This window comes from Mugil cephalus, chromosome 10 (genome assembly GCF_022458985.1).
Source record: "Mugil cephalus isolate CIBA_MC_2020 chromosome 10, CIBA_Mcephalus_1.1, whole genome shotgun sequence".
In the NCBI taxonomy this organism is placed as follows: Eukaryota; Metazoa; Chordata; class Actinopteri; order Mugiliformes; family Mugilidae; genus Mugil; species Mugil cephalus.
The window spans coordinates 23,925,333-23,997,421 of NC_061779.1; the positions used below are offsets into that span (position 1 = coordinate 23,925,333).

General features: G+C 39.9%; 1 protein-coding gene across 1 annotated transcript; it reads right to left on the bottom strand.

The window, feature by feature from the left end:
• Positions 1–16,317: 16,317 nt before the first annotated feature.
• Positions 16,318–56,591, bottom strand: si:dkey-106n21.1 (solute carrier family 23 member 2). The gene is given in 13 exon segments (XM_047596599.1): positions 16,318–18,139; positions 18,226–18,321; positions 22,578–22,686; positions 27,449–27,613; positions 30,008–30,148; positions 30,150–30,262; positions 33,598–33,754; positions 35,737–35,854; positions 38,324–38,505; positions 39,694–39,877; positions 41,701–41,858; positions 50,783–50,935; positions 56,352–56,591. Coding segments are annotated over 13 exon segments (1,833 nt in total). The 5' UTR covers positions 56,424–56,591; the 3' UTR covers positions 16,318–17,954.
• Positions 56,592–72,089: the final 15,498 nt, after the last annotated feature.

The window sequence follows — 72,089 nt, forward strand, 5'->3', positions numbered from 1 at the left end:
ATATGTATGCATGAGTTTACGTGACTTGGCAACAAATTAGATTCATATGTAGTGATTCATTCCACACATGTTCTGGTACTGGGCGAACTTGCAGTTGTACGAAGACCATTGTAAACTGTCCCTGCAGTCAAGCCCACAGTTCGGTTTTTACTTTTCTCCAATACACTCCTGTTGTGTACAACAAAAGATTGAATTTCACTGCAAAAGCACATAAATCTATGCGCTATGCACTGTATATACTATACATACTATACAATGATGATGTCCAATAATTCACTTTGAAACTGGCAACACATGAGCTGCACAAGACGGAAGTTGCAATTCACATTTCTTTGAACATATAGTGACACACTGGAGACCTGTCCAAAGTGTATCCTGCCTCTGGCTCCAGCTGTCATCAAGATGAGATGAGATGAGATAAAAAGTTCTTGGCCGTTCTGGGGGATTAGCTTTTAGTTTAACCCAGTACCTAAACAGTAATCTACCAAACTGCTTTTATTTTATTACTACAGTGAATAACTGTAGTAATAAAATAATAAAGCAGCTACAGTATCTCATTTCATGAACTGTGTTGCTGGTTATTATCTGGTTATTACATCTACTAATTCAAAGATGTGCCTACTACACGCTCAGTTTCATTTTATTGGTGCATACTTGTTATCTAACAGACACTTTCGCACGACACAATGGTTTGATGGTGACGATACTATGTTGGCCTCCTCAATAATTAAAGAAGAGAAATTAGGAAAGTCAGGCACAGTGATAAAAAAGAGAAGCATAGCTTCCCTTGGCCTCCAGGAGAAAACACCACTGAGTTCTAGAGAAGAAGTAGAAACAGTTTCAAAGGTCACATGGTAATGCTTTTTTTTACCTCTCTATAAGAATCAAACAAGCTGCTAAACATCAAAATCACATTTTAAAATGAAACTAAGAACAGTCGCTTTGACGCTTTGACTTCGATATAATTCTTTTTGGACCAGGCGGAGTGGTCTTCAGGGTGGAGCTTGACAGAACTTGAATTCGACAGCGAAGGTCTCATTCTATGTACTCTAACATTTATATGTCCTATCTGAATTTAAGGGCTTCCACCATCAGTGCTGCCACAGTTACTTTGAAAAGGTAATCTGATCACTGATTACTCCTTTAAAAAGTAATTTAGTTACTTTACTGATGACTTGATTTTAAAAGTAACCAAGTTGGACTGCAAGTTACTTTATTAGTTACATTCAGCAGCTGTATTACACAAGAGTTGTCTTCGTGCTGAAAATGTGACTTGTCACTGGTTTGGAAATGGTAATGTGTTGGATTGCATGGGATTAAAAGATAGATTGGAGGGAGGCAATCATTGCTTGCAGCGCACAGTTGATGTCAGGTAAGATTAATATGTAATCTATCATCACTTTCAGCCTGGATAACATGATGGGTTAGACCAGGAGTCCTCAGACTACGGCCTGCGGGCCAGACCCGACCCACCAAACCAATTGGAATGGCACTTAACGATCCCAGACAATCCCTCTAACAATGTTTTTGAAATGTAATTTTGCTATTATTGGGCGTTTCTTCAAATAGGTGCACTTTTATTCTTGTGAAATGAATTTTAAAAAAAAAGTTATTAAAAACTCACCTAACACAGTCTAATATTTTTAAATAGTTTGTCTAGTTTTAAGATATGTAAGAGGACAAACTTAGATTACACAAATTGTTAATTTTGTACATTTTTCTGACCTGCGTTGATCAAATGTCATTTACACCACATCTCAATATACATCATTTAATTATAAATAACTTATACGTCTCTAGAATTGTCTGAGACCCCTTTTTGTACAATTTTGTTTCACCATAATGTACAATACTCATATATTTATAAATTAAATAAATTAAATCTCTTAAGACCAACTGCTTAACTGTCCACCTGCTACCATCTGAAATTTAATATTGCTTAGGTAGGTGCTTTTTAGAAAATAAATGACTTGAATTATTATGTAAAGTGGATCATGACCTTATAAATTGTGGAGATTTTGTTATGTGTGGTGGGAACTTTTACAATACTTTTTAAAAATATCTGTGGTGGAAATGGCAGGGTGTTGTGGAAATGACAAGGAACTCGTCAATGTGTAATTAATGTTAATTTAAAGTGTAATATTAAGAAGTCTAAAACATGATCTACTCTCACAATCCATATCACTTGAACCTTCAAGCATAAATGTCATTTCCACCACACTACTGTCTTTTCCACCACAGACATTTCTGACATTTATACAATATTTTGTAAAAAAAAATGCAGACTAGCTTAACTGATTAGTTAGATTTGAATCTTAGCACTTAATGTATGCAAAATACAGTTATTCAACTAAAAAAAAAAAAAAAAAAAACTTTTTTAAAAACACATATGAAGGTACAACATGTTTGGAAATGACATGCAATAAATATATATACTGATCAAGCAATATTTACCTTTATTTGTCTTCAAAAGTGGCTGATGAAATTGAAATTCCCTCCATGTCCAAAATGTGCTGTGATGCCACTGTACATTGCCATAGGAACCAGACAACCAATGTGTCGGATTTTTTTTATTTATTTATTTTTTTTTAAAGGCACAGTACAATGCTGTGGTGAAAATTACTGTAATACTGTGCGACACTTTATTTTGGATAAGCTAGTTTGACAAAGAAAGTGGAATTTGTACAAAATGATGTGTATTTTTTTGTGGGGACCCCTGGGTAGACTAAATTGTGACTGAAATTACGTTAAATTAATCATTATTTGGGGGATTCCTGTTATATGTTAATGCTAGTGCCAAACACTAGCTAACTCAATGTTCAGGGGTGTGTTGAGGCTACAGTCCTCGTCGCAGTTGCCAAAACAGTCCATTAAAGCATGCTAACTGGCGTTTACAGGCAAGAGTGTTTGAGATGTTTTGCCTTTAGCTAAGCCCCACCCCTCAAAATATGTCATGCTGTTTACGAGCTGTGAAGGGGTCTATAGAGGTTAAACCAGTTCTCAGAGTAAAAAAGTGGCTATGAAGTATAGAAATACAGAAGCTAGGATCACCACTAGAAAGAGGAGATACAGAAGATGTTTCAGAATACAAGAATAATGTGGTGGCCCATGCTGTATATGAAAGATGAAGATGAAAGTTTACTCGGTGACAAATTCTAGTATATTGTGTCTTTTAAGGCACCCACAGCACAAAGGTCCACACAGATACAACACATGTTGTAAATGAATATCAGCCATTATTTATGTTATGAGTTACACATAACCATGATATGGCAACGCGCCTACTGTGAAAAAGGTGGACCTCCTTGTCCACAGAATATTTCCGATTACACTTGACAAAACATGACTGCCAAAACATGGCTATGTCCTAATCTGGAATTCACTTGACAGCTTCAGCTTTAGTGCAGTCCCACTCCAAGATTGACAGTTGTATTGAATATATGGACATTTATCCTAGCTCCAGTTACTGTCATACTTGTCGCAGGATAAACCATTACTGGCAGTGTGGCCTTTTCTTTAACATTACAGCTTTTGCTTCATTGAATCTGGCATTTAATTATCTGCCTCAAACATCCAGTCTGGGATAGCAAACATTTTACAACAGCATATGACTTGTAAAAACTAAGAGTTGGAGAATTAAATTCCAGACTTAATTGCCTTTTTTTTAAAAAAAAAAAAGCTCCTAAGTGTGCCTCAGATTTGCAGATTTGCGAAATCTGTGAAATGGAGATAGAAAAAAACAGTGGAGGCATGAAGACAAGCAAGCGAGGAGATCAATCTCCTCACATCTGAGAGCAATCAGCTTTAGGTACACCGTGGGATACATCCAAAGATTATGTATCTGGACTGCTTTATGGTTTAGCAGAATAATAAATTCACTCTTTCTGTTTCCAGGCACTTAACACAAATAAGTAGGAGCAGCTGGAGAATAAAGAATGAAATAAAAGGATGGAGATGAAAGACACTAAAATGTGGAGAAGGGAAGGAAAAAACAGAGAGAAATACACAACAGGAGTCCTTCCCGACACCCATACTGCTTCCTCGTTTCCTCTTTCTGCCAAACCCACACCCTCTTCCATCTACCCCATCACTTACTCAAACCTCTTTATCTCCCTTACCCATCACTTTACTCCACCTTCCTCCGTCAACATACTGTAAATGCGTTTTTGTTTTCTTGAAGTGAATAGAAAGTATGTGCTTTTTTAACTGAAGATATGACTCTTTATCAGGTACTGCTTTACAGTTTAATTAGAGTATTTCACAGTACAAGATTCACTTTCCATCTTGAAATGTCTTCAATTCAAGGTAGGTTACATGTGTGTAGTATAGTGATATTACATTTGACAGCATATTGTCATTTATATCATTTGTCATTTGTATATTCATTTATTTGAGCTAACCTGTGCATCCACTGAAACTTTCTCATCAGAAAACTTTGTATCTTCAGTCTTCTGCCTTTTGCCACAGACAATGCAAAAGCGCCCATAGAGTCCAAACTCAGTAAATGAAATTAATGAAAGCTGCAGTGTCCTCAGGCTGCACCCGCCTGGGAGTACCACCTGGCACCATTTGGACAAAAATATGGCCCTATAAATCTCCAAAATCTTCGATCTCTCAACACATCAAAATATAGCAAAAAGGTGCCAAAATACCAAAGGCTTACTACACGCCCAGATGTGTAGTTTTCTTTTTTTCCCCCTGTCTTCAACATTCAAGTAGTAAAAGATAAAAGCCTCTGAATGTGTTCAAACCTCAGAGTGGTACTGTGGCTGCTGCCCTATGTGTGCTGTACTTACCTAAAATGCTGTGATTTAGGGTGGAATGATTGTGAAATAAGTATATGGAAGCCATACAGCTGATTTATGGATGTGTTGCAAGAGGGCTGTTGTTTTACTAGTCGATGCTGGATTATTTGTTAACCTGGGATCGGATGTACAGTATGTACTTAATTTATTACAGTTCATACTGTATGTGTAGCCGGATGTTACCAAATTATAAAGAATTTCACTTTCAAGTGGTTTAAAAGGGAAATGATGACTATCAAAGAGTGGAAGAGAGAAACAACAGACAGCTTTAATATCTGCAGTTGATTGTTAACACTTGTAAGCTTCTGCATTTTGTCTTGCTTCTGGAGGGGAGGCTGTTTCTTTTCATGCACTTGTTGTTACACTACTTTTGGCACAGTTCAGGGTCCGTCAGAGATAATTCCAGCACTGAATGTTAACTGCAACTGGGGCCACTCTGCACATCCACTAGGGCCCTTAATATGCACATACTATACCTTTTGAAATCGTATTCCTGATTTGATGCCGACCAAATGTATAATAGTCCGCAGATGTTTTCTTAACTTGCCACATATTTTTCTAGATTTTCTCTCCGATCTTCTCCCTTGTGGACATTACTTCACCTGCACCGCCGACACACTGCCCCCCACCACACTCCTTTTCTCTTTTCCTCAACTGCACACTGATGACTAGCTGACTAGCTAACTGAATGTGTTGTTGTTTACTACTGTGTACGTGCGTGAGAAAAAGAGCATTTTTTGGCATTTCCCTCTTAACAATGGCTGTTGGAACAAGTAGAGATTGCAACATTAGGCGTGACCACATATAAGCAAACATCTGTTTTGGCAATACTCCTGCACAAATCAGAATGCTGAAGTCACATGGTTCATAAATGGCTACCATGCTTCTGGCCAGGTGATAACTGAAGACTAACATAACACACATGCAGAGCAATAGTTTCTCCTCTCCACAGGCTGCACCAGATGTTGGGTTTTTAACAGAACAGTGTATTTTATAAAGATATGATAGCCAGTACTCTGTACTTAAGGAAGCACAGACAAAGCTTTCAGTTGTGCAGTAAAGCTCCGCCACTGTTGGACGATGGCCAAAGGTTCAAGCCGTTGAGCATTACAGCTCTGTTGAAATAGTAAATACGGTTTCCAGTTTCTCGCAGGCATCAACGTGGCCAAATTGGGTGTCAGTGTTGTGTTTTAGGGTGTGTGCTATTGACACACAAGGGTTGACGTCTTTATTTGCCACGTTTAACCAACCTGGGAGTTACAACTTGCACTTAAATGTAACTGTGCCTTGAGAGATTTGTCTTCAGACAACTCAGAACGCTGGAGACATTAGTAAAAGATGCAGCTTCTAGCCCTGCGATAGGTTGGCGACCTGTCCAGGGTGTACCCCGCCCTGCCCAATGCCAGCTGGGATAGGCTCCAGCAACCCCCGCGACCCTAGTGAAGGAATAAGCAGTGTGGAAGATGAGATGAGATGAGATTTAGAGCATTAGAACAGAAGTGCTGATTCAGCCACTTGTCAACATGCACATTATCACATTAGACAACATTAGACCACTTCTTCACGGTACCTAATAAGCCAGTTACGCTCAGCGAGCAGTGCTTTGACCTGGCTTTTTTCCTGACCTAGAAATTTCCTTTGCCCTGCTGGGTTCTGATGTCAAAAGCACAGTATCCAGGTGGTAGGTTCATTCAACAAAAACGAGCTCTAAATAACAACAAAACAAAATACTTGGAGCAAATGGACAACGTCAACAGAATAATTCTTAACATGAAAATATATAAACCTTTTACCCATTTGACCAATTACTCTCGAGCAGGAACATCCGTGCACAAATGAATATGTGTGATACCTGCCTCCTGTGCTATGTACACTTGCTTTACACTGTGGAAGCCTTCTCCTTCAATTCATTAAATCCTTATAGCCATCCGAGGTCAACAGGGCAGGTATTAGATCACTTTCTATTTTCTACGAATAGTGAACTCATTGGCCCAGAGCTGGACAGTTCCCAACAAGGGATCATCCTTCCTAGCCGCCTGTCCCAGTGCTTGATCCCTGACCAGGTGCTGATCAAACAGTTGGAGAGATACTTCCGTGGGCAATTCTTCTTCTGAGGACTTGTTAACGTCTATCAAATTTCAGCAGTTATTTTGGTTGTCTCTTATGACGCACGCTGTTTTGTAATTTTATCTGGAAACAATAATATGAGCAGCTGAAATTGTCACAAGGTTGGAGTGAAAATGTCATCACTGCAAAGGTATGAGTCAAATGAAATAAAAAAGCCTGTTCTCCTTGGTGCAGGTAATGACTGGCTTCTGAGCAAAACTGTTGTCTTCCTGCTCAACCTCTAATCTGGGTTCTGAGTAAAATTGGATTTAACGAATCTTAACAAAGTTATTTAACCTTCCGTAGCCATCTGTAGCAACTCTGATGTGGCTCGGGGCTGACTTTTCTTTTTCCACAGATTATGTCTGATGACTTTATTTGAAGAATAAGTAACACTGTGCAGGCCAAACCACAAGAACTTCTCATTTTCTCAACCACTGCCTTTTTAACTTTGCTATTTTTATCGTGTTTGGTTTTTGTCAACAAGCTCCACAATAAGATTAACCCACACACCTTGGGCTTAAAAAGGTCCTTCTCTTCCTGCTGTGGAGGTTTTGCCTGTCGAGATGCAATTTTCAGGTTGTTTAGCCATTAGGGCGTGTTCAGAACAGGATTTAAAATGGCCCAGTTTGGCAGCTGATTGACTTCATTCCAGTGGAGCACACAATCAGCAAAGTGAGTTTAAGTAAAGCTGCATGACTTTTTGTGTCATGCTTAACTTTCCCCATCCTTCACTTTCCAAATTTGAGCCACTGCTCAATATCAAGCTGGGTTGACCTTTGAGGAGATAGCCGATTAGCCACAGTATGTGGCACTATTTATCTCTTTGGAGCAAACACGTGTCCATGAAAGAGCAAGCGTTTGGATACAGAGGCAGTCATTCATGGTGCAAACATGTTTTCTTGTTAATGGCAGAGCTAAACACACAAATTCCAGATATGCTTGTTTATGTTGTAAACAGAACAGTGGAGAAAGAGAAAACAGAAAGAAGCCCTCGCATACTGTGAGTGGGAAGCACTGGCCCGGCTCAAGTCATCTGAGTGAAACTGACTTTTCATAATAGTAAAGTAATAGTTATATATCACAGCTCCCAAATTTGCTCGAGGGGACCTTTCAGTCTGTACAGTTTACACACCCTCCGTCTTTAGATCCTCAAACAGTGAAGTAAACCCACCCTGTAGACAATGAAGAAATCTCAGGATTAAAAGATTATTTCTCGATGGACCTCCGCTGCACCTGGCAACGAGATAGACATTGTTGCTACTGACAACCAACAAAACCCAACTTTAACTTACTTAATAACTAGGAAAATGGAGTATTTTCTGAATATAACATTTAATTTATTTGGAGAGGACAAAACACTGGCACACACATGGCTGAAGAATAACATGAAGAAGAAAAGAAAAGAAAAGAAAAGAAAAGAAAAGAAAAGAAAAGAAAAGAAAAGAAAAGAAAAGAAAAGAAAAGAGCACAGAACGAGAGGCGAAAATAACTAGGAAGCTAAGTTTACATGAATAAAATCCTTGAGTCATTATTTTGAGTCACATTATTGAATAATTTAGTTGTAAGCCATGATGTGACATGTGATAACAAACCATACATTTTAATGTTAGACTGCATATTTTCATATAAAAGGAGCTTTAGGGCTACGCAGAACCTTGTTGGAGCTTAGTACTTAACAATGACATGTACATGTCATGACAATACATGTCTTGATATGAGTATTCAAGGGTCATTTACTTTTACCTTTAGATATTAGATAGGGACAACTGAAGAAAAACAGGAATCAAATCCACGCTGCAGTGAGGACCATAGTTTCCCAACAACGAAATTGTGGCTAGTTAAAATGCAGAGTGGCTAGTAACTTTGGAAAACAACTAGCCACAGTGGCTGGTGAACAAAAAAGTTAATGTTGAGCCCTGGTTATAAACCATCAGGAGAATACACTTGATGCTTCACAAGTGAAAGCCATCTTGGACAATGAGTCGAACCCACTCCATGACGTGCTGGTCAGACACAGGAGTTCTTTCAGCACCAGACTGATCACACCACTATGCACCACAGAGCGTCACAGGAAATCATTCCTGCCTGTACCCATCAACCTGTACAACTCCTCGCTCTGAGTGTCAGACACTCTGAGTCAGTTGGTTACATAAATTCCTTCTGGGCAATAACCTATATTTATGCTGATCTTGTTAATCAAACAAATACATTCTCACCACAAAGATAAATAAAAGTGGACCAAACACACAAGGAGCACCTTATGTAACTGAGAAACTACACTATTTTATTAAGAGGTTGTTATAACCTTGGAATCAGTGTAATACTCTTAAAGACTATGAGACAAGATGTCTGAGAAGCACTTTCTGTAATATATCATTAAACAATAACAGGGACCATTTTCATCAGAAGCTTTACTCAAGATGAAAATGCTATGTGTTTGTCCACAGTATCTTTAAATGGCCCAGAGTTCATGTCTAGTTCAAGTAAGTGAGTGAGTGATCATAAGTCATGTAATCAAACTAAATATATTACTCTGTTAATTCAAGACTAGTAACACCATGTTGGTGGCACCAAAAGCACATAAATCTTTATTATCCAGTACTTCGACTGAAGCGATAGCAAAGCACGTTATCTTATCATTCCTGGCATACAGGAAACTGGAATGGCTTTAAGACTATAAATCATTCCATTTACATGACGGTTTCTTTTGGATCACTTTTTTATTTTTTTTGTTATATATAAGAGGTTGATTGCATGGATCAGTTAACATCCAGTTATTACCTAATGAAAGTCAAATAAACAGATCTGGTTTTTCTGCTTGGCTCTAACTAGATGCCTCAGTTAGTGTACAGTGTACTGGACCCAGGACCCAAACACAGACAGAGAGGAGCCATGAAAAAAAAAAAAAGAAAGAAAAAAGATAATGACACCAGTTTACAGAGGGAAATGCAGGCTGGCAAGTACCTGCTCCGGTACTAAGTGAGTACATGCAGCAGGAAGGATGGTAAGCATTTAAGTCCATAGTATAGAGAACGTAGCAAATGTTATGACAGTGTGGCTGATAGGTTGGTGAACTGCTTAAGTACAGATGGGCTGCCTGGACCATGAACAACAGGTGAGCAGGTGTGTGAGGAAGTCAGGTCACTGGGATTTGAGGGTAAGTACGAGGGCATCTGGTGGATGGATGGAGAATGGCAGAAAAATGCGTCAGCTGGAGGAAAGTCATGGGACAGCTTCACAGTGACCTAAAAAAGCTCTGAAAGAAGTGTACAATAGTTTACAAATATCTGCAGGTAAATCTGAATGTCTACATTGTATCATAGCAAAGCTCTTTTGTTAAATTAATTTGTTTGTGATCAACTAACCAAATGTGTGCCAGTGTTTTTCCGGTCATGAGTTCTTCCTGTCGCAGTTCTTCCTTTTATGAGCACTCACCGAACTCCTCTTCTTAATATTGTGTAATGGAATTATAATTTCCTGGTTCTTAGAAATTCGAGTAGTTGGGGATTATTTATTAACGCTGTTCAGCTTTCAGAGCTGACACGCATTTTCCATGTCATGTAGAGACCTAACAGGCAAGGATGGTGTTTTTCATCATTAATTCTGCAATAACTGATTTTCTGGCCGGTTGAGATATTGCTTTGTAAGCTGATTGGGCAAACGTCAGTGTCAGCTACTGGTGAAGGAAACATCATGCCTTCTAAATGTTCTACAGTGTTCACCTGCTAGTTTTTAACTGACGACAAACCTCCATTGTGTAAACAGAAAACATTTCCATAACTTGCGCAACTACTGCAGCTATACCATCTTTGGGCACTTGGTAAGGGTAATTTTTGTATTGCAGTTTAAGTTTTATCTCATCTTTTTTTTTTTTTTTGTACCCCAAGAATCAATTAAATGCAGCTCGAGCGACCATCATATGCTTTGTCTGTGTTATGTCACCTCTCAAGCCACTTTAGGAGAGCTCTTCAACACGAAGAGCTCAAACTGAGGCAATCAGACGCTTTTCATGAATTTTCAACAGTTCAGCGTGGACATGATCTGGCGCTCGCAGAATCTTCACATTTCCATCTATGAAGCTCTGACTGAGGGAAACAGCCATCACCAAACCCCTCAATTCATAAGGGACACTGACAATGTTTCACAGGTCTGGAGGCGAGCTCGCTTCATGTCTTGTTGCAGCAGATGGACGTCTTTAGTATGGCTTTAATAAATCCTTTAATGCATACTGAAATCCTTCCTGTCAGCCACTGGAATATATGTTTAATAAGACATCAGCATGAACTCTTCAGCTCTCTTTGCCGAACTGTTTGAATTCTATCCATAAAAATCTCATTCTTAATTGGACGGGACACCCAGAATATATTTACAAGCTATAATGGTAGCCCTTAAGGCAGTTGTAGTCAATGTTTTAGAATAATGATATATCGAAGACACACATGCCAAGGTTTCTGGTCTGCATATGCACTGTTTTGACTGGTGTTTCATGTGTTACAACATGTTGCCTATGAATGTAATTCAAGCTACAATGCACGTCCTCCCTAAACGTTTTAACCAATGCATGCGCTGTATACAAATATAATTTGTCTCAGGTGTGACTATCCAGTTCTGTAAAACAATAAATAAAGGAGTGACTTGATACCTGGGTGGTTTGTGGCCATACAGTGCCACATGGGTGCAAGTCTGTGAGCAGTGTGACCGTGGGTTGATTCATCGCTGACTGGAACTTTACTGCCTCACACATCCACTCTGTCTCAAGTATTTTGGTGAATTAGTGAGGTGAGGAGAAGTGCACGGGAGATGAAGGGAAGTGGGTGCAGTGTAATCCTGACCAACAAGGAGAATCATTGTGACCCAATTAAAACAAATAAATAACAGCTTCCAGCCCTGCGAGCTCCATGGATTAGTTTGGTGTGGTGTACCTCAGAGTAAAGCTGCATAAAGTAGCTTAACTGAGAAGAAACTAACCGGCACCATCTTTTGCTTTGATCCCTGATTTGCACTCATGGTTGGATTTGAAGATGAATTTCCTTTGCTTTCCCAGATTTCCTTGCAACACCATATGGTACAACACTCTCTGCAGTGAGAGTCAGACTTCAGTCCGAGTTCTGAATTGTGCGTGCCTTGGAGTGCCTTGGAGCCTTGGAGTCTGGTGGCATTTGGGTTGTGTGAATTATCCTTTTTTTTTTTTTTTTTTTTTTTTTTTTTTTGCATTGATTCATTTGTATGCATAAAAGGCTATATCCTAATATCCTAATTGCCTAAGTTATCTTTGAACATTTTCAGAAAACAGGAAAAAACACAATTTTCAAAAAGCATATTGGTATGTTTTACTGATAATGTAACAGTAATTGAAAAAAATGACTTAGGCAATTATGCTGTTAGGCTAACGTTATTTTACTTCTTCATCCAGGCATCACAAACTTTCAGCTCGGAGGTGACACGCACGTTAGGTCACGTTCCTAACAGATGATAAACCCTAGGGCTGGTAAGACCTCAACAGACTTTCTCTAATACCTTCAGAACATTGTGGCCGAAGTGCCTCTTCAGTTAATGGATGCTCACATCTGTCGATACAACTCAATCCTGTTAAGCATTTGGTAATCTTGTTAGTTGTGCCAATGAAGTTGCGAGGCCAGACAACCATCTTTAATTTTTATCTGTGCAACTGTCCCCCTCATGACCTGGTGACAGTGTTGGTGTCAAACTTGGCACTTGTCCCAGGGACATGGGTGGGACATATAGAGCTTACTGCGCGTGGCTCCATTATTAAATGCTATGTCACAGAATGGTTGGAAACATATGTCTCACTAAATGTAACAGATGTTACATGGCACACAACCTGACCTGACATGAACTCTGGAAAAAACATAGAACTACAGCGGTTAAAATGAAAACGTCGCAATTTTTCATACTAAACATATTTCTAAAGGTGCTATTGACAAGAAATTTTCACCAGGTGTTGATAACAACCCAAGTTATCCATACATAGAAAGAAACCAAAACAAATAAATTCAGAAATTACGTTATGTGTAACAATGTGAAATAACAGAGGGAAAAAGTGGTGAACACACACAGAAAGGGAGGTGGAAAAAGGCATGGAAAGCCAAGACACCAGCTGAAATCTATCAGTGATCAGAAAGCCATCCTGCCCCTGTCAGTGCAAATGAAAATCAGCTGGTTCAGTCCAAACTGATGGCCTATAAAAAGGTGTCATTTCCAAGGTGTCACACAAGGAACATCCCATGATGGATAAAAGCAAAGAACTCTCTCAAGACCTTCACAGCCTTATTGTTGCAAAACATTCTGATGACATTGGTTACAGAAGGATTTCTAAACTTCTGAACTTTCCACTGAGCACTGCTGGGCCCACAATCCGGAAGTGGAAAGAACATCATTCGACCAAAAACCAGCCATGACCAGGTGCTCCTCGCAAGATTTCTGACAGAGGAGTGAAAAGAATTATCAGAAGAGTTGTCCAAGAGCCGATGACCACTAGTGGAGAGCTTCAGAAAGACCTGGAATTAGCAGGAAAAATGGTTACAAAGAAAACAATAGGCAATGCACTCAACGGCTATGACCTGTATGCATGCTTACTGGGAGAACATAGTCTGGTCAGATGAGAGCAAAATTTAACTCTTTGGATGCCGTAACACACACCATGTTTGGAGGACAAAATGCCCTGCAAAAACATCATACTGACAGTGAAGCTTGGAGGTGGAAAAAACATCATGGTGTGGAGCTGTTTTTCTGAATATGGTACTGGCAAACTTCATATAATTGAACGGAGGATGAATGGAAAAATTAACCGAGACATTCTTGAGAAAAACATCTCCTGGCATCTACCAGAATGATGAAGATGGAACGAGAGTGAACATTAAAGTAAGACAATGATCCCAAACACAGAGCAAAGGAAACTCTCAACTGGCTGCAGGGAAAGAAAGTAAAGCTGCTAGAATGGCCCAGCCAATCACCTGAGTTGAATCCAATTGAAAATCTATGCAAAGAACTAAAAAATCAGAGCTCATAGAAGAGGCCCACAGAACCTTCAAGATTTACAGTACTTTTTTTGTGTCATTTCACATTATTATACATAACCTATGTATGGATTACTTGGGTTGTTAACAACAGCTGGTGAAACTTTCATGTCAACAGCACCTTTAGAAATATGAAAAATTGTGATGTGTTCAATACTTATTTTACCCGCTGCAGTGTATGTGACACTGCCTGATTTGTATGGGACTAGTATGGGAGTATGGGAGCTGTGGAAGCTGTGGTTAGAGGTGCAGCTTGGGGCTGAAGGGTCCCAGGTTCACGTCCCCACATGTCCACAGCTGCAATGCCTTGAGCAAGCACCTAATGCCCAATTTGCTCCCCAGGTGTGGTCTGCCCAAGGCTGCAGCCCACTGTGGCAACTGTACATACTACTGTGTGAATGAAAGGATGGGTCAAAAAGCAGGAACATAATTTCCCATTGGGGATCAATATGCTCCTTTAAAGTGGAAAACAATTGATACGATATATTGATTGATATATTGATACTTTTCTATGGAAACAGCTGCAACTGGGAGAAGTATTATACCAGCACCTTGAAAAAAAACAAAAAAACGAAAAACAAATAAATCAGTCACACTATCAGTGAATTGGCTGATTCTGGAAGGCTCCCTTTAGGAGATAGAAAGTAATCTTTGGGTGGAGTACGTCACAAAGCTCATTTATTTCATTTTCTGTTGAATCACCTTGGCTTAACCTCAATGGGTGCTGTGCATTTTTTCCATTGCCTCAGTCTAGTCCTACGCATTAAAAGTCTGGAAATATGAAGAAGTTTGTCTCCTCACAATAAAAATGCAGGGCATTTACAGATAAACAGTAAATGCCACGAGGGATTAAACTTTTGACCTTATGTACCTGATCAGGGGGGTGAACCCTTTGATCACCCAAAATCTTTCAAACTACTTTGAGGAAAAGCCTGGAGGTTAGTCTTTGTTATGATGTGTGCTCTAGATCCTAATCCTGTGAAAGGAAGAGATTTCAAAGATTTTCAATATCAGTCTGAGGTGAAGACAAAACACCAGCGAAATCCTAAAAGTTGACATTTTCTGCAAAGAAAAGAATTTGGAAATTCCAAAACACACCTACACTGCCATGTGTAATGTACCAACTGACATAAATAAAGACATCTTCTCCTGTTTCTTGCCGTACTTAAGAGGGTCTCTTAGCTTTGCTGCCTAAACCTCGCCTTAACCCCAACTACTGGAAGCCTAATCGTAGCATTTACGTTAACCCAATCAACCTCCTCCTCAGCTATTATCCTGACAGGACTGCATGCTGTGAAGCAGAGAGAGGCCACTTAAAAGCACTTAACTTGCTTAATGCGTAACACATTTTCTTGACCAGAAGATGTACAAAATGTACAAAATATTCATCCACAAAATAATCCCCCAGTGTAGGTTTGCAAACGACCTACAACCTAGAAACAACAATCCACCATTAATGTAGCTAGTACTTAAGATCATTAGGATCACCCATAGTAGCAAAGCCACAATTACCCTTCAATGACCCTTCAGTGACCCAGCAGTGACTGTGGAGGCATCTAGGTGACAGGATGCTAACATCTGAGAAATCAATCTGCTTAGATGATTAAAAAGCATGAAACAATGCTGACATGTACATGCATCCATCATGGATACATTCTTTCTCTGCGTTTACACAGCAGTGTGTGGACTCCGAGCAGTGGACTGTCTGTGGTGCCAAGGTATGCTAACTGATAAAAGATGTCAGATGAAATGTACAGTTGCTAAGAGACACCATGGGTGCACAGTCACATCATTCATCTGTAAAGGACTATAACCTTTGTGGACTCCGGTCTCATCCCAGCAAGCTTTTTTTCTGAGTTTGTCGGTTGACCCCCTACTCGCCTGGGGTCATGAGCAGTTGCCAGACTTGCTTGTTAAGCAGCCTGCTTCCCTGATGATCCCAACTGTTTCCAACAACCCACAAAAATATGCAATTTATTGCATGCTGTGTCTTTACTAAGTAAACCAAAGTAGACTATGTAACACAAAAGTCATAAATTGTGTTTACAACTTACTGTTGGCTGTATATCAGTAGGCCAAATAAATCCAGGGAGAAAACTGTATTGTATATTTCTTGTAATAATAAATAATTGTGCTATAGTGGACATATTACAGCAACTATTAAAAGAACTGAAGTGAAGCTTCCACTTGTGATAAACAGTGATTACGGCTGTGATTAGTGAAAGTAATTTAAATGTTATCTTCTGGTTTGTGTATGATACTTTCCCATCAGTCTCAGGTTTGTGTTTAGTGTTGTTTGCACAGTCACACTCAAATGTAGCAGTAAATGAATGCAGAATAATGGGAATGAAGCTCACAAATAAATGCTTAATTTTAATATCTCAAGTTCATATAAACATAAGAAATAGGAAGATAGTGTTTTGCAAGTTCAGAATCTAATTAAGAGCAACCATTAAATGTTACAGGTGACAACTGTGTCATAATACAAAATGAATAAAATGTATTCCTGAATGTAATAGTATATTTAAAATAAAAAAGTACTTTTATTCAGTGACAGAAGAAAGAATTAAATACATGTATAAAGCTGTAACCTTGATAAGGCATATATGCGTTATCAAGGTTACAGCTTTATGATGAGGTAGCAATGATCCTACTGAAACAGTATTGGTTAGAACACATTCAAAACATCTGAACTCTGCGATCACAGCATGTTCATGAATACTGATTAAGGCATTTCCATTTTACTGCAGCTTTTTAGTCACTGCTGACTTTCAGATTGAAAAAGTGCAACAGATCATTGAAGATGTATTGGTGTATTACTATGCTGCAGCTGAAATAAAAAAGTGGGTCAAAAAAGTTTTGAGGGATGTGTAATACAAATATATTAAAAAATACATGTCACCTTAGAATGTCAAAAAAAAAAAGCTCTTCAGAAATCAACAACTTTGCTCTGGAGCTCTTAAATATGACTGATGACTCTGCATAAAGCTGCCCTTTGTTCCACCACTGCAAATATTTTAGTAAAGCAAAGTAAGGAAGTGAAGTAGAGTCAGTTTATTGTTATAAGGACTCTAAAGAATTTGTAGCTTTTATACTATAATATTGTATTGTAATAATATTGTATTTATACTAGAATCTCATTCAATGTTAATGGTTATTCCCTCAAATTTTCATGTTAGTAAAAGTAAAGAGAGCCTTATGTTTGCAGTGGCTATTCAGTCTTCAGACACATACTGGAAGTTGAAAGCAATTCTTACCATTCAGACATTTTTAGACTTTTCTTTTGTAATTTTAAAATGCTCACAATATATATAACCAGTACAGCACACTAAAATGTAAAAGAAATCCACCACGTCTTGAAACTCATTGATATTCAATTCTCATATTTCTGATGAAAATCTGAACAATTATTTTTTTTATTCAGTCTGAATAAAATAATTTGCAGAGCTTCCTGGCTGTCACCAGCTGTCATCAGCATATTACTTTGTGACAATTTAAAAGAAAGATAGACGTCTGGAAGGGGGCTATAGTTAGCTACCGTTAGCTGTCAAAACAGGTACTGAACAAACAAAAGAGCTGCAATTGCTCCTAATTGACTTAAAATGTTACGGGGATAACTTTGGTGAGTTAAGACATTACATTGCAGCAGTTTTGCACAAAATCCTTCACTTTCCCATGGCGAGCGTCAAAGTTCAGGCAGGGGGAAGCAGGTGGGACTTTGGAGGGAGTTGTTCATGTTAAAAAGAACTGTGCTACATGCTGAAGAGGTGAGAATTGCTTTAAGGACACACTTAGTCGCCCATTGGCTGCACAAAGACGCCATGTCAACAACAACCAAATAATCTGAAACAATATCCACTCATGTTTTTGTAACATTATACCATGTCCAATATTGTTACAAGAGGGATTTCCTCGTTCGACTTTTTTTTTTTTTTTGGCAACAATTGTGGCTTTATGGGACTAACAGACCAGTGCCAATGTTGCACAGTATTTCACCACTTCATTATTTGGCGGTCCGCTCCTGGAAGGTCTTGTAAGAAGGGAGGAAGGGCATGTACTGGAAACATCTAAACCGATTCAGAACACTGCTGCAGAAGGGGATGTCGTAGCACGACTGGTCACACACGCTTTTGCTTTTGTTTTGCTCCATGCTCTGCCAGTTCTTGAGGCCCCTCTCTTTGTCAGTACCTTCAAAAGAAAAGACAAGTTCATCTGATAGCGACATTTGGGCTTGTTTTAAAAAGTATTGCTTAAATATGAATACGTTGCCATACCTGGAATGGTGTTATCCAGAATGAATCCAAAAAATCCGCCAATGAACATATGCGTGGTGAAGAGCACTATGATCACTTGGTCCAGCTCTTTTATTCCTTCAAGCAGAGGAGAGAATAAATAAAGTCACGTGTTACCCCTCAGGAACTACTGTGGCACCTATAAATATCCAGATGAAGATCACAGGTCAGATTAAACTTCAGCCTACTGAAACTGCTCACTCAAAACCAAGACCAACAGCAACTGGTGCCTGACAGTAAATCTTGTAGGACAGAACAACAGCTAATTTACACAAGGTCTTTATCCAATCCGTCTGTTGGATGGATCTCACACCTGCTTTATCTCATCTAATTGACCCATACATCTGTATGCTGAACCCTCTGAGCTGTAACTCTATAACTCCCTTCATATGTCCAAAAACAACATAGCAATACAGACACAAATTGAATCTAGAAAAGACAGTTCTGTTTCAAACACAAAGATGTTAATGCACAAATATGTAGCGTGACAAATATGTAGCGTGACAAATATTCGGGTCCACATACAGGTATTGCTTAGGTAATGCATATTTACCTAAATATGCAACACACAAACACCTTATCTAAACACACAATTTAATTTACGCATGAAACTCATGTAGATCATACAAATGTAATTAGTATTACCACAAAATACAATGTACTCTGAACCTGAAATCTGTACTAAAGATAATACATTAGAGTATGTATGTGTTATACATATATTTGTTAGTTTGTTTCTGTAATTTATTCTCATCTCATCTTCTACAACCACTGATCTTCACCTGGGTCGTGGAGCCTGCCCCAGCTGTCTCTGTATTGTTAATTATTATTGCTGGTGAAATCAGAAACACATTTTGAAGTTTAAATCCTATAACCTCATTCTTGGGGTTCCAGAATTCTCTTTCTATCTGCCAGCAATACAATGCATGGAATGGAGGATCTTGATCTTCTCTTCTTTCTCACTGCCAATGTCCCATTCACTCTCGGTGCAGAGAAGTGAACAGGATTGATATCATCCATGCACAGGAGGGGGCTGATTGTCACTCCATATCCGAGTAGGTTTCCAAACATCAGTGCACTGTGCAGTGCCACACACACCAGTATCCACTGTGGGGCATTGGCTCATGGCTTTCTTGTAGTCAGTCCAGTCAGTGATCAGGCAGATTAGTGTATATATGTTTATTGCGGTCTTAAAAGAGACACCCACTCTAACAACTCTAATCACCTGTATGGCATTCAAAGTCTCTACATGCCCACCTGTGCTACTGCTTTCTCTCAGAACACTGCATCTTTCCTGACACTCAGGACAATCAGGAGACCTCACTGTTAACAGTCTTTAGTGGAACGAGAATTTTTGAATGTAATTTTTCAATTCTGTAGGCGGCACAAACCTAATTCAGTTAACCTCAACTGAATTGGTAGTCAGAAGTCTCAGATACAGATATCTCAAGCCTTGCCAAGTGAGGCTAGAACCGTCTCCCTGAATAAATACCACCAGCAAAAGGTGAGATAGAAATGATTTGTGGTGCGTGGACAAGCTCAACATTTAACCTGAAAGCCTTATACCATAAATTTTAGCAGTAGTTCTTGTTTTGCTCCCTTGGAGGCCTCACAGCAACCTGGCAGAGTTAATAAATTGAGATAACAGAAAGTAATATGCCAGCCAGAAAACATGGGTGTGTCCTTGCAGGTCCACAAATGTCCAGATCTACAGTATGTACTTACTGAGCTTACTCAGGGGCAAAGGGGCCTCCCTTTGTAATCACTTCCCCAGTGAGACATTCTAATTCCCTGAGTTATAGTTGGCCTTTCATGTGGCATGTGTTACCACCGGCACATGGGTGAAAATACAGAAGGCCATTGAATATGTGAATGCCTGCATGTCCGATGCCCTGCTTTCTTAATGTCCCTCAGGCAATAAACTGCTTAATGAAGTTGTATCGAATTGAATCAAGAACTGCAAACAGCGCTGACGTAGTTTGACTCTGAAAACACGCTTGTTCAAATAACCCATTCTAACAAATGACCACTCTCATGCGCGAGTGCGCACCACCACATACACGCGCACACACGCTCATTTCCTGTCCAAAGCTGCAGCAGTCAAAAGTTCAAGGCACCCACTGAGTTCATTTTAAGTCCCACAGCCTGTACGTCTAAGGACGTCTGGATGAGCGACAATTTGTTTACAAAGAGCACTGACAGACTCCAGCTCTGGTGCTATCACCTGAGTGTTGAGGCTGGGGAAGGACTTGGGGGGCAGAGTGCTTTATCTGAGCTGGGCAGATTACAGCCAGTGACATGGGGGCTAGCCAAGAGGATTGGAAGGTAAGCAGCCTAGACCTGAGAAAACCAGACAAGCCCTCATGCCCAATGTTGAACTCTGGATTAGCAATTTCCTAGGAGACACTAGCATCACATGACTCATGGGATCAAGGTCTTATGTCTGCAGAGAGGAGCTGTTTAATCTTGAGGATTGCTCTTTTGATGGTGCTTCATAGGTGGCTACAAAGACTCCCCACAGCCGAACAATGTGTCATCCAAAGTGTGAAATCACTGGCTTGATAACCTGTGATTGATCAGATTGATTATACGTACTCCTCATTCATTAGTTTGATGAATTAATTAATTAGGGTGCCTGTTGTGCACAAATGCATGTGTGTTTTAAATTCTTTTTTTCTCCAGAATTGATTATTGCACTTTCGCAGTGCACTGACCCATAACCACCATCAGCTGTTCCCAGTGGTACGCACAGACACAGACAGGGTTGCCAGTTGAACTCGCCACCAGTGTATTAACATCATATTCATCCGTGTACTCCGTGCTTACTGTGGTCAAACAGTCCTCTGAGGAAAACCAGGAGCTAAATACAATCACAGATTACCCTATGCACGCAGAAGAGGAGCTACATCAAATGGAAGATGAGACACGGAGGACAGAGACAGAGGCTGATGGACTACAAGACGTCCTCAAAGGCAAAGCACCTTGAGCTCTGCTGGCTATTCTGCACCATCAGGAGGGAAACATTTGCTGCTCTTGATGCTAGAATTAGAAAAGATAGTGGCTAATCCCACGAAAATAGCAAGTGAATCTGTTGTACTGTCTACTTAGTGATAAATATCCTTGAATAGAGACAGTTGGCAAAATTGGTATTCTAGTAACTAGTGACTACTTTGTATGTTTTAGGATAAACTTGAAAACAAATATTTAAAATAATTAATCTAAAAATCAAGCTATTTTCCACAAACGATAACCAGATTTACAATAGAATCATTAACAGAAAATAATTTAGGCTGAAACAACCAGTTTTATTCAATCCTGTGATGAGAAGCCAAGTAGCCAGATGAAGCGTGTTACAGGCCCACCAGTGCCCCAACAGGCTGAACTGCTCCTTACACCCAACTGAACACCCGTTAAGGCCAGACCAACCAACAACACTGGTATTTACAACAGAATTGCAATAACATATTCAGAGTTCAGTATCAGGTAAAACTCTTCTAAACCTGGTCTAAAGACTGAAGGTTAAGTGTTTGCCATCTGGGCTTGCAGGATTTGGGAACACCTTGTCCTTAGGAGCTTAGGCTGGCAAAACCACTGCCATCTTTTCAAGGGCAACCTGTAATTGGTGAAGTGGGTGTACGGGGCCTCGCACTCATTGTCGGAAGACCATGTACACACATGTACACATCCTCCTTTGAAAGATGTGTGCTTATTGTGGATCAGTTTACTGATCCTCCCTAATGTCAAACCCAAGACGAGTGTAGTGAACACACACTACAGTCTCTTGGTTTTGACTACTGCAGCTAGATAAAATACCTCATACCTCGACACCTCATGTGGGTACTGACAAAGAAGCAGTCAAGATACAATAGCTGCTCTGCACTGACCTGTGACAGATATGTGATAAAATTGCTGCTTCTATAGCAATGGTCCCTCTTGATTCCTGGTAACAAACCCGCACTACGGCCTGGTTAATGTAGTGTGTGGGCTTATCTACAAAATAGCCTGTGAGGGTGCTTTGTATGGTGTCGGTTGCTATGAGTGGGTGTTGTCATCCGAACTGGTCAGTTTATGCAATGTGGTGATAAAGAAGCATGCCACGTAAGATGCTTTCAGTTTTCAACCAAATATCCCACTTGCCATCTGATTAAAGCAACTTTATCGTGCATATCATGAGTTCCTCCTTCTATTATGTATTGTATTCACTCATGTAGTGCTCCATTCTGAGTGTTAAGACTAAATTAATATAAATATGTGTGTTTAAGCTGAAGCAGTTACGTTTGTGTAGGTTGCTTCCAACATCAGTGGGCACATGAGAGAGTCTGTGTTAAAATCACCTGTGTCAACGATGCCAGGATTGGAGTGAAACCAGGTAGGTAAGACAAGGCCGCTGAAGGTAGAGAAGCCGAGGATCAGGAGGTTACGGGAAGAGTTAAGATCAACATACTGGAGAGAGAAGGGAGAGAAAGAGAGAAAGAGAGAGAGAGAGAGAGAGAGAGATTATGTGATACAAATTTGATTCAATTGGTTTATTGACTCTCAGATGCAAGCCATTATTTTGTTGTTTTGCCTCAGTTGGCTGCCATCTCTGTTTTGGAACTTAGCCTAAATGTGATTAGAAATAATCTGAAATAATCTAAAAATGACCTGACTTCTTTTTTTGGTGAGGAATTCACATGTATTTGGTCGTGACAGTTTAACACGGGCCACCCCTGTGTCAACACAGACTATAAATCTGCTCTGAGACGCTAATAACTTAGATTAGTATTGCACTCCTACACAAAATGACCAAGGTGACATATGTCACATGGGGGGAGTGACACACACACACACACACACAAAGACATGCCCCACTTCTGACTTCAAGCTCTCATGCATTTTCCCATTAGTTGTTCAGAAACACTGCAACATAACACCAGGGGGTTTCTGTCGATATTCTAAGCAAAATCTGAACACTTTGTCATTGCCACCAATTATTTTGTATATACTGTACACTACACTGTAGCTCCAACAAGGCTTTGACACCTATGACTCAGACTCAAGGGAGCAGTGGTTGTTAAAGGCAAACAAAGCAGTCATTAGATTATGGGGGAGAAATAGTATAGTGTTTCTTCTATTTTTACAAAGACTGAGAAAAGAAAACCTTTAGAAGAAAGTACCTTGAAAGGGTGTCACTTTCAGTGATTCAGTGATTTCAGTGTTGTGAAAGAGCCCAGGACACATTTCTACACTTTCAATGACAATACTAGGCAGTAAAATACAAACTCTGCAGAATCATGCATTCAAGGATTGCTTTTCACGTGTGAAAATGTATTTAGATTTTATTTGTATTGAGTGACTGAGCAGCAACGTCCATCTCCCAACCCTAGCCCTAATACTTAGCAAAATGTTACAGTCAATCGTAAATTAGATCTGTGTGGGTGGGTTTAATGATCAACAGTGCTACAGACATTCCCTGGTGACCTTGCTTAAAACCCAGTGAAATATCTTTTGCCAGGAAAAAGGATAAGAGCTGACCTCTGCTCCCTTGTTAGTCTGTGTCTTGGGCTGTTTCTCAGCTGCTCACTGAATGCAAGAATTCACCTATTGCCTGGGTGAATATTCCAAATGCAGTCTCCATTTAGGAATCATTAGGGGGGTTTCCGTAGTGAACCCCCTTCTGTCCGGATGGAGCCCCAGGCAGCACTCCTCCCTCTGATTTTAAGCCTGAGCTGCTCTTGTTATGGAGTATTTTCAAATCCGAGCCTCAACCAGCCTTGACTGTGAACTTGTCAGACTGAGCTACAGGCATTGTCAACAGACTGATTTGGAGGTGAGATCTCAGCACAATAACATATGGTTAGTGGGGATTCCCAAGGATTTTCCCACCTTTTCTACTTCTACAGCAGTTTCCTGTCTGCTCAATGAGGCTTTTAAACTTGAATAGAAGCCTCTCGTGGGCTGCGTACATCATACTCTCCAGCCAAGAGTTGACTCGCCCCATGATTGCTTGTCTGCATTATCAGACAGACTGTGGACCGATTGCGCTGAGCCAGGGCCCAGCAATGGATCAAGATTGGAGACGAGCCTACAAGTGTTTTTGTTTCTTCTTTTTTCCTCATTCAGTCCACTGCTACGTCTAAGACCTTAACATATAGCCACTAATGCCAGTACTTCTGATATACTGGGTCTCCTGTGAGATTTGTGAGCTGGAATATTAAAGGCATGGGGAGTCCCATTAAAAGAAATGTTTTAAAGCTGACCTAGTGTTTCTGCAGGAAACCCACAAGACTTAAATGTCCCTGGGTTTAATTGGTAAGTTGATTCAGTTTTCAGCTTATGTGGTTATATCAGACAAAAATGGCAATTACTTCATTGTTACAGGTACACTATTTCATGTTCCCATTTTATTAATTAACATGAATGCCCCTAATTTCAGTGATCCACACTTTATGAATAAGCTCTTTGAATGTCTTCCCTCATTGAATAACAACCTCCTTGTAATTGGAGGGGACATGAATTGTGTAATTGATCCCAATCTAGACCGCTCTAACCCACAAACTCTGTCCCTATCATTAATGTCGAGGCCACTTTCAGATTTCATGGCCAAGATTGTATGGAGATAAAATCTGGATGGAGACTTTACAACCCTCTCACAGATGCATCAGCAGTATTCACAATCTTGAAGTTTCAATACTTCACTTCTTTCAGATGATACATTCAATAAATTTATTGCAGGTAAAATTGATGATTTTGTCATTAAAAGCATACCTACGCAGGATAAATAATCTCCTACCCATAATCTCCTCTGCCCATTTGATCAAGTCGCGTAAATCACTAAAATGAACCAACAACTTGCTGTCTGCCCCAGTCCCAGTTTACTTAAATGTGTTGAATTACACACTGAATTTGATCTCATCACCACTAATGATGCAGAGTGACTTCTCCTATGATCACGCTCCACATATTCTGAACATCAACTATGTCACCAGGCAGCTTCACGTATGATCCCACAGATTAAAAGATTCATCAGCAAGCCTACATTAATCTCCTCTTAAAAAGGACAAGGATCCAAATCTCTGCAGCTCTTAGAGACCTTTTACCTTAATAAATGTGGGTGCTAAGATCCTTGCTCCGGCCTATCGCCTGGAAAATATTGTACCAACTATTGTTTCACTTGAGCAGACTGAGTTTGTTAAGGGGTGGCAGCTATTCCTTAACATGCGTACGCTCCTAAATGTTATCTACTTTAAAACTACCAAAACAACACCTGAAGTAGTGATTTCGATTGCATTTGACAGTATTGAATGGGACTAAATCTTTACAAAATAATTACATCTTTTTCACTCTAACATGGGACTTTTCACTCTAACTCCCCTATTTCCCCTATTGTTCACAGATCCCTTGTCAGTCTTTCTGAGGTCCTCCTCCATTTTTGCTGAGATCTCAGATCCTACCTTTGCCATTCCAACAATTGTATCCACTTGTCAGAGATTTGGATCATTCTCAGGCTTTAGAGCAAATTTCTCTACAAGTGAAAGCTACCCTATCAGTGCTTTGGCATCACAGCTCATAGTCTGATATCCCTTTTAAATTGAGCCTGTCTGGCTTTAGGTATCTAGGGATCAATGTAATCAGAATATCTCTCTTTTTTTCTGCAAAGTTCTCATCCTTAATGTCTAAAATTGAGTCTGACCTCAAAAGATGGGGAAGTTTACCTCTCTCGTTGGAAGAATTAATGTAATTACAATTAATGTTGCCCAAATTCCTATTTTTGTGATCAAACCATTTCCTATGGTGTGGAAAAGCACCCAGGACTTTGTAAATCCACACTTCAGAGATGTAAATTTAACAGTGGATTGTCACTTCATAGTTTCCAGCTGTATTATTGGGCTGCACATATCCACAAAATTTAATTTTGGTTCAAATCAATAGATCTGCCATAGTGTAACTCAGAGGCACAATCCCACATTTCATCCTCCCTAACTCCCGGTTCCTCTTTTATTCCATCCAACCTCTCTGGCTGTATAAGGAGCCACGTGTTTCCACACTTAAAATGTGGTATCAATTTAGGAGACACCTCAAATTTAAGTCAGCATCTATTTTTGCTCTTTACTGAGGGATCATTTATTTCAACTTGCATTTACAGAAAGGCAAGACCAAGTTTTATAGACATTTACATGGGTGGTATTTTTCGCAGCTTTACGGATCTCTCGGGAGAATTTTATGTCATACGCTCTCATCTTTTTCAATACTAAAGTCAAGCTGCTTGGGGACAAGAACTGGGTCTGAACTTAGAGGATGATTGGTGGAACACTGCTCTTAAGAAAATTTATACAACCTCATCCTGCTCTCGTCTCACACTTACACAGTTTAGAGTACTGTTTAGAGTCCATATTTCTAAAACCCCACTGCCACAAATCTACCCCAGTATCACTGACAATTACAACATTGCTCAATCCTTCAATTTAACCCATATGTTCTATTCTTGGTCGCTACTTTCTCGCTTCTGGCAGAATTGTTTTGATACCATGTCAAAGATACTTCCAGTGACCATAAAAGTCCCGCCTCATGTTGCCATTTTTGGACTTCCAGAAAACCATAATCGGTTTACTTCTAAGCAGTTACATATTTTAGCTTTTACTTCCTTACTGGCCAGATGCCATCTCCTTCTTCACTGGAAGTCAACTAAAGCTCCACTAGGACTCAGTGGCTCAACGACACCTTGTATTTTCTGATGCTGGAGAAGGACAGATATTCAGTAAAAGGTAAGTGACAAATTTTATAAGTAGCTTCCCTTTTTAACATCTCTTCAATCTCTGTCCCCTGACTTTGGTAATGCTTTTAAATAATTTGTATCTTCCCTTTCCTTTGGCTAAATTTTATTTCATCTCTGCCTTTTCTTTTTCTTTTTTTCAGCACAGGGCCCTGCATGTTTATATGAAAGACACTACCCTAGTATGGCTCCTATTAATTGATCCTCATAAACTCCCCATCTTCTTTCTTTTGGCTTGAATTTTAGTGTGCAAGGTCAGCACCAGAGCAGCACCCCTGGAGCCAGCTAGACACTGTGTCTAGTTCAAAGACCCCTTAGCAGAGAGGATGTTTTGTTTCCCAGTGTCTTGATTTCTCAAGAAGGGTGGAGGGCTCATGATACTCTGTGCAGCAGGTGCTCTGAATAAAGGTCCATCAAATAAAATGATATGTTGCAATTTTGAAATGTGTTTACCTGGAGGTTGGATATCCCCACTGCTGCAATCATTCCAAACATAACAAGGAACATGCCTCCAATGACCGGGTCTGGTATGGTGATAAAAACAGCTCCAAACTTCCCAAAGATCCCCAGGACAATCATCAGAATTCCGGTTGTCTGGAGGACCACTCTGCTGCCAACCTGTCATAAAATCAGTACAGGAATTTGTTCATACAAAATGCTTTAATCCACCATTCTCTTGTTCCAGGATTAGTTTCCTAAAGATGGTATGAGCTAAAAAAAAATGTCATGTTCAATGAACTGTGATGTAATTGGGTGTAATTTTTGACTTGGGTGTACACATGTGACAACACAATGCAGCCTGACAAGAAGAATGCTCAAGCTCACAGAGGTCATACAAGATTCAGCAGTAGCATGGGCAGATTTGGGATGGGAGCTGGAATGTTGAAAGACAAGTTGTTATTTTAGACATGCTTGAGGAAATCAATCTGACGCACCTTGGCTCGGTATGTATGTACGTTTTTTTTTTTTTTTTCACTATAGTGAAAGAGTCATGAAAAAAGGCATATATATTTTCTGGCTCTATCTTCTGCTAGTGTTTGCCAAGATGATACACATGGCCACATTTATAGACATATTATGGAGATAGTATAGATATAGGTATTTGCTGTTAAAATTATGATTGTAGGTTTTTTTCAAGATCACCTGGAATGTGAAGAGAACATTTCTGAAATAAAATCTCAAAAAGACTAAGCATAAATACTCTAAACTGTCGCCTTGACTGACCAAGCCTTTCGCTTTCCCAAAATGGTCAAACTGTCCTCACACACTCAGCCGGACAAGTGCAGGGACATCTGCAAGGTCAGTACAACACAATACCAGCCAAACAATTACAGCAGGTAACATGATATAGAAGAGGTTTGACCTGGGAAGCACTGTTGTTTCTCACTTTTCTAGGAATTTTGTCGTAAAACCAACGTGTGGAAATTGCAGGCTAATGCAAGGTGTTCTTCAGTTTGGATAATAGCTGCCCACAACCAGGTGGTTTAAATTCCATCAGTAAATAACTGTAGTGTACAGTGTAATCTATTTGTACATGTACTAAATATGTACCAAAACAATGTGTTTTTATTCTCTATTCCAGGAAGTAATAAAAAAAAAAATATGCGAATGGAGTATCAGTTTCCACAAGCAGAGGTCTCCTAAAACAAGGCTCTGTGTTTTCCGAAATGATGAAACAGATATGAGGATATACGGATCATATATCATCAATCGTATGTCAAGGTACCACGCATCATATGTAATGGTGTCCACATTGGCAGTTCAAACTAACTTTACTCTGACAGATTCAGCATCATACTATATTGTCCCCAGGTGGAAATTTGCTTTACAGTTCGCACACATGGCACATATGCAAACATATCTAGGCACAAGCACAAGTATGACAAACATCACAAAGAGTTGCACAAGAGACATGATGGTGAAAACCCCTCTACCTCCTGCTGAGGTTGTTCAGGGCAGATATGGCTATGGGCATGAAGCTCTTGGCAAACCGTGTCCTTTGCAAGTTATTTGTCTGTATCAGATACCAGAGGGGAGCAGTGTGAAAGATGGATTGAGGGGGTGGCAGGAGTCATGTGCTATCATCAGTGCTTTATGGGTTATGGCGGTGTTAACCAAAGCTGGTAGGTTGGGAGTGGGGAGGAGAATTATTTTGAAGCACATGTGGGTGATTTTAAGTAGTCTGTTTCTATTGGTGATAGGGAGCATGGTGCAGTAACAGGTAGCACAGTACATGCCCAGTGAACTGTGAGTCCTCCCTTATCATCATTTAAAAGGCCAGTCTGGTCAGCCAAAAGGGCCTACAGGGCACAGTCAATAAATCATACTAAACTGTAGGCTTCCTATCCTATTAATTTGATCAAAAGACCATAGTCAAAGTAAAATCATGCCCCTCACCTTGAAAGGTGCTACACAGTTCAAGGCCGTGATGTAGTCACTGTTGTGATGCAAACTTGTACATGTGGAAACTTGGAAAGAAATTTGACCTTGTGCAATCAAGGTGAAGAGTAAATAAAGGACAAGATCACAGCCATGAAGCTGACAAATAAATCATTTTAACTGTGCATAATGTCATTGATAATGTGAAAATTGATTCAGTTCAATCTTACTTACATAGTGTCACTAACGATACAAATTGTCTCGAGACGCTTTTCAAAATCCGGCCTAAAACTCCCAGAGCACTGCATGGAAAATAAACCTTGAGAAGAATCCAGCTCATATGGAGGGAACCATCTGTGTAAGGTTGGCCCATTAGAGACAGAAAAAGAGAGCTGATACGCATACATCTGTCATAGATACATATATCTAACTAAAGTGTACATGTAGGATCTGACCGTTTCGTGATAAATGAAACAAACCCGAACATTCACCAAAAACGCAGAAATTACTTTCTAAATCAGTGCTGCTCTTGCATAATGGGACAATTGTTTGCTTGGCCTCTAGTGGCCAAGAAATGTTGAATACATCTGTAAAGAGTCGTACAGCCCAATCTGGGATTACTATGGCTTGTACCTTGGTAATGCCAAGTGCGGCAATGTTTTGGCTGTAGGAGGTGGTGCCGTTTCCAGTTCCCCACAGGGCAGCCAGGATGCAGCCAATGCCCTCGACGGCGATACCTCGGTTGATGGCGTGAGTGGGTGGTGGAGGGGCGCCCCGACAAACGAGCACAAGCATAGTAGTCACCGATGGACTCCATGGTGGATGCCAAAACACCTGCAATCATCCCCAACACTGAAGACAAACTCACTGTGGGCATACCCCATTGACCTGTTGATGCAGAGTAAGAAAATATTTGAGTTTCTCAGAGACTGTCAGATACTTTTAAAATTCTTCAAGCTCTGGGTAGTATAATAACCTCCATATTTTGTCTTTTCACTGAGACGTTAGCACACTGTTACCAGGTGACCTGAGAGGCCATGGTCTTTATTACATATCATAGATATGTTTCCTGAAACGACTGAGAGATTTAAAGTCAATGCAGTAGTACCCAACATCTGCCAGATCAAAGCTTTACATGAGGCATGCAGACTGCTCCATGTGTTATTTAAAGATCTGAAGAGATCCACGAATCATACTAACATTTTGTAACATTGTGATTTAGTGAGCTTATCACGGTTTGTACAACACTATCTCATTTTAGAAAGGATCTGATTTCATGTTATTAAAGTAAATTAATACCCTTTCACTTTCATTTACAGTGCAGTTATACATCGCGGTGTGACTAGCAGAGGACGTCAAACATCTTTGGGGTTTCTCTGAAAATGAAATAAAATGGAATCAACATTAAGACATATTTAATGTGGCATATGGGTCTCACAAACCCAGGTTTAAACCACAATACTTCTGTCTTACGTATACAAATGGGCAGCAAGCCGATGAGAGATCTTGTTGCCTGTCATTGTTCTTTGTCTTGGATATGTGTTTGACATTTGGATCAAGGGCCTGCCATTTTAGTCAATGTTTAGACAACAAAACACTGCTTTAGCTGGATTGCATTTAATACTTAAACACTGCATGACCATTTATTCAAGATACATTACACAAAATAAGTTGCCCGATTACAAAATTTTGCATTGTGGCATTCCACTGTTGTGGTAAGAGTAATTTGCTTTCAGACTGGGCTTGATCCAAGAATTCTGTGGTAATATCTAAAATCAGCTTTCTTTCTTTAGCTTAGTTATGGGACTGTGTAGTGGACTGGCAGTGCCACATGAATGACTCTCACATGAAAAAGCAGTCACATTCAAGTACTACAGAGTCAGTGTTGTATTAAATAATGACCAATGACTTCCCTCTGGCACCAGGCATGCTTCTGTCCAGTTCCTTGTCCATGACAGTACATTCAGACATTCCTGACCAGCAGGGGAGTCATGATCATTAGCTAAATAAAGCTAAATACGGCATGTCAGTGCATATACTAGACAAAACCCTTCAGGTTGTATTGCAGTGTCTGTAGTTTAGAAAAGTTTGTCTATGAGAACAAGCTGAAAGATTTGCAGGCATGTTGAAAAGCAGTACTCCATGGAGTGCAGCTTTATGTTTATTGGACAATTGGACTACAACAAGAGCCAGATGGATTGTCTACAACAATGACAGTCACAGACATCTAGCAAAACACTGCTGTTAAATGCAACTGCAATTACAGTCTTAAAATGGCAAATGTAAAGCTTTATACTGTAGATTTGTACTTAAAATGATATAATAACTTATATAAGTTACATTGGAAAGTTCTAAAGAGACCCAGCTGGCATTTATTCCTATATAACCTAATGTTATTATACTATACTGTATATAGTTTCCAGTCATCTCAGGGTCATGTAGTCATGTAGAAACAGACGTTCACAGAAAAATGCACCCAGAAGCCAGAATAAAAACGCATAAGTCCATATTGATTTAACCCTTTCTTTAAAAAAAAAAACAAATAAGGCAGCGGCCAAACCTGAAGATTTCCAATTTCATTGGTTGGTAAGTTTGCAACCGCAGCGGAGACACATCGACTTTGCTCATCAGCCCAAAATAGCCTGAATCAGCCCATTTAACATAATTGCTGTCAAATCAGCTCAAGGTTTCAGAGTCACTTTCAGAGATTTTCCATGCATATGTTCATCCCATTCTCATGAACACACTGAGGGACCCAGGGAAGGTCAGCATCTTAATATTTTACAAGCACAATTTGAATTAACACACACTCTATAATAAGTGAGTCCGGACAGTCAAGGATGTAAACTGCGTTTCAGTTAGTTCTCCTTTTGTGGTGAAAATGCCTAATTTATGACCATGTCTGTATATTTTTTTACTAAATGCTGCCAGAAATGTTAGGTACAGATATTTTTTCACATCACATAATAACACATTTTCACTGACACAGTTGTCACTGTTATAATTGTTAACAGCTCTCTGGTCCAGATGTGGAAGACAGACTGAAGTGCAGATGATGTGTGCAAGTAATCAAACAGCCATAAAACTGGCTGCAGCTCATTTTTATGAATGAGAAAACTGACCCTGCAGGTGAGTTTTAAGACTCCATGAATCCATAGACCCAACAATAGTTTTTGACAGACATGTGTATTCAATATTTGGAAACATGTAGATACAGGATACATGTATAATAAGATACAGTGATGTGAAAAAGTGCCCCCCTCCTGATTTCTCTCTTTCTTTTTTTTTTTTTTTTGCATGTTTGTGAAACCTGAATGTTTCAAATCATCATTGAGAACAGGTGTGGCAGTAATGAGGCCTGGGTGTGGCTACACAAACTGAACTCAAGTGTGATAAACCACAGTTATCTTTTAATGGGGGGAGGGCAAACACCTTCATCTAAAAAACTCCATTTCGTGTTTAGTCGTTTAAATTTGCTTGACGATCTGAAACATTTAGTTGTGACAAACGTGCAAAAACGAAGGGGGGAAACCCTTTTCACTCCACTGTATATCCAGATCACTGGTACAAGACACAAACCACAAACTTCTAAAATTACTGTGTTCAACTGGTTTGGATTGAAAGGGACAGCTCCCAAGTTTATTGAGTTTTCTTTGAGCAGCATGTGGTCTGAAGATAAAGAAACATATGTTCCATGTTCAAGTCTGTGTAACGTGCTGCCAGCCATAGCCAGCTGATTGTTTTCAAGAGGTTGTCATCCAATATAGATCCATTATCACGTAAGACAGTACCAAATCAGCAGATCTATTTCAAGCAATTACACCCATGGCTAGTAATTTTTCATAGAGCAACCTTTTGGAGAATCACTAAAAATCTGTTGCGTAAGTCTCAGCAGAGCTTCAGAGTGTTTGACAAAGACTAAATTAAGGACAAGCTGCTGACAAGTTGAATAAATTGTAGGAGGCATGGTACCCAGCAGTTTCCATTACATTGGTAATACGGTAATTGAGAGAATTTCTTTAATAGAAGAACTAATGCAAGGCACTGGCCTGCACTATGGTACCTATATAGGTATTGTAATATGCACTCTAAATACTCACAAATATATAGAAAAAAATACACTGTGTTGTCAAAAGGGAACTTTGCTGATGTGTGTGGCGGCTACTAAAATCACAAACACATTCACATATAGGTTTAAATGCGTCTGGTATAAGCGCACTTACCTGGGTAAGGCACATGGAACCACGGCGAATTTGTCACAGCGTCCAGGCTGATGTCAGTCCTGGCTGAGAAGCCATACTCATCAGACTTTGAAGGTAGGACATCGAAGAAGGTCAGCAAGAAGCAGGCCAGCCAGCCACCACACATCCCAAACAGGGCCTATTAGTTACCACACAGAGAAAGTGTCTTGGTACATTGTAAACCAGGTTCAAGATACATAAAACATAAGCTTCAGAAATACTTTTAGGTAACTCCTTTGGGTCAACCTTTGAAAAAATTGCATTCTCTGCATATTCTGGAGTGCAGAAACACTGACAACACTAAATAACATATTTCACTCGCTCACATGCTTCAGCTCAAACAGATAATATTACCTACCTACCACTTATCAAATTTTTATCGAATACAGGTGATATCCGAGTTATCTTAAAGCTACTAAATCAGTCCGCCCCCTACCAGCAACCACAGCTGCCGGGTACGAATATGTGCTACTCCTTCATTCCGCATTATTATTAAACATTTGAGTATGATGATGACAGTGTGTAATTTGGATTGTATTTGTGCGGAGATTATATAGGAGCAGAGAACTGTGCACTGCACAAGAATGCTTTTATCATTATCAGGTCACTACCAGGAACAGTTAAAAAGTAGCTCAGAGGAAAACATGTCAGCACAATGTTTATTATATTTTCTCAGCTTCAGCTTAGAGGCAATCTCCTGGTCTTTACTCAGAGATGCATTGTGTGAGATTTGTACAGAGCTTGTATTAAACTAAAGCAGTGGGATTAAGTTCAAAATTATGTAATTCTTCATTTTAGTGCTTAACGATGAATTATAATTAACAAGTTATCAAGAGACTGGCTGTTGACTTACCTCACACAGTATGTGGGCTCATTTCTTTCTCCTACATAGTCGGCAGCTTTATTACTTCACACTAAAAAACAGCATTTTACACTTTACAATGTCTAAACTACTTTTCAGATGGGCTTTTAGGTTTAAATAATAAATCATTCCAATCCTCAAGAGCAGCCAACCAGTTATTCATTTGATTTATTTTTGACTAAAATGTTTTGATTGTAATTTGCTAATTAAAATCTGAACAGCATAATGTACAGCCGTCCATACAAGTCATTGATTATCATTGATTTCCTCTGAAGTGACCCGTGTTTCAAAGCCTGACTGTCTGATTGATGGCTACCAGCAGATGACTGTGGTTCTGGGTGTCAGCTCTCACACTGACAAGGTACAGTATGTAACTGCAGGAATGTAAAGCAGTGCATGCGTTGAAAAGGTTAAAAAAACACATTATCTGTGCTTTTCCATCATCAGCAGTAATCTAGACGTGACAGGAGGCAGTACTAAAGTATCCATGTCAAGTAAGGTTTTTTTTTTCCATCTATGAAGGCAAGTATTTGTAGCAGATTTGTCCTTGGGGTGCACATGTGAATGTGTGTCTGCAGGGAGTATGTGTAGTGGCAGTTACTTTTATTATTTTTCATATAAACATTCTGTACATGCTGATTATCTTACTCAAAAATCTATAATATGCACTTCCAGTAAGTATTATTTTACTGGTATATAAGATGAAAGTGATGATAACTCCTCACAGGCGTGAATGAGAACAACTGCAAAGATAAGAAAAGATGAACAAATGTGGTTACGCTGCAGATATTATCTTACACATGTGTCACTCACCTTGCCACATTCAGATATTTTCGTGATGGTTGTGTTAATCTGTATGTAAACATAACATGTGACAAAACTACATTTAGGGGCCAGTCCAGTCAAACTGGCTGGGTACCAGATAGAAAACAGGCAGAAAACAAACTGATCCGAAAGGCTGGACATGTGATTGGTAGAGAGTTTAAGTTGTTTGTCTCAGTGAGGGACAGGAGGACACTGGAAAAACTGCTCTCTGTTATGGACAATCCATCCCATCCACTACACCAAACATTAGAGGGTCAGAGGAGCTCATTCTCCAGCAGAATGATTCAGCTCCACTCCTATAGTGAACGCTATAGAACTTCTTTTATTCCCTACTCTATCCAGCTGTATAACAGCTCATCTATCTGTGACAATTTAGCTACTTTGTTCCTTGTGGACCATTAAAGTCTGTCTAAGACAAACTTTTGGCAACTCACAGAGAAGAGCTTGAAGAGCGGATACTGGAAAACCTTCCACTTCTTGTCCTTGTAGGCAATCATTGGAACATCAACTTTGCTGAGATATTGGGAGAACAGGAGGATCAGACACACTGTGCTGTGGAAAAACAAAAGACAGGAAAAGGACAGTGTCAGTTACAGGTTACATGCATGTGAAAAAAAAAAAAAAAAAGAATTATTGCTTTCATATATCAAAATTAGGGGGAGGTCAGACCAAAAGACAACATGTAATTTTCGGCACTCATACAGAACCTTGAGGAGGTAAGGTGAGGTACTCAACCATACAATTTCAAGGTTCATGGAGTATATGAACCTTGAAAAAGTATGGTTGAATATATAAGTGTGTCACAAGTGTCCACTTGAGCATAAAATACTCTGGGTGTTTGTATGGTATTTCTCACTGCTCATGAAAGGCTTCATGAAACACACACACACATATATATATATATTGATTTTGGCCAAAATTATAATTCATTTTTCTTCTCAGTTTTGCTGTCTAAATATCTATCTAGAACTATCTGGAATCAGAGATGTTGTGTTTTCATGTTGTATGACACAACACATGGCCAGGATTTTGGTTAGGGTTTTGTTGTTGTTGTGTCAAGGGAGAAAGAAAAAAAATATTTTTTCTAATTTGAGAACCAGTCTTCTGATCTTCCATAGTGACCTCTCTGTATACTATGATGACCAGTGATGTTGGTTAATGTGCTATTCTTTTTCCAGTAACGAGTAATCTAAAGCATTACTATTTCTAAACCAGTAATCAGGTTAAAGTTACTTATCCAAGTTGTTGCACGTTACTGTTTTTCACATGTTATATTTGCTTTCTTCTTGCATCACGGGGAGTGACGTCACGTATGCGATAAATCTCGTTTTCTGCATGATGACAACTCGCGTGTAATACCACACAGTGTCACAAGCATAAACAACAATGGAGGGAGGAGAGAGATGAGTGTTTTCGAGCTGGAAACACTGCCACTGCAGCAGTGGTAAGAGGCACAGCTTCGAAACCGAAGGGTCAGAGTTTTGCCTTCCAGAAAAAAAAATGTCTCAAAAGTCTCTAAGTGAAGACTTTGGAACAAAACCAGTAAGTTGGGGAGAGTTGAAGACGTTAGGTGGGCAGTATGTTGTAGAGGAAATTGATAAAACCTAGGGATGAGCGAGTACAGCATTATCTGTATCTGTATCTCTTAACCATACGAATTATCTGTATCTGTACTCGGAGTGGGCGGGGCCTAATCCAGAAGTAGACGGGATTTAACCAGAAAGTGGATCGGGTTTTGTTGAAATGGACGGGGCTTTAACCGGTATGTTATTTTAAGCATACAATTTATATGGGTTGATCAGAAATCAGAAACAAACTATTTACAGAACAAGTTTTGCAACAATGAATACAACACATGCTGCTGCATTCATCAAGTAAAATGTAATTTACACGAGTTTCATACTCAACATAACTTTTTTTTATCAGTGTGATTTTTTTTCAATTTTTTTGTTTCTTTTTTTATTTTATTTTTATCCACACCAGGTATGTGTGTGTGTGTGTGTGTGTGTGTGTGTGAGAGAGAGGGGTAACTGGGGGTAACTGAGGCAACACTGATAATGAGCCAGTAGAAGTGGTCTCCTCATAAACCCTGCTCTCTGGATTTAAATCAAAATCAAACATAAGATGCCACCAAATAATTTCAGCTGCCACTAATACTTAAGAAACATACATTGTCTAAAATCTACAATGTTTCCTTCTATTTTTTGTGTGCTTGGACAGTGATACTGCACCAATAAGACGTTTGTGCCCCTGCTCTTGTAAGCAGCAGGATATCTTGTACTGAGACTCATGAAGGTGGAGGGAAGGGCACGGGGCACTGAGGCTAAGAAGGATATGGCTGATTATCCTCCATACATGGCACCAGGAGGTGAATGTGCTGGACCTTTTAAAACCCACAAGGATCGCTCTATATAAAGACATTAGTCTGCATTAACTGGAGATGGCAGCGGTAAATGAAGACAGATTTCATTTCAGACAGAGCAGGGGCAAAGGTAAATGAAAGAAGAGATTTCTGTAGAACATTGAGTTACAGGCAGATTAGCTGCCCAGATTACATAGATTTAGATAGAGTGCTCAAATGAAGGGGGAGGAAAGTGGTCAAAATAATACTGACCGGTTCATCTGCACAGAGACATAGATAAAATTAATTAGTTAACGTAATAAATGAGTCTTTAGGATGTATTTTTCTAGGGATGTGGTGTTGCTATATTGTGTATTGTACTGTTGGGTATTTTTGGACATGGCATTCATGTGGATGTTACTTAGATATGTACCACCCACACAGACAGGACCCTTCCCTATATCCCAAACTGATCAACAAGCCTGATCCAAAGAGGTCCCTCTCCTCAATCCATAGGACCCAAAGCAGCACCAAAGACCACAGGAACTACAATCTTGAAGCTGTGGTCATCCCAGTCTCCAGATGTTAATCCAGCTAGAACTTTGTGAGGACTGGCATTTGACAATTTATTAGAGCATCTGTTCCAGGAAGAAGTTTTTTATAAAAACACATTCACTCACAGGGCAGCTATCCCCCAGTGGCCTCCAGACTTCTTTCCAGCTTCAATGAATAGTGACAGGCCAATGAGGTTGATGGTGGGAGCAATAGCCAGGGGGCCGATGTATTTGAGCACAAATCCCACCAGCCCAGAAAAGCCCAAGAGGAGTTGGATCAGAGATGACACCAGGATGGCTCCCTGGATCTGTGGAAGGCAGGTGGGACATCTGGGACATCATTTCAATCCATGCGCTATTGACAAGTGTTTCGTATCTATGGCACATTCGGTGCAGCCCTAATACGGTTTACATCAAGTCCCAGAAGTTCAAACTTCTGGGTTTTCAACAGTAAAATGCAGATCTGTTACAGGCAGACAACCAATCAAATATCATGTCATACACAAGTTTCTTGGACCTCTACACCTACATAAACCCAAAACGACTGTTGTATATATTGTCTATATTATCAGAGCATACGCCATATCACCTCCGTCGTTACTGTAATGCATTCCATTTCATGACGCTATATGCATTGTGCCTGCTACACGGTCAGTTTTAGTTTTGTTTTGTTTTTTAATCATTTAATATGCAAAATAAAAGATAATCCTGAAAATAATGTGGTCAGTAAATTGCCATAAATACCTGATGTAATAATATGATACAGAAAAATATCATATCGTCAGCCTAGTGCAATATTTGAATGTTTTTGGAAAACAAGAAAAAAAAATGAAGGAAGCACATTGGTATTGTTATTGATATTGTAACCATAAGTCAAAAAAATGACTGTTAGGCTTATGATATGTGGATTTTTAATTTTTTTTTTTTTTTTTTTCATTCTTTAATTTTGTTGATTTTGTTAAAAAGTCCTGTAAGCACTGTTTAAAAAACACTAACTGTTTCCCATTAATTTCCAAATTATTTAGTCTATGAACTTGTTAAACCTGCACATCTGGCTTCATTCTTTTAATCCACTGTTGGGTTCATGGTTCCCATTGCACCAATCCCATAAAAACAAAAGGTGCCAGTGTGCTGTAAATGCTTTACTGAAGTGCATGTAAATGCAGGATAACCTACAGCTCCACAGAGCTCCATCCATCCCTCCAGTCCAAAGGTATCCAAAGTTACTGTTGCCACAGGGAATTATATCTCCTGCTGACAAGTAATAAATGGGCTACTGACACTTAATACTCGACACGCTAAATTGACATTTCGGTAATATGTCAAATATGCAGACAGAGGCAATCCAGAAGCACTAAATCTCCAGAAACAAAGCGGACATACAGTTTGTGCAAATTTTACCCGAAATGTCACCAGTTACTTTCAAATTGCTTTTTACACCAAATGACAGCCTTCTACGGGGTGTTGCCTTGGTGTAGAGTTATTCATGAACACACCTCACGCATTCGTGACATCCAGATCTCATCAGACGTTTCCTGTCCCAGCGAGCTAGTGCCATTCTGCAGCTGCATGGAGAGCATCACAGGTGAATTAGGGGCCGGACACTGCCACTTGGGCAGAGCGAGAATAGCCAGGGTCGGTGTGATGAAACTGAAGGTCCCACCCTGGAGAATTGGTAACCTGCAAGTCAATGAGGTGAGGGAGTTAAAGTTCAGAGGTCACAAGACCACATGTTGTCTCTGGAGACTAGCATGACCTGGATCTGCAAAAAAAAATAAACCTCACTGCAGAGTTCAATGAGTGATTTGCTTTTGACTGGACGCTTAGCCAGAAAATAAGTCAACATAAACACAAATCATAAATCCTAGTCATTCTGAAAACTTGTCTCAGCTCACGAATGGTGATAGAGGAGGAAGATCAGAACATTGGCAGTATATTCATCTTTGAAACTGTCTCAAACCAGTGTATCCCACATAAGGCTCAATTTTAACAGAATAACTCTAACACATGTTAACACGACAACATGTTACGACACGGAACATAATGTTATTGATATCTAAAACTACACAGGATAACTGTTACAACTTGTACACTGGTACAAGTGCAACTAGAGTAACCATCATTATTGACATATATAATAGTGAGCAGTGTGAGCATTATTTTTGCTGTAATGGGTTTTATGCTGCTAAATAGTTCAAATTACCACAGATGTGGCAGTGGTTTTTGTCTCACTATCATACATTCATTTTGCATATTTTAGTAGTTCCTACTGCTGCAGTATGCATTTCTTTTATTTTGTACTTTTGTTGTGTTGCAGTATACATACATATGTCTAGCATTTTTGGTTACGTTATTCTCATATTTTCAAGCTTCATAAAACACTGGACACCACTGTTTGAAACTAAATAAAGATTAGCTTACTTATAATTCATCGTCAAAGCTTGCTGGGATCACATTTTTGTCCTCCTTAAGCCTTTGCCAAAAGGTGTAGCAAGAGAGCTCAAACAAAAGCATTTGCCATTTGTTCAGGCTTACTGTTAGGCCAGTGCGGTCAGATGTGTATGTGGAGCGCTGCATTATATTGTGCTGTAAGACTGTGCTGCCTCCCACACAGAACTTTGTAAAGCATTAAGATTAATGCATCACTGTCAAATGGATTAGTGTAATGAAACGGCTGCTGGGATTTCACATCTAAACAATAAAAGTACTCCAAAGGCAGTGGAGGAGAAAATCTCCTTTCCGCTGACACAGTGGCCGGCAGCAAACTGACTCACACTTTATCTCTGCATGATCTGCCACAAGGGGCAAGGTGGTACCTGGGGCTCTCTCACATAGAGCTCCTCTCCACTTTGTCTTGGTGTCAAGTTTGTGGAACAACCACAGGATCAGTGCAAGGATGTAGTGTATGTAGGAGGACACACACCTCAACAAATCAAAATCTTAGTGGCCGTACACATGTGCTTTTGGGTGAACTTTGGATGTACTTCAACCCTCTGTGGAATGGTGTCAAAGAGGACTGTCAGTCACTCAGTCAAGATTTGCAGCAAGTACAGAATGTTTCCTGTATTCTCTGTGTATTTGCCACAACACCACTGTTTAAATGTTAAAAAGCTTCCTTGTAAAAAATTGTAAATTGTAAAGATGTCTGGTCATCTGTATATAGGTTTGAACCACCACCACTCAGCTCTTTTGCATAGACATACATGTTAATCCAGTCCTATACATATTACCAGTCTTCCGTTTTCCTTTTGCACTGTTAATTTAGTTGTTTATGTTGCAATGTTGATGTCTGTGTACATTTTTCAGTGATGTAAAGCATTCATGGCAAAGGTGAAAAGGCAAATACACAGGAGAATATAGGAAACATTCTGCCCTTGCTGCAAATCTTGACTGACTGACTGACAGTCCCACTTCGACACCATTCCACAGAGGGTTGAAGCACCTCCAAAGTTCACACAAAAGCACATGTGTACGGGTGCGTGTGACGTAGGAAGGCGAGTTACCTGATTCCAACAACCGCCTGCAGCAGTGTACATATTCCTGACACAAAGAATATGGTGGAGATGAGCTGACTTTTTGCAGTGTTGTTGTCCTTTATGCACAGGGGCTCAGCCAGGATCAGCGGGATTGCAATGATGCCGCCGAATGCAAGGATGTAGTGCTGCAGAAATAGAGAGAGGGGTTTGAAAGATTTTCATGTGAACCTGATTAATCACTGCTTCATGGTTATAAATAATTTTTACTGAATTTAAAATGGCAACATCTGTGGTAGTATTTTTCAGTTGATCAATTGTATGTGAATACTTTTACCCACATTTGAGGGGACAGTGATGCAGAATTTACTCCTGCTATTAGGCAAGAAGCATTGGGACTGGAGTGTGGTTGTATGCATGATGAAGGCGTGATTGTACACATAAATTATGTCTCTAGCATTGCTTCTCTTGATAAGAGAGACATTATGTCTGTTAACAAGTGGTATAAAGCTTTCAACACTTTTCATTTCAATTCATTTTTTCTTTTTATTTATTTACTGTCCTTGATATTGTATGCTGTAATCTTATTCCAAATACACACAGACATAAACATGGGCTCTGTCTGGCTGGTTCACACAAGTCCTCCAACTTAAAAGTTCAGACTGGTCACTTGTAATTGCCTCCACATGAAAGATGAAGGAAAAATGAGGAAAGATGTTGATGGACCACACAGGATTTATAAAGCTCCGGGAGCACTGGGAGCACTGGTTTTACACAGGGGCCAACAGGCGCCAGTGCACCTGTAAAAACGCTCCTGGCCCCTGTTGTGGTCCCTGTGCTGAACGGATAATAGGTTTATTAATTTCTTACGGTGATATCCGGTGACTCGAAGATCAGAACCAACGCGTCGGAGCGTTCTATGCGGACTCTTTGAAGTGTTACACACACAGTGTTACCCACTTCTGGAAGACCGGCAACACAAATTTGGAACTTTGGATGTGAAAGCGAACAGCCAGCAGCCTTTCATGGACTAAAGAGGCCCAGGTTGGAAAACGATTCAATTTCGTGACGTCAGTGACGAAATAACATCACATTTTTACTCTTGTTCACTACAATGATAAAATCCGTTTTTATTGACCTAATCACGGCTTGGTCTTGTTATGTTTGTGAATAAGCAAAGCTACTTAAGTCAGTAAACATGATGTCATGCTTGGGAAATGTAGCCTACTTATTTAATAAAAACTTGAATGGCCTTCTGAGAGTAGATGTTACAATCCTCTCCGTTTTCTTTTTAGTGAGCTATCATCATGAAATGGAGCAAGAAGGACATTGTCTCCTTTTTTTCCCCTTTATATTTTTCCTCCTTACTGTACATAAAAAAAGACTGAGATGAGTGTGATTTAGATAAAGATAGTGTGATTGCACATTCAAGTCTCATGCTGAGAAAAAGGACTCTGCATTCAGCTAAATGCTTAGATTAAAAAAGTGTCATCGTGCAAATGAAAGTTTTATTTTATGCAAAATAAGAAATCTTATTTTACAAAAAGACAAACATGGTTTTAAGGTTTATTGAGCACATTTTATATTATGTTTATTGACACAAACAATGTTTGTCTTATTGTATTAATACTAAATGTATTTTGTTTAACTAAACTAAACTAAACTAAACATTTTGAACACTTAAATATTGCCCTGTTTTCTCCTTATATGTGGCCCCTGAAAAAACACCTCGGCCCCCTGGTAATTTTGATCTAGAACCGCCACTGTCCAGGAGCTTACGTCAAGTGCACTTCTCTACTATTCGGTTGACAACTGTGAGCAACTAACTAATTAACCAGGGCTGTTGTGCCCCAGGACGCCAGAATAGTCGGGGACAAGCTAAGTGGAAATCGTTTTATTGGATTCCTGAAGATCCGTAAGACGGTAGATGTGGATTAATGCAATAAAACGAGAAACCGGAGCGGTGAGATTCCTCAAGAAACAGGTTTCTCTTGTGAAATCACTTTACATCAGGGACAGAGTCCAGCGTTTTCCAAACGTAACGTCTTGTTCATTTAGCATGTTTTTAACACGATGTCCAACAGATTTCTTTTCATTAAGGCAAATTAGGCTGATGTTTATAACATGGATTACAAAGGATGTGGCCTACTCACTCTGCACTAAAACTACTCATGATGAGAAACAAATTCGGGATTAAGCACTTACTTGATGTTGTGATTACGTCACAATATATAATAACTACACTCGTCTAGTAAATAAAAACAAGAGAACAAATTTGTGTATGTTGTGATGCATTTAGACATTTAAACTGTGAACCGTCATAAAAGATGGGCTTGAAACAGTGACTAGCTCTTTACATTATGTTGCCGTTATAACAACTTAACATGATGATGACATGATGAAGAGACGCTGTCTTTAGCCAACCAACTCCAAAACCGGACGTGCATCTTGAAGCCTGACTACATCCATAAGTACCCTTCCAGCTCCGAGGAAAGTTAATGAGGTACGTTACACCTATATATCCAGATACTGCAGGTCAGGAACATTGTCACTGTGATAATACTCAAAAATCTGTGGCATGATAACAGTCCGTGTTATGTAATCTGTCGAGTTTTGCCTGGTACTGGTCATTTTGTATCTGTTTAAAGTGCAGTAAACTCTGACCGCCTGAAATCACCACAGGCGCCGTTCACCTTCATCTACGCCAATATGGCGGTGTCAAAAGTCACGTGACATTCGGAGCTGCCTGCGTGTTTTTTTTGACCTACAACTAGTCTACTATAAGTCAAATAACATGCATGAGGTCAGTTTCATGACACAGGAAATATTGAAGAAGATTACTTGTGGAAAATGATCAACCATCATGGCCTTGCCATCTCTCCTGAATGTGTTCATCTGAGACTGACAGAAGTTTCTACTTCCAGTTTTGCAAACTGCACCGTGTGACCCTCACTCAATAAACAATTATCAAATAGGATTAAAGCCCAGCCCTCTTTCACTGCACAAATCTTATACATTCAGTTTACTTTCACTCAGTCTGTACTCGCTGGCTGTCCAGTACAGTGGCTTCATGCCTGCTCAGAGGGGAGAACCACAGATGGCAAAGAGCTGTTGGGCTTAAAGCAAATAAATAATCAAAGCCTCCATCACGTTTTATGTTAAACATTCAAATGTACTAAAGATTGGCATGCTTCGCACAGGAATAAACTGATCTACTATTTCAAACATGAGCCACAGCCACCAACAGAACAGCACAGGGTTTGTATGCGTTTGAAAGCACATCATAGGTGTTTGTCTTTTCTGACGAGCCCAAAACCACAGTGTGCCACCACATTAATCACTTACCTAAACTCTGCAGCTATTCAAAACGGAGGCTTTCTTAGACACTCATATTCTAGAATTAGTTACATTAGGTGCATGCACAAGACTCATGTTCTCCATTAGCCCATTGCTGTGGTATGTCAAGGCTTAAAGAGAGTTAAGATCTGACTGACTAATACGAGATTCTAGGGAAATGTGTATAGTAAGCGTGGCTGGTGTGATAGCTGAAAGTAAAAAAAAAAAAAAAAAAACGGTCAGATACTAGAAATAACTGCCTGGAGCCTCTGGGAAGGATCCTTTGTTAAATGAAATCAAATGTCCGGAGCAGACAACCTGATAACCTCAACTACATGCCTTTCAACATTTAGATTAGGACGAATGCCGAAGTCTGTCTGACATTCCTGCAGATTTATCAAACACTATTTAATGATTCCCCGTGATCAACAACATGTGTTAAGTACTAGCTTCCAATGATTTATTGTGACTGAGATGACCCAGATGACATGGAACCATGTGGTCTTTTGACTTTGTTTCAGTGAACCACATTGGAATTTACAGCTCGTCCACTCTGACACTTCCTCCTAGATTTTTACAGTTCAGAAGAGAGAGTCTTATATAAAAAATAAATAAATAAATAAATAAAAAATGTACCTCCCTCCTGTGACAAATATAACCTTTGTTAGCCTGCCCTAAACTAGTTAATGCTGTCATCAGCTGTAAAGTTGGATGTACTTTCCTGTTTTCAACAGCCACACAAAAATGATTACTTTTTTTTTACATACTAATTCTAGGTGACTTATTGTTATCTTAGGTGCAGTACAAAGTCCTTTCCCGGGAAGTTGTGATATAGATTTCTTGGAATTCGATCCTCAAACAAAAAACATAGGTACCATCAGACTGCAAGCTGGTGAAAGGTGATGTGCTAAGGATGTTTTCTCAGCTGACACAAAAACGCTTCTTTTCTCATTAGCTTTTTCATCCATATGCTTTTAAAGTTGAAAAGCTTGACACCACCTTGTTTCTGAGCTTCTGAGATTTATCATGTCTCTCTTCTCCGATCTTAGTCTTCGGGACACATTTGATAGTTTGTTGAAGGGCCTTTCCTGTGTTCCTAGCAAACGAAATTCATGGGGTTGTGGTTAAACCTTGCCCTGTACATGGATCTGGGGTGACACAGCTTGTCAGAAGAAGACACCAATAAGTGTGTTTGTGGTGTGGAAAACAGGAAGAAAAGAACTCAAGGCTCAAAGACAGGACTTATAAAAGTTGAGCACGAGCAAAATTCCAAATTGAAACTCAAAGATCGGGAGGAGCTGGCTGGCGAAAAAGGAGCATGGGTTGTTCCAGAGAGATAAACTGGATGGCGATGGAGCTGGGTGGTATGTGAAACAGATACAGGAACAGTGTGTTAATTTATGTCTGGACCAGATGGGAAACAGGAAAGAGCTAACAGGTGTTTTTTTTTTTCTTTTGAAATCAGAACGAGGGGTAACTGTGTGGGGAAGCTGCACATAGGGGGTGTAATGGTACGTGTATTGAACCATTTCCGTACAGGAAATTTGGTTCAGTACAGGGCTGTGCATGCACGTCGGTTCCCACAACAGAAGTTGTGTGTGTTTATTGCCCGCCTGCGTCAAGCGATAAACCAGAATGTCTAGACCCTCCTTCCTCGCTAAAGTCTCCTTCTCGGGAACACTTTGGCTTCCTGGTTAAATATTGCAACAGGGAAAGACAAGTGGGTAAAATGAGGGCAGTGTGCCAACAACCAAAACAAAAAAACACCGCCTCTCTCTACCAGTTAACAGGCCAAAGTCAATGTTTCTGGCAAAAGCTAATAAGATTAAGTAAAACTGAACAGAGCTACATGCTGAAAATGTTAGTGCTGCACAATTTACTTACTGAAAAGTTTTGTTAATGTCTTAGCAAGCTGTGAGGAATTTTGTTTAACTTTTTAACCTGTTAATAAGTTAACTATTGCAAAGTGCTGCCTGGCGTCACTTGATCTTGATATTTGTCATTATATCCCTCATTGATGATTAACATCAAATGTATTATTTTATAATGGATAACACACATTACATTTATTGCATCTTGAGGAATAACACATATTAAATTTATCAGATCCTCATGAAAAATCAGTGAGAATAACAGGATGCCATCTTTGATGTATTCTAAAATGTATGCTCTGCATGGAATGTACATAAATAATAATCAAAGACTGGAGAAAACTAAGCAGCCAACATTCTGACAACTTCAATTTCATGTATACTACGTCATCATGATCTTTTTTTGTCTTTGGCTGCGGTTTAACCAAGCTTTAATAAAGGGGAAAAAAATATTACGGTCAGGAAACATCGAAATTTCCCGTCAAAGTGGATCCAGTCTCCTTGTTCTACCGAATGATTCAAATGTCATGGCTACTCAGCTCCAAAATCTACTCGTGACCCTCTGGTCTTCTGACTGCCTTATATAAGCACATGTGCCCTTGTCCCTGTACCTTCACCTCAACCCTGTATACCAGAAAGGCTTTCTCATACATAGCCTAGATGTACAGCCACAATTAACAGAACAGACAGTTTGCTCTTCCAACATAAGACCTAGCATAAACACCACTGGACCAGATGAGGTGAGGTTTAATCCCATAATTAAATTCCTATGGATTACTGATTTGATGTAGAGTGACTGCCTAAAAACTGCTGTCATATCTTCCAAGTGCTTTAAATCTTCTAAAATGTCCTGTGTTGTTATTTGTTGTCGTTTATGAGCCATATTCATGTGAATGACCACATGAGTTGACGCTTGATTACCACATGAATAGTGTCAGCTGAGAACTACTGCTGCAACTGAGGAACAAGGGAGTAGTTAACTATAGCAACTCAAAACGACTTTTGATGCCAACATGTTTACTCCTGCAATAAAGCATTATAACATGGGACTATATGGGGATTGACTCACTTTTGAAGCCAGGCTCAAGTGGCTATCTGAGGAATTGCATTTTTTGACACTTGTCCTACAACCGCCTATCCTCTCTAGGGTTACTGGTAGGCTGGAGCCTATCCAAGCTGTCATCGGGCGACACCGTGGTACCCGGGTACACCCTGGACAGGTCGCCAGTCTATCGTAGAGCTAACACATCGATAAACAACCATTCACACTCACACCCAGGGTCAATTGAGAATTTCATATAGGTGTCAGGTTCAGCATCATTGTTTTCAAAGTGTATTGCCCCACTTCATCCTTGATCCTGAATTTCAGCCAGTCACAAGGTCAATCTAGTGAACTCTACTGAGAACAGGCTGTGTCTGACTAATGTTTAGGGTGGATTTATTTATGACTATGGCTGGTAGAGACGCGGGTCAACCCAGGTTGACCCGGGTCGACCTGGGTTTTTCACTCGATGTGACCCTAACAACGAAATCCGGGTCAACGACTCAGCAATTGACACAGGATTTCATCAGCTCGGCTTGGCTCAACGCGGCTTCGATGTGAACAGGAATGCCGCATTGCCGTTTTTTTGCTCTGATGTAGTTGTATCTGCCTGTTACATTCTGATCGACGGCCTGACAGACTGTATCATTGTAGAAGCTTCAGCTCTACAAATCAAAACTGTTGTTACATGATCGTTAATGGAAGGGTATAGGTGAGTGCTGACTGTTCGACTGCGTTTATAGTTTACATAGCGATATCCCACACATTTTTAATGATCATGGCAGCGCTCTGTATCCGAGAAAAAGGGGAGATTTAGCGGCAGATATCGCGCACCAAAGGTGAGTCGACCTGCATCTGAAAATGCCGGGATTTTCGATGTGAACGCGGTATTAGTTTCTTAGTTTGCTCATATGTGTTGTTACAGTTACTACCATGTAGCTAAGGCTAGCTTCTGCTAACTTTAAGGGTAATTATTACAGTTAGAATGAACCATACACTTTTTTAAATTCAGTAAGCTATATATATTTTTCATGTTCACACTTTTCACAGTTTTTTGGATAGGTGCTCCTGTGAAAACTGTGCAACGATGCCCACAGGAGCTGAGAATATTTGCCACAGTCAGCAAACTTATTGCTAAACTGAGAACTACTGTAATTTGTCTAATTAGGCTACTTACAAATTACAATGACATTTTCTGTTTGTCATTCACTGTAGGTGACCAGACGGCTACAGGAGGTCGATGAAGACCTGTATCATGTATCCTCTTTTGTTGGTACATTTCCAGCAAAAATAAAATCAATCCACTGGGTCTTCAGAGGCTCAGGCAAAGGGAGTAAAAATAGACTTCTGTGTTCTTCTGTACCTTTTCCATGTGCGTTTGTGAGGAGAAAAAATGGCACCCACTCTGTAATTTTAGAGCGCAGGCTCATTTATCCGGGGGCAAGTGAAAGACAGCATCCACCACTGGAGGGAGTGGTTATTTACCAGCATGGCATCAAGAAGGCAAAAATCTCAGATCTGCCTGTTTGAGCACACATTCACTAAAAAGTGGACCAAGAAGTGAGGAAAATGGCAGATTTTTTTCACTTCTGGTGCCTCATACACAGGCTATGGGGACACATATTACTGTTAGAAAACCTTTATACCGTGAATGTTGCATAATATGGGACCTTTAATTTAACTGACTACCAAATGGAGCATGAGCTGCTGCCACGTCATCTATTGCATTAGGTACACCTCTTTATTTCCTGATCTCATGTCATTAAACCACTGAATATGGAACAAAAATCAGTCTCTGAACTAAGTCTCTGTGTTACTGTGGCAATGAGCCAAACAGACATACTTCTGCATCACTGCCCTCTAGCATACAGTCATTAAAACCTTCTTATTGCCAGTGACAACCCAGCTTTGCATAACCTAGTCTAAAAGTCATTCATTCAAGGGCTGCCATCATCCATTTCTGCCGGGTTGTTCGTTCACAGTTCTGCTACTAACTTGTTAGTTGCAGTTTTGGTTTGCTAACTAGCTTACTAACCACAAGCAAGTGTAAAGAAGCACTTTTAAAATTGGGTCATCGGTTCTTCCAGTGCAAAAAACAACTAGCTCTGGACACAGCACCTCAAAGGCAAATAGTTGAGGAATACCAGGACGCTGACCTGGCTTGACCTCCACTGACAGAGCCCTGGCCCGCTCACTTCCTTTTTCACCTCCTCTCCAACACACATAAATTTAAATATCAGAAGAGCATAACATCAAGTGGAAGATGGCCAATGATATATATCTACAATGTTGAGTTAACAGCCACTGTAGTGTTTAAAGGAAGCTGTAGGCTGATATCTGCAACAGCCACTACAGTGGTGAGAAGTGCACTGAGAGCAGAAAATGAAAAGTAAAGAATTCTTTTAAGGGCACAAAAACAGAAAAGATCCCTGTTCCTTCAGAACAAACAAAGCTTAATTTTCGTTGTTACAAGAGAATGTTGAAAATCACTAGAACTGGGGGTAAAGCTGGAGGGATGCCATTGGCAAGGCCCACAGTCTAATGTGTTTACAGTTATTATGGATGTGTCACACTAACATGACAACGTTAATGTAGAAGGATCATTCCTTTTGTTAAAGATCTTTAAATAGGTTGTGGTATTTCACATTGATACGCTGAATGTGTGTTCTCTGCTGTAAAAGAGACCTGCACAATCAGTGTTGTTTCTTGAAGAAAGCTTGTCCTAGCTATCAAGAATGACTTTTTAAGCCTCAAAGAATTTGTTTTCAGGGACAAACCCATAGAGGTAATTACAAACCTGCCAGTATTAGTGGATCTCTTTGTCATACATACATATGCAACTCTTCTGATGAGATTAATTTACCTGAAAGCCGAGCAGAATGCAGAGGTACCAGGGCGGCCTGTCATTGAGGGCGTAAACCAAATCCGCACCTTTGTCAGCTGTCTCCTCCAGAGCCTCTGTGTGTGGCTCCGCTATTTCAAGTGTCAGCTGTGGCTGTTCATCACTGTCTTTGCCCTTAGGAAAGAAATACAGAAAAGACAAACAGTCATTAATCCAGAAGTGTCAAGCAAGTAAATAAAAATCAAGCAAGACTAAATAAAACCAAGGTTTTCTTGAGTGAATTCTTCTTTATTTATACCCAGACTTAAGGTGGACCTAGTCACACAGAGCCAACCAGACCTGTTGGTAAAGCTTTTCACAGATGAGATATAAGTGCTTAGTGCACTCTCATATGTCAAGTACAAAATTGATGTGAGTGATAACAGAGGGCAGGAAGAAGAACAACATACCTTCTCCCAAAGGTTATCTTGGTCTTGCTGATAAAAATGCTTGCTCCAATCACCCACCCACACAAGGTTTTGACCTTTTAAGTCTTTTTGATAGGCACAGCCCAGTATTCACAAGGACATCCCTCCACTGAGTCATGTCAGAGATTCTTGTTATTGCAGTAATATAGGATGTGAGGCACTAGGTCCGCTGGGTTGGAATCTAACCTACTTAGCTTGGACCCTATATAAACATGAAGAGACCTTGGAGTTCTTTCTTGAATACCTGTGAATGCTTTATATGCATTTGAATCAAGTCATTGTAATGCTTGTAAGGAAATGGTCTGCAACAGATGTTCTGTCTCTGAGATAAGTTACAGCCAAAAGTGACATTTTTATTTACTAATGCTCCACGGTTCAGTTTCACCCTCTCCCTCTGTGAATGGTTCCGATTAACAACACAGCAAACCATCCTATCGCCGCTTCCTGTCCTGTGACCACCGGCTTTTATCTTGTTGGTGTTGGAGTTGAGTTGAGTGTTGGATCTTGACAACGGGGGACTCCCTGCTAAGCAACACTGAGATCAGGAAATGTCTAGCCCTGGCAAAAATCTTGCTCTTTGAGGCTTTAGGGATGTAACCGTCACAGAAAAATACATGGAACTTTTTGGTTTCAAAATGGTGCAATTGCTGATTTCTAGGCTGGGATAAACCCAGGGTGTTTCAAGATCTGTCTCCTCTCTATTCGTGCATGGATATACAGTATATCTAACAATTCCAACAACTACTGCAAAAGTGCACCGGAGTTTCTGCTCCCAATTTGGTTACACAAATTTAACACAAATGTAACCAAATTGGAAGCACACTTTACACTTTAGCAAGGTGTTAACTAAATAACCACTGATGTTATTAAAGGAAGTCTATGTTTTCTGTTAATTAAATAATTTTGCCTAAATCAAACCTAAACCAAAGACAGGTTCTGGTTTTGAGAAACAAGCTTTATTAGCTACTAGTGAGAAATGTCTGGAAAAAATAATGATGTTAAATGGGTTTCAACAGTCAGTAAATGTAAATAAAAATACATATTCAGTTTATTTTTTAGACACTGGAGGATGATTGTGGTTTGATTCATCCTCGTGAGCTTCTGTTTTGGCTGTGGTAACTATGGTAACTGACCACGTCTGTTTTAGAAATCCAGGAGAAATAGTGATGGTGTCTTGAAAATGTCTCTGTGAATCTTAAGGGTTTTTAGGGGCTTTATGTGGGAAGAGAAGGGTCTAGGGTGGCAGATGCAAGTCTTGTATTAACAACTATTCTATTAACCAACATAGCGACCCCTTATAGAGCTGCCTAAGTCAGGGTCTGTCTTCAATTGCAAAGAGGTTGACTCCTTCTCAAAACAGGCCACATGGGACAGATCAGTTTCTTGTGGGTTTGTACAAACACTTTTGAGAATCAGCCTGTTTGAAGTGTATGTCTGGTTTCGTAGAAGCAAAAAATTATACACTCTGGTTTCCCTTTTCAGGGATATTATGTACAATTATACATTTATACATACGGTATATTCCGGATTGGCCCATGTGACCCTTAAGCTGTCAAATATAAAGAGGTCAATTCCCTCTTAACAAAGTCCACATGGGATAGAGCAGTCTCTAAGAGGTTAGTGCAAAAGGATGTGACTGTTTTTAAAGTATAAGCAAGGCAGTAGATGACTCCAAGGTTTTAAATGTGACGGGGGTGTTCATGGAGCATTTGAAGTTAGAAGGGGTGGAGGATTAAGACGTGTGATGGTTTTCCGCTAATTTTGCATGTTTCCTGTGGAAAAAGACTAAGAGGGATAAAGGAACAAAGCTTTGTTTTCCAGTTGCTGGCTACCGGGAGAAGAGCACATAGTTACAACATGTTTTCATTTTGACAGAATTTTCACATTTTAAACAGTAGCATAACTTAATGGGCGTCGAGGACCCACAAGCACACCTCTCGCCCCACTTTCAGTTTGAGCCTTGGATTAAACAGTAGCCAGGAGGAGCTGGCAGGTCATATTTCTGTCTTGGGCCCTGTATATCTCAGGTTAACTAATCCTTTTCCATCTCAACATCAGAAACCACAGTCTTACACCAGCTCAGTTTCACTTGAACAGTAGGTGTTTTATACATGGCATTACATCTCAGTTTTTGAGTTTTAATTCCACACATTCCATTAACATAAGACATGTAATGGAAATAGAACAGCAACTTTATGCAGAGACTTGGTATCTAAATTAATAATTTGCACGTTTAACAAATCTTATGGTTTTGCAAGTTGTGGGATTCTGCTGTACCTCTCTTATGGATGGTATGATGACAGATGATGACACAGAACAAGGACCATATTTCAATTAAGGGCAGCAATCTTGCCTGGAAAGAGAGGCTACTTTTACATGTTTTTCAAGTGCACATTCTAAAATTAAAAACCATTACCGTGGCTTATGTCATGTCAGTGATAACTGACAGGGTCCAGGCTGCTGCATGAGCACTACATTGAATTAAACACTAAACATCAGAGCCAGCACTCGAGAAAATCCAGACGGCGACGTCTCAACTGGGGGGCCTGGCATTCACTCAGCACTTCAAACAAAAGAAAACACCTTGTTGTGCGCATCTCACAACTACATCTGTCTCACACAGGAGTCAGATGACTGAGACAGACCATGCAATTGTGAACCCATCTGCATCACATTTCCTTCCCGTCTTTGATTTACTCTCATGTTACGAAGGTCTCAGTGGGTAGGAAAATCAGACGTCCGCTCCTGCCATAATGTGACCATTTGCTCCCATCTAGTGGCTGCCTACCTGCATTCTCAGAAACTATAGTGGACAGTGCGAGTGGAGTGGAGTCGGGTCCACAGCACCAAGCGTTTGTCCAAGAAGGTGCATGGTTTCTGCATCTGTGTTTGCCATATTGCCACTCAGTTTTTGTCACTAAGTTTTTCATTTGTTTGGCAACAAAAAAACAAAAACTATAAAGCTGCCATGACCCTCATTGTGAAGCAACTGCCCCTAATAATATGTTTGACAGAGCTTTCAGCTGACTATGATGATTAACAGAGTCATATTTTTTAGATTTTCAGCTCATGCTTATTTTAGTGCTGCACACATTAAAGAGAATGGATCTATGTTTAACTTGAAGGTCAGTGGCCTTGGGGGTTGGTGACCCTGACCACATCATTGCAATTTCCCTGGTCTGAAAACAGCTTTGAACATTTGTTGACCCAGATGTCATCCCTTTATTGTGACACCGCCACTGTTGTTCAGCTCCAGACATAGACTATTTACTAACTATCACTGTCAAATGGTTGGTTACTTAAATGTGCTTCTGAATGGCTTGACTTCTTGTTAATCCAGTTGGATTGGATGGATGGATGGATGGATGGATGGATGGATGGATGGATGGATGGATGGATGGATGGATGGATGGATGGATGGATGGATGGATGGATGGAAACAGATTATGTGTAGCTAATCATTTCTAACGCTGACCAGCGTGAATATTCAGTGCAGAGGATCATGTGCTGAGATGTCTCCTTTGTGCATGACAGCAGTGATGACATGGGTGAATGAGTCGGATATGGGAAGTCAGCTGGCAGAGGATCCTCTGGTCAGCTCCAGAACTGGTCCAGTAATGCTGTGGTTATTACATCAGCAGTTTTTTATTTAGTAATTGCATATTTTTACTGTTTTGTTGAATTCTCTGGTGTTTTGAACCCTTAGTGATAACCATGTAACTTTTTAATACATCGGTTTTAGGATGTCAGGATGTACTGAAGCAGCACTGAACATTCACCTGTATCTTCATTAGCGGGAAAAAATGTGTTTCCCTCAAAACACTGAACCTGTTTGACCTGTAGCAGCTACAATGCATTTCAGTTTGAAGGAGATTGAGCTAATTGTGTAGTCTAAGTGCTGTATTAGGTAACATCAGCACCACTGTAAGATATTTCCTTCCTGTCATATTCTAAAATTAAAGGGGGCTAAAGCTCACTGTCAACATTAAGAATAAAACCAGTGTGGAGGCCAAGAGTTATAGTACCATGACAATGTTTTTGTGAAAAAAAAATGTAATTTCATGTTGGATTTTGGCCTTTGTCCCCCCTTGATACCTGAAACCTTTAATCAACTTGCACCACACGACTTCTCCTGGTCTAACAAACAATAGCTCTCTTTTCCAAATCGGAGGAAAAAATCCGACCGTGCCACACTGGTGCAATCTATGACAAATGTGTATCCAACATACCACACAGAAAAAAAAAAATAAGTAAAAAAAAATGTCTTGTGTCCATTCACAGTAGGTGAAATATACTGAGAAGAATGTTTGCTTTTAATTACTTTAAACTTTGAATCTTTTCTATAAATTGATGTGAGGCCACCACAACTTTATTACCTTCTTTTTGTTATTCTAGCATTTACGAACACTGCAAACTGTTAATAATAGTACAACTCATACAGTCTAATTTATTGTATGACTCTAATCTGGTGTTTATGTCTAAACAGAGGTTGAGCAGACAGAATCTAGGAAAGACTGCTTTAGAGGAATCTCATGGACAACGTGACAGGCAGAAACAGGGCCCAGGGTTACAGAGCAGTTGTTGTGAAACTCATGATCAAATACTAAAGATGAATTATCGGCGACATTAACTGGATTGTTGAAATGTCTAATCCTTGATTCAACACCTTTGTATGCCAGGGTCAATGGATGATAATAAATGAGGCATTCATCTTTGCATGTACTGTGCGTTTTCACAGATGTTGACGTGTTGAGCCATCTACATTCTTCACTTAATTGGAATAAGGGGAAAAAAAGGGGGAAACATCAACCCCGGACTCAGCTGTGTACACTTGCACACCCCATGCAGTCCGATGTTTTTCACACACACAAAGACAAAGCCTACAAAACTTTATTTTACTTTACTTTTTACTATAAGACTTCATTCTGTTTTTGTTGCTTATCAGAGTTGTAGCTCTTTGGAACACATGCATACTTTGGTGATTTGCATTCCACAGTGGCTTACATTTAAGTCTTACTGCTGTATTTTGCCTGGTCTGCTAGTAAAACAACAAAATCACATTTTAAGTCGTCATGCAATAATACGATACAAACTATTAAGAATTAAGACGACACTTCACTTACCCCAAATGCAGGGTTGACGGCCTCCTGCTTCTTGAGTCCGAGCTCTATCATCTCCTCCGTAGTATCATGCATTCTGGCAAACGGCACAGCAAGGTGGTGTATCGGTGGGTTCCTCGCACACAGTGGGAGAAATACTCTGACTGAGTACAGGCACAAAAAGCACAACGTGAACGGCCAACCGTACGTCACCAGGGGAACAGCGTATCACAGTCAAAAAGAAAGAGGCTCAGTTATTTTGCTATCTCCCCTCCGGCCTCTGAAACAGTTCTGGTCGGCTGCTAAACGAGTGCGAGCTTTAGTTACTCTGACTTGTGGTCATGTGCCTGCTGTTGTGTGACGATGGCTCTAACTAGGGTTGTCGAGCATATTAGTCACAGGAATCATTAATTTGTCATTTATCAAAGGTCTTAAGTTAGGAAATCTGAGGAGTGAGTGTCATATTTATGAAAGTTCAAACACTGTTGTTTACCTGTACTACGATGGACATCATGTCAACGGCTGACTCATTGTGATGTGATACATTTCAGCGGGGTAAGACTGTATTTAATATCAGCTGTAATATGTGACAAAAAGACCATTGTGTTTCAAAGAGTGACTCAGATTAAGCGTTTTGGCTCTGTGATTAAAGCTTACAGTCATTTATCATTCTGTCTGTTGTTATGGAATAGCCTCAGTTGCTACGTAGTTTTAAAACACAAATTATTTTGAACCACAAAACGTTTTTCCTCTGATCTGTTTTCCAGAATCTATGCCCGTGCCCTACCCTATTCAGTTTTCATTAGAGCAAAAGATAATTCTTCATTTATACCAACATGTAATTTGACCAAAACATTTTCACTGTCGACATTCGTAGATGTCCACAAACTTGGTCTGGGGCCGCTCCGTTGGGAATTGATTAAGCTCCGGTAAACATCCCACCATAGGACGGGCTTTACGCGGTCAGTACCAGCAATGTAATCATCAAGTCACCTGAGTGCCATGGAGATGGATATAGTCACCAAAAATGTCTCTAACTGGTTTTGATGTCTTAACCTCTTGTTTTAAATTTGTAATAACATAAACACTAGTAGACAAAAATCCCTCAAATTCCAAGTGCTTGCAGATGAACATTAATGATGTTTTATCATTTTATTAGTTCTCACATGTATCTCGTGAGCATCCTGTGATTTCATCAGCAAAGTTTCCTCATGATGTTAGGACACACTCTGGATTGCATTATATTCATCATACATTAACATTTGTTTGAGATAAGGGTGCCTTTGTTGCTATAATACTACTTTCTGATAAGCCATTCTTTGTAGAGATCTAGAAGCTGTAGTTAAATGCTTCATTTATATAATATATATATACTTTTATATACTATTATACATATATATATACACTTTAAGTAATGAAAATTGCCAGTTACCAGTTGTGTAGCATAATGTTTGACTTATCTATTTGGCCAGCTCTCTAATTCACCAGGAAGATCCTTCCTATATTCAACAATTCATCTTTTAGAAAAAGATGGCAATTTAGATTTTTTTTAACCATATTGTTTATTCTACTTCATTGAGACCTGGATGGAAATATGTGAGAAACAAGCCACCACTGCAAACTCAAGATCATTGAGAGCATTTGGCTGGAAGAATGTGATGAGATTGTTTACAACTCCGAAAATAACAGCACACAGAACCGGGGCTTCTGTTGGAGACAATGTCGAACTTTTATGACTAACCATTTCCATGTTTTTGGGCTTGTCCAAAAATCCAGCTATATTGGTGAGCGGCGGATTCTGAGATTAACACGATATTGGAGGTGAAGCTACATTTCCTTTTGTAGAGTTATATCTTGGTGAAATACCTGAAATAGTCCAACACAAGGATAAATATTTACCGAAGATACTTTTTGGCGAGTAGTAGAAAAGTTATAACCTGAAAATGGTTGCAAACCGATCCCCCAGAATTGAACCAGTGGCGTGGGATTGTAAAAGAGATCTATAGTATGGAGAGGCTTACCTTTGTTTTAAGACTTGAATTGGAGAAATGTACTGAAAACTGAGACAAATGGATTGTGTATGCACATTGCACTGAATAGTGTGACACAATACCACGATTCTTTGTTTTTTGTTAGTTTAGTCTGCAGTTTAGTCTGCACATTGAAATGTGTTCCTAACTGCATCCTCCTCTGACCCCGTGTTCTTGTTACCATGAATGAAGAATTGGGCATGCTGGGTGAGTGGAAACCAACATGAATACAACATGCCAAATGAGAAGAAAATCAGTTTACTTAATTCTGTGGTGTGTTAGGGAGAACCATCATGGCCATCAGGGTGAGTTACTCAGAAAGAAATGTGCTGGGCTATGAGCAGCTGAAGGGCTAATTGCACATATGACAGGACGATGAACAGGAAAATAATGTTTAATGTACTAGGGTTAAGGTTATAAAAGTAAAAGGAGAGGTTTAAAAGAAAAAAAAAGTCCATATCTCCAACTTTCCAAGGCTTTTTTTCACTCTTTCTACAAGTTACTGCACCTTTGGAGTTAACTATCACAGGTAACTATCATGAACTTCTCTGGACTTTCTTTCTCAGTCCTAATAAGAGCCAGTAGCGGCAGTAGTTCAGGAGGTAGAGTGTTAGATTCCAGTTCGAATCCGGTTTGATTCTGCCCTTGCCCCCAGGTGTATGCTCCCTGGTGTATGATTGCGAGTGAGTGATGTTGGTGGTGGTCATACAATTTGTAAGCGCTTTAAGCATCTATCAATGGAAAAGCGCCCCCCTCCCATACCCCAGAACCTCATTCACATACACACACAACACACAGTATACTACACACATGTACACTCCCCAAGCGTACCCCCTTCCCCTAAGATATAATAGAACATAGCTGAGCATTGAGGGAGGGAACACCATTCTTCAGGAGCTGTCCATAACAAGAGATGTCCCATGGCTACAGAAGACGCCAGAGACACCACCCTGACCCAGACAGACAGGGGCCCACACCACAGGCGTAAAGCCCTGGAGCACAAGTACAACTGCACTGTTCTGTTTGGTTCCAAATGACAAGGGCAGTTTTGTTTAGACACAATTGTTTGTTACAGTTTGCTTTAAAAATGACATTGGTTTCAACTTGTGAAGTCTGGTAGTACATGCTAATTGGTTGATTTGATCCCAGGTTGACCAATCACTGCACAGGGCCTTCAATAAAAGAGGGGGGATCCAGTCTCTGCTGTTCTCTCAGCTGCAGCTACTTTGGATCTTGAGATGTGTGGACATTCGTGCACCATTAGCATTCATAGATGTGGTGAAAGGTGTGGACTATAGGTGAGGTTTGGGTCCCCTCCACACCTTCCTCACATAGGAAATGTTTTGTTATACACACCAGGTTTGGTGGTTGGTGTCTGTATTTTTAATTAAATCTTATTCTGTAGATACGACAGTAAGGCCTTTTGTTTGATGTTATGAATGGAGAATTTTGTTAGTGAGGTCTGGTTTTGTTATATTGCATTTCACACAACCACATGGTTATTTCATAACTTTTTTTTTTTTTTTGGACGGCAACACTTCAGGGGAGAGCACTCTGCAGTAACTCCTGACTCAACTTTCTTGGTTGTCATGTGTTTCTAAATTCCCGTAGTTCCACCAAGGGATGTAACATTGGACACGAGAATGAATCTCTCAGTCAGCCAACTTGGTGAACACTGCAGACCAGGCACCCATTGAATTTCTGATTTATCACTGCCTTCTTGTACCTACATCTCTCACACAAAGAGCCGCCCGGTCATGGTCTGCATTTGCCAAGTCTTTGAAAATGTAAACCATGTCTCCATCCACTCAGGTATTTTTATTTTTCCCCAATGATGGACGCTCCCAGCTTCTCTTTCAAGTTCGGTTTACGGAATTAAAGCTGCTGTTGAGGATCTGTACAGCAGGCGTCTGAAGGGATTGGACATGGTGCTTGGAGTGAAAAGATTCTTTGTACCTTCAGACTCTCAGTTCACAGTTCACAACAACTTTCCTTTGAGTAGTAAGGATATCCATCTCCTGGGAAAAGTTAACCTTTGTGCCATTGTGTTGGTTCATTAACAACGAAGACAATGGTTTATTTCCAAAACAGCTTTAATAAAGAAAAAGCAGGTAAAAAGGGAAAAATTTATATAAAATACCACGTCTCTTAGATGCTACACATACTCAGACTCATCTACCAGAATATGTTGAAGTTAGTTAAATAAGGGCGATCTCTCGGCTTTAACTTGACCGTTTTGGCATTTAAATCCCTTTTTCATGGAACCACAGCTAACTGGACCCTTGTGTCATGGCAGTGACAGTGACAGTTGTGGGACCCTTCATTATTTCTTCAAAGGTCAGGTCAAAGGTTTGGTTTTGATTCCAAGTGTAGCATTTGCAAAAGAAATAGAAAGTCCTTGTGATGAAACCAAACCAACCCATCAGAGAGATAGTAGGACCATTAGGAGAGAACACGTCAGCAGTTTGGTACATCCTGAGGAAAACAAAAGGGGCACCAGTGGTAAGCCTACCTGGATATCCAAAGAAGACATTGGTAGATGATTACCAATGGTAAAGAAAAATCCTTCACAACATCTTTTAGAGAGTTACATTTTACATTTTACATTACATACATTTTACATTTTACATTACATTTTCTAGGAGGTAGACGTTCATCAGAGAGTGGAAAGGCTGATGTTTTGCCAAAATCATCATAAAAAGCTAGAGCATTCTTTGGACAGATAAACCTGTAAAAAGTATTGAGAAGGACTCAAATAGCTCATGATCCCAAGCGTGCATTATCTGTAACACAGTGCAGGCAGCGTGATGCATGGGCATGCATAACTACTTAAGGCAGTGGGTCATCATTCATTACTGATGATGTGACAGACAGACGTACCAGAAGAATTCTGAAGTGTATAGGGATTAACTGTCAGTCAGCCAAACACTATTCATAATGTGAATGAATCCCAGAAGACTGTGAAGACAAAGAAGTGGAATAATGACGGGACCCAAAATTATGTAGTTAGTCTCAACCCATTTATTGAGAACTCACTCAGTTAAGACAAAACTAAAAGGAGGTGAAAACACAATCAACTGTAGACAGCTGCAGTAAAGGCCTGGCAAAACCCCCCAAAGAAGGAAAACTGTTCTTTCTTCTTACCCTCTAGAGGATAAGAGGTTATAGAAGATTAGAAGATTTCTTACACCAATCAGGCATAACATTATGACCTAATATTGTGTAGGTCTCCCTTGTGCCTCCAAAACAGTTTTGACTCGTCAGTGAATGGACATGGTTCTTCTGAGGGCATCCTGTGGTGTCTGGTAACAAGATGTTGTTAGTGGGGGCCTTTGGGTCCTATGGGTTGAGGGGAGGGGCCTCTGTGGATCATCCCACAGATACTTGATCAGTTTGGGATCTTGTGAATTTATTTTTAGTCGTTCCTAAACTGTTTGTGTGTGTGTGTGTGTGTGTGTGTGTGTGTGTGTGTGTGTGTGTGTGTGTGTGTGTGTGTGTGTGTGTGTGTGTGTGTCTGTCTCAGGCTGCATCCTGCTGGAGATGGCTTCAAGGAATAACATTGCTATGGGTGTGATACTCTTCCTAAGACATTCTCAATCAACTGAAATTTGATTTGATTTTGATTATCCATTGCTTAGATTACATAATGGACGGCAGAGATGAGAGCTTAAGGGAAAATATGCCTCCATCCAAAAATGCCACAGCTGTGAGGGGTGTCTAATAATCCAGGGTTGTTGGGTTGAAGTGCGCGACACTGAACCAAGGTTGGCTGGTGAGCACACCACATTGCAACTGTGGGTGAATGGCACTTCTAGCATTATAAAGTGCTGTAAGTACCACTACAATGGAAATGCAGTAGCCTGACATTTGTAAGTAACTGGAACGTTTTGAAATGAGCGTCAACAATGAATAAAGTAGCAGCAAAATCAGCACAGTACATACTTATATTACATTATATGTAGGAGAGGAACGATCTACAGTCTATAGTGTAGTGTAGTGTATATACAGTGTATATACAGTCTACAGTCTGTTAGTGTACACACTAACAGAATAGCGTGAATAATGTGATAAATATTCTGTAAGAAGCTCTTGAGTGGCTAATTATATAAATGACCTCCTACTGTGTGTGTCAGTGTTGGAGCATGGCCTACATCTCAGAGCACATTAACTTATGGTCAATAAACAATTTTCCACTCAGCACATTCCCTACAATCATATGAGAAAATATGTAGCCTATGGGAATCACTGACATTCAAATAAGCATCAGATATCCTCTTTGATTCAGTGAAACGCAACATAAAGGCAGACCATAGCCTGGCATCCAACTCTACACTCGAATGAGTGTAAACGGTGGTTTGAAGTCCATATAACTTATAGTCTCGTTGCCATTATACCATTGTTGAGGTATAATGATAAACACAACAGAAATTCTAGAGACGCTACAGAGCATAATTTAAACAACAAATAGCTGCAAAGAGAGAACATCAGAAAAAATGGAAAAGGTAGGACTAAAGCTGAAATAGTAAACGCAAGTTATACAGTTTGAGACACACACACACACACACACACACACGTGTCTTATAATGTGTTGTTGTGTTATTGAGGTATTTAACTTTGCATATTAAAAGTGACAGACCAAAAGTCTTGTTCTGTCACTCTCACTTGGCTCTTCCACAGGTGAACGTGGCAGCGGAGAGGCTGCAGATAGCCGTCTCTGTGGAATAACTGTCTTAGGACATTTCGCTGATGCTACGCTGTTCAACAATCTTTAAAATCCCACTCTGCTGCAAACATACGTAATGCAGGTCATTACAGTAGAACAATTATATCTCACTGATATTCTGTTTCATGGATGCAATTTTCCCCATGTCATAAATCAGTGGAATGTAAAATTACAGTATCAGCAGATCAAAAGGAAGGTCATTTAATATATTCCTGATGCATCCGCCTCCCTGATCGCTCTATATGCTGTGTTATATAGGCAGATGTATGTGTTTCCAGATTAAAATTCCCTTACAGTACAGTGTGGAACTAACTGATAAACTGATTTTAATGTCAATATTTAAAAAGACTCTAACCTTATTCCACAAGATGGCAGTATAATCCAAGCCATGATACCATGGCCTGTTTTTTTGAGGACACAAAATAAAAGGTTATTGATAAATTACCATTAGGCCTATAAGCATCCTTTCAGGAGTGTATGAGGACTGACATATATTCATAGCATATAGGTTATAAGGATGTTCAAATCAAAAGACACACAATCAATATCAGGCCTGCCCTCTCACACACATAACACACAAACTAAAGCACTGCAGTTACATAAACTGGCCAGATAATTCTACTATAGGGCAACTTTGAGTCCTTACAAACATGAGGGTGCACCAAACCTGGAGGTGGAATCTGAAACTGGACTTGTGAAGAACTATGGAAGGAAGAAAAAGAGTAGTCTCAAGTGTACCATGTAAGAATGTACCATGTAAGTAGTGTATTTACGTTTCTTTTCCATTTTTAGTTTACTTTTTTGGACTCTAAATTGACTGTAGGTGTGAGTGTGTGCGAATGGTTGTGTGTCTCAGTGTTAGCCCTGCGATAGACTGGCAACCCGTCCAGGGTGTACCCCGCCTCTCGCCTGATGACAGCTGGGAAACCCCCACAACCCTAGTGAGGATCAGCAGTAGTAGAAAATGAGATGGGATGAGAACTTTTTTGTGTGCTGTCATTCTTACCTTGTGGGATGGATGTCAGAGCTGGGAGCTTTATCATCACCGTCTGATGACAGCTCAGTGATTAGTGATTAGTTGTGTGGTGATTCAAAAAATATCACTGTTCCAAATACACTGGAACAAAATCTGCTCTGTGGAAGGTTTTATAAATATTGCTTGATGTAGATGTACATATTAAGGGTAATACTGCCAATTAAACATTCCAAAGGATTTTTTTAAATTAAGATTATGTTCTTTACTTGTCTGTCTTTCTTCCTCTGTCCAACATTAGGAGCTCTACATATGACTATGTATGACTGTGCCATACTAGCAAAATTTACAAGGTTATAGTCTCTGAATGAACGTGTTAAATCCTAATCTCCAGCCATAACCCCTTTAGGTCATTACATACCACTTCACAGAGAGATTATCTGAGGCAACGAAAAAATGAAAAACTGAGCCACTCATTAAAGCGGGCTGTTAGGAGGAAGAGAGATTGACAGACCTGCAGAGAGGCCCCAAAATAACCTGTTTTGTGACAGAGGTATTCGGGTTCTGTTGGTCCATTGACAATCATTTCTATCTTTCTTCCAGTTGGAAACAGACACATTATTTGTTTCAGCCTTTAAGATCAAGGGATTATGGTACAAGATTTACCTGATCAAAAAAACATATATCAAAACCATATATTTGGCAGATGTGATGTTTGAAGGTCGTTCGACTCTGTCTTTTGAATGTACATTTTACGAACAGGCATAAAAAATTGCTAATGAAAAGCACTCAGACAAAAACAAACATAAACACACCAAACAATTTTTTAGAAGAAAAAAAAAGATTATACTGGTTGCCCAATAATTTGCAAATGAATGGGATTTTTTTTACGTAACCACATTTAAAATCTTCTCCATGCATCTCAGCTTCAACACAACACTGATGTAAAGACAAATCATTGGAAACAGTCAATTTAACATCAACACACGTACAAATGCACTTCCTGAATCTGACCTCTAACACTGGGTTTGTGGGTTTGTGCCAGTGACGGAGATAATGGTCAACAAAAAATGCCCCTAGGCTTCAGCAGAGTTCGACTGACCCGGTTAATATCGACGCTTTGGGCATTTAGCAAACATTAACTGACACAGGATGGCCTAATGAATGAAGCTAAATAGAATTAACTTCACTTCCTCCAACATCAATCTTACACTTTTGACACAAATGACAATAAAAACTGAATTAGAAAACTGTAAAGCGATGACTAAACCATCACTTCCATTGCCTGATCTGTAAACGATACTCAGTTACTACTACTACTACTACTACCATACACTAATGAGCCAAAACATTTTGTCTGCCTCTGACTTACAGAGACCTATGAAGGTGTCTTGTGAACCACGGCACCAAAATGTTAGCAGCAAAACCTTTCCGTCTCCAACACTGTGTACTTGGTTCACTAATATATCACTAATGCTCATCTGTGAAGCATCACCAAGCCTTACCATGGGCCTACTTGTCACATTTGACTAAGACAAATGGCTGTTGACTCTCTGTAATATAAATCCCAGACCTTGGAGTGCACTGTTCTGTTGGTTTGAGGTTTATGATTCCAGATTCAAGTTTTTGTGCATAATCCATTACTTTTTAACTCTCAGTTGAGCTCCTATTTTTGTGCTGTTTATAGCATAATACTGTAGCTCCGTCTCCCCTTTATCCTCCTCCTATTTCCATCTGCTGCATTCATAAAACTCCAAGTTCCACTCTGCTATTACACTGACGTAATAGCCATTGGTATAACTCATTTTTATTACCACCCCTTGCTCTCATTTCTGAATGAGTGTTCTTAGATTTCCTCCCATGACGTCATGCCTTCCCCTCCCGCTCAGGCTGTCTGGTCTTCTCCCTGCCCCCCTCCCCAACCCCCTTTCATCCAGCTGTTGTTTCCTGAATGAGCATTATGAATCCCTGCTATTGCCATCACATAAGGAATCCCGAAACATCCGGTTGTCTGCAGACATCCGTGCATATGCGCTCACCTAAAAACTCTCACACTCATGCGCACTGCGTCCCTAGATTACAGGATTAATCTGCACAGCAACAGCCCCTAGACTCTGCTGTAGCGCTGAGCTGATGATTTAAGCGAACGAAGATGGAGAAAGTAGCAAAAGGAAAAAGAAAAACGAATGGCATGTCCTGAACCAAAAGGCTACAGGGAGCTACAAACCACAAAGAGAAACCTAGAGACAGAGGGAGAAAGCAGGGAGGAAGAATATTAAGAATGGCTGCTTCATTCATGATTTCCTCTTCATTCAGATGTCCTGTCAGCCCATTGGACAGCTGTGATCACACTGTTACGTAAGCAAGGGAGATGGGATGAAGAACGAAGGGAGGTTGGGAGGGGGAAGGGTAACATGAGGTGAGATGAGGTAAAGGCAGTTGAAAGGGAAGGAAGAAAAATAGAGAAAGAAACAGAGGCAACATGTGATTTATGTTGTCTGGTGATGTCTATAGTCACTAAGCTGCAGGGAAAACTGGTGCACAGATGCTGTAGCTTATACTTTAACTGACAGTATGAGCTCTAGGAGGCATCCTATTCAGAGCTACAGCATCTTTTCAAATGAATTTGTGTTTGGAAAATGCAATAATACTGATGAATTTATTCAACACAAAATGTAGTTTTTAAATGAAGGTTTTATTACTAAGGGGAAACTGGTTTATTACACCTGAGTTCACACCCAGGCCTGATTACTGCCACACATGTTCTTAATCAAGAAATCACTAAAACATGACCGCTCTGACAAAGTGAAGTAGACCAAAAGATCCTCAAAGGCTAGACATCATGCTGAGATCCAAAGAAATTCAGGTACAAATAAGAAAGAAAGTAATTGAGATCTTTCAGTCTGTAAAAGGTTCCTAAGCCATTTCTAAAGCTTTGGGATTCCAGTGAACCACAGTGACAGAAATGTTCCACAAATGAAAACAAGGAACAGTAGTGACCCTTCCCAGGAGTGACTGGCAGACAAACATTACCCCAAGAGCTCAGCAACAATTCATCCAAGAAGCCGTAAAAGACACCACAACAACATCCAAAGAGCTGCAGGTCTCACTTACCTCAGTTAAGGACAGTGTTCATGACTCTGCCATAAGAACGAGACTGGGCTGACATGGCCTTTATGGAAGAGTTCAATGATCAAAATCACTGCTGAGCAAAAAGAACAAAAAGACTGGTCTCAGTTAAGCCACAAAACATCTTGATGCTCCCCAAGACTTCTGGGAAAATACTCAGTGGAGCAACAAGAAAAAATTTGAACTTTTCGGAAGGTGTGTGTCCCATTACATCTGGAGTAACAGTAACAGTAACTTCTGGTGGTGGTGTGAGCTGGTGTGATGGTCTGGGACCGTTTTGCTGCTTCAGGACCGACCTGGAAGACTTGCTGTGATAAATGGAACTGTGAATCTTGCTGTCTACCGAAAAATCTTGATGGAGAATGTTCAACCATCTGTTCATGACCTAAAGTGAAGTTAGCAAAACACACCAGCAACTCCACCTCTGAATGGCTGAGGAAAAACTAGATGAAGACTTTGGAGTAGCCTAGTCAAAGTCCTGACCTGAATCCTATTGAAATACAGTGGCACTACCTTACAAAGTGGTTAATGCTGGGAATGTGGCTGAATTAAAACAATTCTGAAATGATGAGTGAGACAAAATTCCTCAACAGCTGGAAAAGACTCATTGCAAGTTATCACTTGATTGCAGTTGTTGCTGCTAAGGGTGACCCAACCAGTTATTAAGTTTAAGGGGTAATCACTTTTTCACACAGGGCCATGGAAGTTTGGATTTTGTTTTCCCTTAATAATAGAAACCTTAATTTAAAAACTGCATTTTATGCTTAGTTGTGTTATCTCTGACTATTATTTAATTTATAAATGATTATTTTGTTGATCTGAAACATAATAAGTGTGACGAACATGAAAAAAAGAAGAAATCAGGAAGGCTGCAAACACTTTTTCACACACATACACACACGTTTGTTTGTGAGACAAACGTATGATGCATTCCCTAGCTCCTTACCCTAACCCTAACCATCTCAACTAAATGCCTACCCCTAACCCTAACTTAATTGTACCTTTGTCCTAAAACTGAGTTTTAAACTTCAAAACACCCAAAAAGTGAGGCCAAAAAAGTGAGGACCAGCCAAAATGTCCTCACTTTACCCAGATGTCCTCAATCTGATGGTATAAAACTTAAACTGGTTCTCGGAAAGATGGCTGTACAAGTACACACACACATATAATGCATATAATTGCTTCTGGTTTAAACTATGATTTGTCTTTAAAGCACTGAATGGACCAGCTGCTGAGAATATCTCTCTGGTATAAGTCATGGTTGCTGTGATCTGCTGACCAATCGCTGCTCTTCCGTGGATGCCAGTGGTAATTGGGCCTCCTCTGGTGTTGACCCTATACCGTGTAACAGGCACACAGCTGGTGTCTCTGAAGCTCATTTGAAGACCTATTTCTTTTTTTAGGCCTTTTATGGCCATTGTTGAAGACACTAACCATCACATGTTGTATTTGTTTGTTCTCTGCGTGTGCTGTTCTGCAGCATACCCTTGACTAATGAAGTTATCTGGATTTTTTTTCCACACAAAGTAAAATAAAGTACACTGAGGCCAGCACCTGATTGGGTGTCACCTCATGTACTCTCTGGTAGAAGAGAAATGAAACAGAAAGGGAGCTTAACAGAGGAGGGAGAACTGAGAGAAGAACATAGACTGAAACATGAGATGAATCATTCCACAATGACTAATATCTTGCATAATCCAGTCTGAGAATCCTTCCGATTGTCAGTCAGCAAGCACCCACAAAAACAACATTTTGTAAGCCACCCACCTTCTTTGAAATATAGTTCTGCAGACAGTTTGTAGTTTTGGCAGAATTAAGAGAAAACATTCACTGTGGTTCTGCTAGTAACAGGTATGTAATCATTCAGAAGTGTGAACCTATGCTTTGTGTGCTGCACTGTGGAATCAGTGAAATACAAAACATTAAAGCCATATTAGTTGAAATCTACATTTCATCTACACAAGAGGTGAAAACACTCCTCTGTATACATTATGTAAAGACAAACTTGAACATTATTTGCTACAGTGCTAATTTAGTTCTCACAGAGGAGTTGCAGTGGACGTTACAACTCCCAAAGGTAGGGTCAGAGTCCATGTCCACATGCACAGTGAGCCAGTAAATGAGACAGATCCATTGTGGACACTGAAGTCAAAATATTACTTTAAAAACAACATTTTACATGCAAACTGGATGCAAGTTTCATACAAAGAGAGTTTAGAGGGGTTTACAAATAAAAAGAATGTGTAAGTAAGAAACACTACAAAGGGTGTCTGTGTGTGTGTGTGTGCAATAAACTGTGTCCGCCAGTTCAGTGAGTTCAGTCTCTGTCCGATGTGAAAAGGAAGTACAGTGTGAAGACCCATTTAGAAATGGGCCATCACACGGGAACACATGACTGAGGGGGGAGTGTAGAAATATCTTTGTGCGTGTTCTGTGAGTGTGCAGGGTTGTTAGAATGTGAAATCATGAATTGCCCCTTCATGCGGGGATATATAGAAAGAAGCCTGTCATTTTATTAACTATTTCTCATTGGCTACAGGCCGAATCCAGGACACTGAGCGGTGCAAATAAAATTATACTTCTTCGGTTACAGAAAATTCGTCCAATTTGCTGTGCATGTAAAGTGGGATGAGCATATGGATGGTTACGTCAGGTCGTGTGGGCTGGGGGACATTCCAGGAGTTTATTTTCTGTGCAGTATCGTTTCTGTTGGTTCCCCTTATTTCAAGGCACTGGCCTACTTGTGATTGTGCATCCCCCTCCATCCCTCTGCTAACACTCTCTGCTTTTTACGTCATCCTGCGGAACCACCCAAGCTTCCCTCAAGAATTTTGTGATTCCATTCAACAAAAATAAACAGACTATAGGAGCGGATGAATCAGACCATCCCATCCCCAGCAGTTAAATCTTCCCCCTCTGTTTCTGTCTTCTCCTCCACATTCATGCGTATTATAACCTGAACAGTGTCTCCCCTAACCTAGTTGTCCTTTTGGCTCGGAAATTTTCCTTTTCCACCCATCAGTTTTGCACGTTTCGCCTCCCTCCGTATTGTAAGTAGCGTTACTCAAGACATTCATTGGAAAAATCTCACAGCCAGTCTGTGCTTACAATTATTGATCTTTACTTCCCTTTAAGATGATAATGATGAAGAAAAATCATTTTTGAAGAATTCACCCAGCAAAATGTATTTTTAACACTATAACTCCAAGGTACACGGGAACCTGGAACCTGTGACAGACCTCAAATGCCTTATCATGTGGCATATGTGCCAAGATCCACAGACCTGTCCAATCTGTTGGGATAGGGCTATTCCATCCTAAAGGAGAAAGGAAGGTCTGTGCTCTCTTTCAACTTTTCTTTATTCCTCCTGGTTTTATTGCATCCACTTCTTCACATGACATGTAATGATACTGACCTGAAAATGATTTGGTATATTATTCTTTCAAGATGTGAACATTATTCTCCATATCAAGATCTGACATACTCCATCGTAAGTACCAACAATGTGGATCCCGGGAACAGAATGTTTTGAGGGCACTGACATAAAATGGAAAAAAGTTTGGGATATGTGGGAAAGTGGGATTAAACCATAGACTGTATATAAATATGGGCAACGTGTCCCCACTTCCTTGCATTGGACGCTTTTTTCCTGGGTATGTGGGTGGTGTCTTCTTACGTGTTTGGTGTCAAAGTCTGTGCTGTTGTTATTGAGGAACTGCCCACACTTCTTTCAGACTCGCTCACGTTTTTATTTAATTAATACTGCACCTCTCTACTCTACTCTACCTCATCCAGTAAGAAAGAAATGTTGGATCATCCCTTGTACTTATTTGTTTATTTTTTATTCTGTCCAACTCACTGGGACCACTTCATGGAGCAGTTGGCATTGCCAACTGGTAATGATTATGATGTCACATCCTGTTTCTATAGCTCAAATAACTAACTGAAAACATCCTTGAAAATAATATTTGACATGTATTGTGGCCAAAGTCCCATCCACTAACATGGAGGAGGTGGTACTTATGACCTATACTGCAGCCAGCCAGGGGGAGCTCTACTTGTTTTGACTTCACTATTGATGAGCTGTTAGCTTTTCATATTCATACAGCCTATGGTTCAAATCCATTGAGATCTTTCTTTGTGCATGTTCTCCCTGTGTCTACATGTGTTTCCTCTGGGGCCTGATACATGTTAGGTAATGGGTCATTTTAACTGGCAGTGAGGGTGAATGGTTGTTCATCTTACCTTGTTAGCCCTGTAATGGACCAGTGACCTCTCCTCACCAGCCAAATGACAGCTGGAATAGGCTCCAGCCCCTCCTTCAACCCTCTAGAGAATAATGAATGAATATGTGCATTTGCTTTTCTATTATGCAATGTTTACATGTCTTGTGGCCACAGCTGTTGATATCAGCCACAAACATCAGCCCACATGTTGAGTGCTGGGTAAAACTAGCAGTCAGGTGTGGGTATACACATAGCGAAGTCCTTGGCCCAGACAGGTCCCATTTACCAGCATCAGGTAGCAGCGTTGGCTGCAGAATACCTTTGATGTGGTACATCTCCTGCTTGGCAGCGTTCGGAAGCAGTGTGGTGTTTGTCTTTATCCTTTACGTGTTACTGGCACTGGCAAGAGGCTTTCCTGTAAATCTTAAGAAAAGATCTGTTTTCTTGCTTTAGACTTTTAGCTGGCTTTACCCTACATGACTTTTGTCTGTCAAATACCAGAAATAAAAATAACCCCTTCCACATTGGGGGTCTACATACCAGGACCCGGTTGGATCTTTTATTAGAACACAAAAAAATGACATCTTTTGATATGTTTCTAAGAACATTGCATTAACTGGATAGATTACCTAGCAGTACAATGACTAAAATGGATGTGACCAGATTTGGTAGACTTGAAGT